Below are 70,569 nucleotides of genomic sequence, written 5' to 3'. Positions count from 1 at the left end.
TTAACCCTGAGGATATTATTGAGTTTTTACTAGGTGCAAAGCAATGTTATGAGTACTTTACATTGTTCTGTTATTTAAGCTGCAGTGCCTCTATGAAGGTTCCTATTATTATCCCCAGTGTATGGTTTAACAGGCTGAGTAACTTGATCTGACCGCCCAAGGTGGTAGCACTAGAATTCAAATCCAGAACCATGCCCTGTATCCAAAAGAGCCAAAAACACATTGGTAGGCAGAGATAAAATAGGAGAGAGAGAAGGCCAGGAAACCTGAGGCAACTCATGCTCTGCAAGAGATGAGGCCTGAGGCTGAGGACATGGGAGGAGGGGAGGGTGTGGGGCAATTAAGAAGGAGGCAGGTGATGAGGGAGAGAGTGGAGTCCTGAGCAACCTCAGCAGCAGGAGTCCCCACAGTTACATTCTGGTCCTGTTGCAGACCCTGATGGGGACATGGATTGCAAGTCTCTTCCCTCACACATTCCCCTTTCAAGGTATAGCAAGACCCTTGCCTGGGCTCTCATGGACTTCTGTGGGACTTGGGAGATTTGGGAGTTGGTGAGCAAGAGAGGAGACAGCAGGAAGCATCCTCTAGTGAGGAGGTGTGGAGGGCCATGTCCCCCTGAGAGGTAGCTCCAGGGAGCCTGGACTGACTAGGGTAGTTCAGCCAGGCCCAGCCCTAGGCAGCCTACGAATGAAGCTGAATTCTGGGTCTCCAGGGCTAGCAGAAGACTTCTGCTGGTTATTTATTTATTTTTGTTACCAGGCATTGAACCCAGGGGCACTTAAACATTGAGCTACATCCCAGCCAATTTTTAATTATTATTTTTTTTTTTGAGACAGGGTCTCACTAAGTTGCTTAGGGCCTCACTAAGTTGTTGAAGTTGGCTTTGAACTTGGGATCTTCCTGCCTCAGCCTCCTGAGCCTTTGGGATTATAAGGCATGCACCACTGTGCTAGGCAAGACGTGACTTCCTGATCATTTTAGAGCCACTGAAGCTCAGGATGAGTTCAGAGCAGGCAGGATGAGCTGGAACCGAGAAGTAGTCTTCTGGCTGAGCTCACTTTCTTCCTGCCCTCTAACCCTACACATGGCAGACCCTGTGTGGCCTCCATTCATAAGCCACTGTAGTCAGTAAAGGCCCAATTCCAAAGCAGTGTGGTGTGACACAGTGGTTAAAAGCAAAATCTTTGAAATCAGTAGGTTCAAAGTATAGCTCTGGAATCACCAACTATGTAGCTATGGGTAAACCACTAATCTCCCTCAGCCTGCATGTGCCCACTCAACCACATAGAATTATGTGAGAATGCTGTGTGACAAGGTACATCAGTGCTTAGTACGGGGTCCAGGGTGTAGCTGTTAGTTAACAATTAGTAGCAAAAACAAAACCAAGCCCCGCCTGGTGGCACCTGCCTGTAATCCCAGCCGTTGAAGCTAGAGGATCAAGAGTTCAAAGCCAGCCTCAGCAAAAGCGAGGTGCTAAGCAACTGATGGGACCCTGTCTCTAAATAAAACACAAAATAGGACTAAGGGTGTGTCTCAGTGGTCGAGTGCCCCTGAGTTCAATCCCTAGTACCAAAAAGAAAAAGAAAAAAAAAAACTGCCCCCTCTGCTTTCACGCTGTCACAGCCCACAGGGGCTCCCCCCATCTCTCCCACCTTGTTGTGTAGCTGACCATGCAATGACATCTCCCATGACATTTCTGTCACTTGGATTGACTCTGCATCTGTGTACTCCTCTCCAAAAGAGTTAAGTAGCTCACAGGGGCTGAGGTTTATGCTGGCCCTTCCTCTCTTCGGGGCCCAGGCTTGTACTGGTCGGGTACTCTATAGGAGCACAATAAAGGCTGATTGGGCTAAATGGCCAATTTATGACTTCTCTTTGAACAGGCCTTAGATGATTACCTTTTATGAGGCTTACACTTTAGACTTAAGATGTAAAACAGAAGCTTGGGTTAAGAGGCAAATAATGGGATATTTTATGTGCTGTTCTGGAGCAAAAGTCCACAGCTTTATTGCAGTGGCTATAAAAACACATGATTGGCGAAGCCTTGATTGAGAAACCCACAGTAGAAAGAACCCTGGGTCAGAAGAGAGGAGGCCTGGATTTCCCATCACATACTGCTCCATCCAGCCTGGCGCCTTCTCTGTCTGACCTCATGTGCAAAACCAAGGATGCCCAAGGACCCTCCTAGTTCTAGCTGTGCATGGTCCCCAAGTCTGCAAGCCCAAGACGCCCTCTTCCTAGGATTCCAAGATTCCAAAATCTTAAGATGCCCCAGCTCTGAGACTCTGATACAACACATCTAGGATATTGAGCTCTGGAAGTTTCAGGCTGCATGGTCTTCAGGTCCTAGAGTAAATGTGGCCGCCAGAATAGGCCTTGGGGTGGGAGGTCTGGGTTCACATTTCCACCTGGTGCTTACTGAAGTGTAATTTGGGACAAATTCCTTAATGAGAAGCTGAGTTTTCTCACCTATATGATGGAGATAAAGGTAGTGTCCATGGGACAGCGTTGCAGAGGGGTTTAAAAGAAACATTGCCACGAAACACTCTGTCATCTCCAGCACAGAGAAATCACTCAGAGATTGGCAGGTACCATTACTGTTCTAAGCTTCTGTGAGCATGATGTCTTGCCAGTCTAAAATCCCCCCATCCAAAAGGAAGGCAAGCCTGTGATTCTAAAGGTCTTGACTCTTCTGTGGCTCCAAGTTTCTGGGGACAAGGACCACGTTCTGGGAAGAGGGCTGTCATCATAACCATGGCCACCAGATGGCAGGCTAGGGTTGCCAGTCTCTCCCCAACCAGGTGGGCCAAGGAGCTTGCTCTGGGACTAGCCCCCAAGACTTGCTCCCTCTTGCTCCCATCTAAAAGTTTTTGTCTCTAATGGGAACAGAGTGAAGGCCAGGGAGGAGAAGCTTCAATTACTATGGGGTTTTTGTTTGTTTGGTTGGTTGGCTGTTTTATTGTTTTTGTTTTTGTTTTTCTCCAATCCAAAGATCTGCAGTGCAAGAATGAAAGGGGACCCAAGAAAGGAGGTGGTTTTATTATGAAATGAGCGCAACACGTGCCATTTCAATACTTGGTACTGGCTGCAGCCTGGAAAGGCCTAGGCCTCTGCATGGGCACACTGGGGGCTTCTCACAGTGGTACCCATTGTCGTGCTGCTTAGGAACAATGTGGTTCTGCATGTAAAGATGAGGCCAGGATTCCATGGTGAGGCCAGGATTCAGGCGGAGAAACTTCCAGTCTGTGTGTGTCCCTGATAAGCGAATGCAGACAGCAAGTAACTCAGCAGTACCATGAAGAAGGGAACTGTGTAGGCCTCAGGGAAGAGCGACAGCCCTGAGGGCTCAGAGAGGGGGAGGGGCCTGCCCAGAGTTATACAGAGATGGGGTCTGGAGTCCTGCCTAGGAGTGTCCCAGAGCAAATCCGCTCCCTCTTCCCTGCGCTCCTCCTGCGTGGATACAACCCCAGGCTCCACGGAGGCCAGAGACTCCAGGTCGTGGGCGACCTTGGCTGAGTCCTGCTGGTGCCTTAAACTCCTCTTCAGGGCCAGAGCCGGTTGGGACCCCAGGACTAGGCCCTGGTGGCCCAGATTCGACCCTGGACTGGGGCGGCCAGCGGGACTCCCGGGCGCGCCCGGGCGGCGGTCGGGCGCTGCGGCCAATATTGACTTTGGTAAACACCATTTTGCACAGAGCTCAGGGCGAGGGCGGGGGCGCCCTGACCCGCGGGGCGGAGGCAGCGGCTCCGCATTTAGACGAGGCCATTAGCGGCGATCGATGGCTGCGCCGCGCGCTCCGGCCGCTGGGCGCTCCCAAATGAAGGTTAAGTTTGCTCTGCGCCCCGGCGCGGCCGGCCATGCGCCCGCATAATGGCCCAGCCCCAGGTTAAGAGCAGGCCGAGGGGCGCCCTGGTCGGCCGGGTGGTGTGTTTGGACCTCAGGGCCATGAGTGCCCTAGTCTGGCTCCGTTCTGGTCTCCCAGCAGGGCCCCTGTGGCTCCTGGTGGGGCTGGGCGGGCTGTGCTGGGTTTCTGCCTTGGCTCCCAGTGGATACGGGCTCTGTGACACTGTGAGTGTGCCATGTGTGCACTCTCACCCCCGTCCATCTGAAACGGACAGGGGACGGCCAGCCTGGGAAGCAGGAGCCCTGGGTGCTGCCTGGTTCTGCCATTGCCCTGTCTCAATCTGAAAGTCCCTTCGCCCTCTAGGTCTGGGAGCCTGGCCCTGGACAGGCAGGGATGGGTTCAAGGGTACCAGGTTGTGTGAGTGCGGGTGACCTGTGTGAAGGAACAGGGGTGTGGCAGTGCGCCAGAAACCCAGCTGTGACTGTGACAGACCAGGTGCTGCAGGTACCTCTGAGCAGGTCTGAGTGGCTCCTTGCTGAGAAGCCCTCTGGGGCCTGCTGGCCCTCTACAGTCCAGGCAGCCTCGGGCCACATTCTATGGCCAGGTGTCCTGCTCTCCGGCCATTTCATCCATCAGCCCCACTTTGCAATGAGGTCTGCTGTGACACTGCTGCGCATTTAATGAATGCCCGAAGCCCCCAGCACTGCTGTGACCTCACATGATTCTCATACCTATTCTTTTCTCCACTTTTTACAAAAGAGGAAACTGAGGCTCAGAGAGGAGACAACCTGCCAGGATGGCGAAACTCAGCAGATGGAGGAGGTGGGATTTCAAGCCCTGCCCTGCCTACTGCACGTTGCTGTGCTGCTACTGGTAACTCAGAGGACAGGTGACTTGAAATACCCGCTCCTTGTCAGGTAGAAGGTGAGGAGAATGCTATGTGCACCTACCTGGGTGGTGAGACCACATCTGGTCTCTTGTGAGCTCCCATTTATCCCTATATTCAGAGAGGGAAAGGGAGCTACCTTAGCTCACACAGCAAGTTAGCATCTGAGCAGGGATTAAGCTTCTGACAACCTGGACCCCAGCAGCCTGGTGCTGGTTGATGGTGGTGTGTGCTACAGGAGGGGGCTCAGGTTCTTGAAGACAGTCATCAGGCTGTGACAGAGTCAGAGAGGAAAGAGACCCAGTCCTTGTCCCCACTAGGAAATGAATGCCTTACTTGCCACTTGGATAAGACCCTGGCCCTCTGGTGTCCCAGTCCCCCATCAACACATAGAGGTGAATGGACTCAAATATAAGGAAGATGGCGGGTGGGCTAGCGGGTGTGCACACCCTCCCACGGGGCATGAGGAATGCTGGGGCTGTTTTGTCACAGTGGTTGGCCCAGGGATGCTAATGTCCTGCATAGCAGAACTGTCTGCCCCAAACCCAAATCCCAGTGAGGTCTGTGGTCCAGGGAAGCAGGTGGTCCCAGGAAGGGACTGGTTGCCTTCCCTCCCTTTGTCTCCTCAGCGCCCAGCAGCCACTTTCTTGATCCTTTCTGATTAGACAAGATTCTTCCTGTGCCCTGGTAAATGAGTGACCTGCAGAGGAAACGACCTGGCCCCAAGCCCCGTGGGGTTATCAGTGGAAGGCCATGCCACCGGAGGGCCCTCCACATCCTCTGGGAACCAAGAGACCACCATCAATGCTCCTCCATCTTGGTACCACCTCTGCCGATTGTTAGCTCTTCTCCCATCAGGCAGACGAGGTCCTTGGGGCCAGAGAACCAGGGTCACTTGCCCCTAGGTCACACTGAGCCACTGACTCTTAGCCAGAGACTCTATCCCTGCACCTGCCCTTGGCCACAGCCAGCCCTGCCTCACCCACCATATCTTCCTGAGCACCAACTTCAGGTGGCTGGCTCAGGGGCCAGTTCTGCATCCATTGCCTAGCTGTGTGCTGTGGGGTGACAACTCCCCCTTTCTGGGCCTCAGTTGACCCCACTATAAAATAAAGATAATAAATTAGATCCCCAAAATGAAGGATGAAGGCACATCCCCAGTAGTGCTCCCTTCTCCGCTGTCGCCACCCACCCTGGATGAACACAACATGTACCTTGTTCCCTGGTCTAAAAGTGACCCTGGAGATGTCTGGGTTGCTCTCTGGAGAGGAGAACTAGCAGCCTTGGGGAAGTTCAGGATGGAGGGTGAGGCTGTGGTTGCCCTCCTGTGTGCAGCAAGAACAGGAAAAGAAGACCCAAGGACCCGGAGATCTTCTTCCACAGCCTGAGAACCATCCTCCCCTCTCCAGGGACCTGTACAGATGCGGCCTTTTTCCAGGATCAAAGAATTTATCAGTTAGGAATCTTGGACTGAGCCACAAGGTCATGCGTTCAATCTCCTGAGTATTTTAAAACCCAGAGAAGTGCAGGATCTTGGCCAGTTCACACAGCAAGCAAGCAGTGAAATGAGCTCCTCTGCTCTTCAGGATGTGAAGCAGTTGGTCACAGATGCAGGGTGATCCCCAGATGCCCTTCAGCACTTCCCTGGGCAACCTGAGCCTCAGCTGCACAAGACCACCACCAGCAAACCCTGCCAGATCCTGGTAGACTTCCCTAGCTGGCACTGGCTGAGGCCTAGGCTGGACTGGGCAATGTGCTGGGCACTGTGGGGGCATAGAGGTATAAACCAGGCCTGGACCCTGCCCTGGAGGAGCTTCCAGCCTGATGGGTAAGAGAACAGGACGAAAAGAAAAAAAGGGACATCCTTGAAGAAATAGAATATGCTAGGAGTTCAATACTGTGCCCAGAAAACACAAGGTCCTGCTCTCACAGAGAAAATGTCCTTTTTAACCCAATATGCAATTACCCAAGGACAAGTGCTATGAAGGAGAATCTCAGGAGACAACGACGCCCCTCACGGGTGAGGCTCATCGATACCGAATATGGAGGGAAGTTATCCTAATTTGAGGTGGTCATTAACAGGTGCAGAGAAATTAACTAGGCCTGGGTTTGTCTGGGCCAAGAGTGACAGTAACAGTGCAATCTGGGCTTTTGCAGACTCAGGTAGGAGTCAGCATGGAGACCACCGTGGCTGGTGTGATAGTTCCATGGATAAGTGCAGAAAAGTAAAGCTGAAGTAAATCAGCAGGCCTGGGTCACACAGGTCCCTGGAACCGCAGAAGGAATTGGAATCTTATCCTAAAAGCAGTAGCCAGATGTGGGTGTAAGAAGCAGCAGAAGGTAATGTGTTTCCAGGAGATCACACTAGTGACGGTGTTGAGGTGGGCTGGACTGCGGGCAGGAGTGGAGAGGCAGCTGGAGAGGGGGCTGTTGCACAGTGAAAGCCTGGCATGACAGAGAAGGGACTACAGGCGCAGGGGGAGGTAGACAATGTGGATAGACAGAGTCCACAGGCCTTGACAATGGTCAGCTGGGGAGGTGAGGGAGGAGCAGGTTTCAGGCTGAATGTCCCATGGGATGGGCGACTGACTGGATGCTGGTACCTGGCAGGGCCAGCAGCCTTAGAATAGGCGTTCTGCCTGGGGTCTTTGGCATGTCAAGTCCCTTTAAGACATGGAGTTGAAGAGGGCGTTAGGCAGTGGGCTGTGTTGTTCTTCGCTTAGAGGAGAGAGATGTCACTGGCACAGACACGGCTGCTGAAGCCACAGGCATGGCTCAGGTCACATGGGGAAAAAGGATCCACCGGATTGATGCAAAATAAAAGGGCAAGGCCTGGGAGAAGAGGGGAGACAGCAGAGGACGCAGACAGACCCCAAAGTGGGCACCAAAGAGGACTGGCATTAAGCTCCTGGAACTTTGCATGACCTCATCTCTGTCTGCAAACCACCTCTCCACCAAGCCAGCTGAGCAGTGCCTGCTCCTTCAAGGCACACCACAGGCACAGTCTGCTCTCGGAAGCATCCCCACAATTCCCCAGGCTGGCCAGAGTCCCTGGGGCCAGGAGCAGGTGGTAGAAAGAGCAAGGCTATGGAGATGACAGGCTGGCTCCTTGCCATGTGACATGGGCACACTGCCCTAGGAAAAATCTCACTGTCCTCCACTGTCACATGGAAAAACAGCTACTGTGCAGGCATTATATTCCTTGTGATCAAACTATATCATGCATCTAACCCTCCAGGCTCATATAATCTCTTAATAAACAGAGGCTACCATTGCTCCTGGGCTTGACAGTTTCCCTCACCGAGCCCAGGAGCTCTTTCTTACAGCAGGGTTCTATCCACCTCAGCATCACCAGCACCTGGTATACAGTAGGTGCTCAGTGGAATGGGGAATAAAGAGCTTGATGGGGGCAAGAATGTTCAGGGGACCTCCTGCAGGAGGAGGGCCCAGGGCCAGGCTCTGTGAGTCCCACAGTAATCCCATCCTGTCAAGCAGTGCAGGGAGGGACAGGGCAGGGGAGAGGAGGGTGCACAGCTTGAACACATTTTTCCCAGCTGAAGGGGCCAGGGAATGACTTCTGTACTGAACTTCGACCTGGGAGCCACATACCGTCTTTGAACTGTCAGACAGCCCCCCGGCCCTGTCACTCCCCATCTGAGCTGGAGGAAAAGTGAAACCCAGCCCTTCTCTGGAACAGTCCCCAGCGAGCGAGCCCCAGACGAGGCCCCACACCTGGGTTTATTTGTATGGTACTAGTGGAGGCTCCCAGCAGAGATTCTCTGCACCTCCACACCCCAGCCCTGGCCCCTGCCTGCAGTCGGCCTGGGTCTCCTTCACCTGAGGTCCTCAGTAGCTTCTCTTCCATCCTGGGCCAGTGCCCCCCGCAGTGAGCCAAGTCACAGTGAGGAGCTGGGCTGGCATCCTGTCCCCCACCTTATGCAGTGAGGGGATTTAGGAAAGTCTCTTCACAGAACTGTCTGGACCTCCGTTTATCTGAAAAATAGGCTACCTGCCAGGTAAATTGCTGTGAGAATTAACTTCTTGTGTAATTCTTATGGAGCTTAGGAAATGTTAGTTTCCTTCTCTTACCTCAGACTGTGGCCCAGAGGAAGGAGAAAGCCTAAGCTGATGGTTCTGAAAGCTCAGCTGTGGGGCGGAGGCCAGCACTGGCCCTCACACACACTGGAGCTTTGAAGCAGGGAGGGTGTTTCACCCGGATTTTACTTATGAGGAAACAGCTCCAAGAACAACTGATGTGGCTTATAAATAGAGGAGCCAGGATTCAAATACAGACCATCTAACCCAGGGGTCAGAGTAGCAGCTCCGCAACAGGAGCAAAACCACACCTGGAAGTTGGGCATCTCAGCTCCTCAAGCTGTTGCCACCTGTTCCACCAGCCAGCCCCATGCTCATGGCTGCTCTGAGCCTATTTCCTCACCAGAAGAGCCCAGACTCCGGGGCTGTGCACCTGCTAAACACAGAACTCATTCCTGACGTAAGTAGCCTCACATCTAGCCAGGGTCTGGCACCAGGAGGTGCTCAATAAATATTTGTTGAGTGACTAAATGAATTCCCAATTCTTTCTAGAATACGTATGAAGGTGATTGTGAGGTAAGTACATGAAAGTAAATGTGAACAATTCATTTAGTAATCAATCTAAAGAATTTCTCTTCCTTCTTTTCCTATACAAATATATGGCCTGCCATGGACCAGGACTGGGATGTGCTGTTCAGACACAAGGGTGATCATATTTAACACTTATTTAGCACTTTCTATGTGACTGATACACCTAAGCATTTTTCATGGACTTTCTTACTTAATACTCAGAATAATCCTAAGAAGTAGAAAACTGTTATTATTACCCCTGTTCTACTGTTCGAGAAACAGAGACCAAGAAATTAAGTAACTTTGCCAAAGATACTTAGAAAGTGGTGGAACCCAGGGTCATAAGTGGGTATTCAGATTTCAGAACCAAAGGAAAAGAAATTTCTCAGCCTCAGATAGCTCACTGGCTGATGGAATAAGATGTGTGTGTGTGTGTGTGTGTGTGTGTGTGTGTGTGTGTGCGTACGAGTGTGTGTTTGAAGCATGATGGGAAGCTTCTCAGTGTACTTAGCTCAGACAGAGATATTTCCAGTGACCATTTTGAGCAATATTTTTATTGTTAAAGCATTATTATGAAAACAGTGATTTTGTTATTAGCACCTCCTCTCTTTCCTTGGGTTTTTTTGAAAAGAAAAAAAAAGGCCTTAGAAGGCAGCTTAGGTCTTGATTGAGGGGGAAACTGAGGCCCAGAGAGGGTCCCTCCCCTGGGCCACCGAGACTAGAGGTTTTTAAACGTTGCTCCAGCTCTCCACGGACAGAGCCCCATGAGGAGCTTCTGCCAGTTTGCATCCTGTCACCATGACAGATTTCAAGCTACCAAAGTGAGGTTGCCAAATGGTGAAGTTGGACAGAAATCCTTCCCAAAGAGCTTCAGCACACCGCTGTTGAGAACCCAGGCTTCCCAGGAACCTGGAGATCTGTACAGGATACCACCAAACCCATAAGCCCCAGGGGACGGCTGGGTATGGGGCTGAGGCCATGTGTCCAGGAAGAAAGGGTGGACAAAATGCTGAGCCCCGACAGCCCCCAGAGTCTGAGCAGGGGCCTGTTTCCCTTCCACGGGCTGCGATCAGACCTGTGCCAGCACCCAGGGCTTGGCATTCTCTGGAGCAAAAACGGCTCATTCTCTGCACCAAGTATAGAGGTGCGGGGAGAAGAAGGGAACTGGCTGATTCCTGACCAGCAACTTGCCAATGAGCAAGCTGCCCTGTCACCCACACAGGTCCCAGAGGGAAGAAGCCAGGGCTGGGCTCCGCAGTTCCTGTGGTCCGCACCGCAGACCAGGTGGGCTCATCTCCAGGTGCCACACGGATTTATCTCTTTAGCCTCAGGCCATTTTCACTGCTCAGTTCCTTCCTCCTGCAGCCTGGGCTCCTAGCGTTTCCAGTTGACAGATCCAAGACCTCACCCAGGTAGGTAAGGGGTGCCTGGATGGGGGATCTGCAGAGCACCCTCCTCAGCAGAGTGAACTCAGCGCCCTCAGGAGCTCATCCTCTGCATTAAGTCAGGGGTGTGCTACTAGAAACACCCAACAGTTAGAAGTAGAATCGTCCTGGCTACCAGAGTCTGGGAAGGGGTGGAGGGTGGGGAATGGAGGCAGGATGGTTAGTGGGTGCCGGGGTACTTGGATAATGTTCTACAGCTTGGCAGGATAATTGTGGTGGACCACCATCAATTGAATATTTCAAAACAGCTAGGAGAGAGGAATTTGAATGTTCCTAACACAAAGAAATATCTGAGGTAATCGATATGCAAATGACCCTGACCTGATCATTACATATTACAGACATATTGAAATGCCACGCTGTGCCCCATAAATATGTACAGCTATGTGTCCACTAAAATATACAAATTAATAAAAATTGTCCTGCTGTGAATAGTGGTAGTGAAATACCTAGCATCACTTTCTGTAGTATCTTTGAGCTGATTACTTGTTATTATTTAATTACGATAGCAAACAACTAAAAATACCATTTAAGTCCTTACTGTGGTCAGGCACCCAATGTGTGCTACAGTTAATCTTCTAAGCAAATGGAACAGGAAACTTATTATATTTATATTTTACTGATAAAAAAAAAAGCTCTGCTTAGAAAGATTATTTAACTTGACTGAAGTCACCTGGCTAGTAGGTGACTGAGCCAGGATAGAACCCAGGTGTATCTGACCTTGCCCCATTCTATAATAATTAATCCTTCAGGTTGATTAGGGGGAAAATTGAGTTAATTCTGAGAGAGTGGACACAGATGAGGCATTTTCGTTTTATTGCTACTTAACAAATCACCATGAAGTCGGCAGTTTACAGAAACATTCATTCATTATCTCACAGTTCTGTAGCCCAGAAATCCAGATGGGCTATCTGAGTCCTCTGCTCGGGTCTTACAGACCCAGTCAAGGTGCTGGCTGGAGTCTTCTGGGCGGTGCTGGGAAGAAGGCACTTCCAATCTCGTCCAGAGGGTGGGCAAAATCCAGCCCCTTGCAGTTGTAGATCTGCATTCCCTGATTCTTGCTGACAGTTTCCCGGGGCCACACACATGCCTTCGCACATGTTGCCTCCATTTTCAAAGCCAGCAACCGTGTGGCAAGTCATTGTCACACTTCAAGTACCTCTAAGTTTCCCTCTGTGTGTCTCTGACTTTCTGCTCTGCTGGCAGCTGGAGAAAGCTTGCTGCATTTTAAGGGCTCATGTGATTACTCTGGGACCACCCAGATAATCCAGGATAATATCCCTGACTTACAGTGAAGTGTTCCATATAACACAATCACAGGAGCCATGTCTCAGTATCTTCAGGAGTTCCCGAGATCAGGGCAGGACATCTTTAGATTCCGATTAGAGATATCCCACCTGCTAACGAATAGGCTGTGTAACAGCAGAGGTTCCGGGGGCAGTCTCTAGGCAGGCAGAGCTGAGACGGTGTGGAGTGTGTCCCTGGGTGTCTTGAATACCCAGAAATCACTGTAGGGACACTGGATAGCCAAAGGGAAAGCACATAAGCAAGGAAGCAGGGTCTATGGTGGGGAAAGAAATGGGAAAAAGGAAACAGAAAGGAAAGGAAGAGACGCTAAGCAGAGATTACAGCCTCGCATCTGTAGAAAAGTTCAAGTTCTCTTTGCTCATGTGCAGTGGCTTCCAAAAGAGATCTGGTATGTACCTATGAAGTTGCTTGGGCTGTGCTACATGGAATGAGTGGGTTGAGATTCATTGGGTAGGTTGAGTTGGAGGGGATCATATAGATGGGGTTGGAAATAAAATGTGGTGTTTTTTTTTTAGGTTAAGAGTTGGTATGGGCTGGTTTGGGATGAGTTGATTGAGTTCAGATGGGCTGGCTGGAAGGAGGTGAGTCAGGGCTGTGTTAGTTGGGGCTGGTTGGTTAGGCTAGACTTGAACCTTGACTTGGATTCCACAGGCCTGGAAGTTGGAATGAAGGATTAAAGTTGGACCAGTTTGAAGCAGGGTTAGACCGAGTGAAGGACAGAGTAGGTTGGGGCTTCCTTAGCTTCTAACTGCAGAGACAGAATTTTCTCTGGATAGTTTAAACACAAAGAAATGCACTAATGGTATTGAATGACTTACAGAAATATTTGGAAAGCTGAAGAAACAGATTCTAGGCTGCATCTTCAGGACAAGCTCCCCAAGCTGACTGCAGAACTAGACCACCAAGGTGGCCTCTCCTTTTGCAAACCATCAGGAAGCCATCTGCCAAATCAGGAAGCCGCTGCTCCAGCTTCTGGCTCCAGAGCCAGGCTCATCGCATGTCCACACCAGCTGAACGCACACCTCGGTGTGGAGGCACTGACAGGCTTCGTCTCCAGCCAAAAACATGTGGTGAGGAAATTCTTTGAATAGATCATACAAAATTGGGGAGATGGTCATAACTGGGAAGCAGGGTTGGGGGGGACATAGAGGTACTCTATACTCTAAGTTTGCATATGTTTGTTTCTATAAATGTTTTAAATGGATGCCTCCTTCCCCCACTCTCTGCACCTCCCCCCCCCACACACACACACACACTTGGTTCACTTCTGCGTGAATAGACAGCTCTTGGCAGAATCCACATCAGATCCCTAGCTCTCTTGATAGGCCAGTCTGGGAAATTCAGTGTTGGCTTTTTAGTGAGACACAAAGACACTCTAGAAAGAGGGAAGGGAAGAGGCCCAAATCTACAACATCTGTCCCTACAAGCCAAGCAGAAAGGGAGGGATGGGTCGGGAGGGTGAGGCTGGCCTGGATGGGACTGGCAGTGCTCAGGGGTGCTGAGATGGCTTGCACCAGGTGACACTGGAGATTCTGAGAGCCAGGTGGCTGAGCTGACTGATGGAGCGGGGCTGGGCAGCGTTGGCAGGGGTTGGATTTGGAGGGTGCTTTGTACTGGGGGCCACTGTGAGGCCAGTGCTTGAACACCAGTGTCCAGCGCTTTGAGTCCAGGGGGTGTTTCCCTGGGTGGCACTAGGAGGGCAGGCCCAGGGGGATGACATCACTCATGACAGCAGTGGCCTGTCAGTTCTCCGTCATCGGGCTCTCTCTCCCCCATGTGGGCCAGGCCCAGGTGCTCTTCACTCGAGCCAGACCTGTGCCCGGGCTGAGGACGTTCCCAGCCTCCTCTGCCCTCCTTGAGATGAAATCTGTTCCAGCCTGAGGCTTGGAAAATAAGTTCCAAGCAGAGAAACTTGCAGGATGTATTGTCTCAGGGCAAAACCAAACCCAGTCAGGATATAAGAGCCATATGGTTTCCTCCCCACATGTCTGGTGGGAGGAGTTGTGGATTGGGTGGAATTTGGGACCAGTTCCGGAGTCCCACAGGTGCTGGGCTCCTAGAGCCAAGGAAAACGGGTGCTGGCAAGCACACGTGTTTATACACTCCCAAAGGAAAGCGCACGAGCACAGGGCCTTCCAGTTGGCAAGACACCTTCGGTTCACGTCCATTCTCTCAGAAGAGCACCAGAGGCAGGAGCCATTCTATAACATCCCAAAGAGCCATTCATGCATGGTCAGAGAGGCCAAGCGGCTTGCCTGAAGACACATAGCGTGAACCAGGTCACCCAGGTTCTTCCCGCCTACCCGCTCACAGTCAAGGGAGGAGGCCCCTGGATCCAGACCTCGGCGGAGCATGGCGGGACAGTCCTGGTGCGGTAGGTGCACAATGAATTGCCCACCCCTCTTCATCACCCTCATGGAGACCTTCTTTGGGGTGTGGAGCAGAGGACATTCTAGGCCATTCTGTTTGGAAATCGAGGCTGCTCTTCCAAGAGAGGAGGAAGCCACTGCAGGCTGGGGACAAGGGGTGTGTCTGTGCCCAGGTCCTCCGCGCTGCAAGCCCCCAGGTCTCAGAATGTGATCTCGGTCAGTCTTCACAGACAACCTGGAAGAGAAGGGTCATGTACCCCTTTTGCACATAGAGAAACTGAGATTCCCAAAGAGCTGAGCTGCCCTTAGTTACGGACTCAGAAAGTACAAAGCCCAGATCAGAATCCTCGCCTGTGGAACTCTGAGATCCAAGGGCGTCATGGCCGACAGCCCCCAGGGCCCCCGAAGGAGCCCATCTCCCTTTCGCCCCTGGGCTGTGAGGGGTGGACCGTGTCCTCTCTTCCTTCCATCCCGCCTCTCTCTCAGCTGCAGTCGGTCGGCACAGGTGGGGTGAGGGGGACATTTCTCGCTGCCTCCGACTGGTATTGACGGATGGAGTGACTATTGTAAATGCTACCGTGTTGTGTAATCAGTAGGAAAATGTGACTCTGTCCCCAGAGATGCCAATGGCATTTTGGAGAAAATCCTATCCTTGATTCTAGGCCTGATCAGTTGAAATGTCTAGGTGACAGGGACAGGCTGGGGGCCCTGGATACACAGCCTGGGCAGGCTACTTGCTGCTCCAAACCCTGCCTAGGAAAGGAGGGATTGGAAAAGCAGAGGGGTGTCGGGGCAGGGGCATTTCTGGGTGTGAGCGCACCTGGGAACAGGTGGCCATTGTAGGGGGCTCTGGACTCCCACTATGGGCTCCATCTCATCTCTCTCCCTCCCCTCCCACACACCTCTCTCTCCCTCTCCCTCCCTCCCTCCCTCTCTCTCTCTGTCTCTCTCTCTCTCTGGAATTTCTCCTTCTATAAAATGGGGTGGGGGAAGCAGGGAAAAAGCACCCAGCTCATGATGAGGGTGGGTACAAGGTTTCAGTCAGGCAGCTGGCACTTGGCACAGGGCCTGGCCTTCACCGCGGCATAGGAAATATTTGTTAAGGGACGAATGAGCAGATGATCCAAGTAGCATGTTCCAGAAGCAAAAGGGATATAGCCTTTGAGTCAAGAGACCCAAATTGGAGCTATTTCTGTCACCTACTAGCTGAGTGACCTTAGGCAAGTCACTTAACCTTGCTGAGCCTCAGTTAATAATAGCAATAATCCCTGCCTCTCGGGTCATTGTGAGGATTAAGGGAAAAGTGCTGGGTGGAAGCGCCCGGTTAGCGGCAGGGCACTGTGCAAATATTAGTTCTAATTATTCCCTGCAATTATGAGTGCTTGGTGGGAGGCGTGTGGGAGGGAGGGTCCGGAGGCTGTGCATGAGGGTGGGTCTGTGACCAGGCTGTGTGTGCGTGTGTATTGTGTGTGGGTGTGTTTGGAGAACCAGGGGCCATTAGAAAAACCATCATCCCTCTAAGTTGTTCTTTCTTTTGCTAAACTCAACCTGCCAGGCTGACATCGGAAACAGGAATTAGTGGCAAGTCTGGGGGGACGGGATTAGCGGCTGAACTTTCTATTCCTGGAGACCCTCTTTTCTCAGGAGGTCAAAGCAATTTCCATATATTATCCTGCTGGCAGCCTGGGAAGGTCAGGGGAACTGCCAGACACACTCGGCAAGTTCCTTGGATGGAGAAGTCAAGGTGGGAAGGGCCGCTGCTGAGGCCAGTCCACCCTGCTCTAGTGTGAGCCACTATCTGATGGACGGCAGCCACGGGGCCTGTCCTGCTCACACCAGGCCCTCTCCTGACTGGCACCAGTTCATTCCTTTGAGTGAGTATTGCAGTCTCCTTCCCGCTGTCTCTGCCCTGGGCTGTGTGTGTCTTGGGAAGGGTTGAGCAGGACCCACAGTCGTTGACGTGCACACATGCAGGATCTTACAGTGGCTCTGTCTGCACCGTTCAGCCTCTGGCAGGGCTGTCCCCAACTCCCTCCTGCCCCTCTGCTCTGGTGGCTGCAAAATCAGTCTACTCTGAGCCTTTGGAGGGAGGGGGGACAGGAGGAAAGGACTTGGAGGTCCATTCACACTGCACCTGCCCATGCAGTGGGCAAGGCTAGGAATTGCTCTTTGCAACTGGTCAGAACGAGAGCCACCCCCCTGAAAGATGGACGGTGAATGTGCAGCTGGTGATCTGAGGAGCCTTGGGGGCAGTTCTCTGAAGGGTTAGAGCGTGATTCTCCAAGTGGGATCCCCAGACCAAGAGCATCAGCATCACCTGGGAACTCGTAAGAAATGCCAGCTCTGCCCACCCACCCAGACCTCATCGGATCAGGGCAAACGCTTCAGCAAGGGCTGAGCCAGCCAACAGGTGACTCTGAGGCTCCAGAGGTTTGAGAGCCACTGAGCTCAAATTGCACCCCTCCCTGCACCTGCAGTTGGGCCCCTGTCTTCCCCAAAGCCTCCCCTTCCCCACACTGGTTGTGGCTCATCTAAGAAGAACCTCTGTCCCAGACCCCCAGGCTGGCAGAGGGACAGGGGTTATAATTCCAGACTTCTCTCAGTTCTTCTCACTGGGCCCCAAATGTGTCTCCCAGCCCCTCCATTGTGTCACCTCAAGGTGCCCGGAGACCCTTCACCTTGCCATCCTCTTGGATCAATTCTCCAAAGAAGAGAACCCGACCTGCCACCACCTCTTTTGCTGGCCCTCATTCCCGGTGCCCTCCATGTTCCCTTGTGTGGCTTTAGGAAAGTGGCCGCTATCTCAGGGCCTGTGTATCCCCACTAGTAAAGAGTGGGAAGCCTCCCAGAACTTGCCCAAGACCCTCCAGAAGGTGGCTGGATTGAGAGGCCAGCAGCCAGCACGGCTACTCAAGGTTCAGGGTCTAGGGTGCCCCCAGCAGGGATGTGGGCCTCCCTCCCACCCCGTCCCTCCTGGGTAGTCACAGCAACTGCCATCCTTCCTGATAAAGCATCCACAGTGCAGGTGCCCTCTGGCTGGGACAGACCCACCCGCAGCGATCCCGAGGAGCACCACCATCCCAGTTTTGAAGATTCAGAACTGAAGCCCAGAAAGATCTCCCCACGGTTCCGGTCCGGTCCGTCTGAGATCTCACCGCCAGTTTGCCAGGCCCCCTCGTCCCTCCCCCACTCCAAGTCAGTCTGACTCCAGAGCCCTTTTCCTTAACCTGGGCAGCAGCCAGAACCTCAGCACCTGGCCAGGTACAACATGGAGAGGGTCAGCAGACCCCGCCTGAGCGCTGGCTCCACTACTCGCAGTGAGCGGCCCTGAGCTGCCTCGCTTGCCCCAGGCGTGTGGTGGGAATCCTAGCTCCCGCCCTGCCGGCCTCCCTGAACTCCAGGAAAATCAAGGACAGAGGAGGAAGCTTGGGGGAAACTGCGGTGGTGTCCAAACGCTGTGACCGAGTGCGCACCGTGCTTTACAGTACACAAAGCCCATCTTCATGGCACCCTCTGCGCAGCTACCTAGCTCCCCCGCACAACAGCCAACCGAGGCTGAGGTGTTAGATGCCTGGTCCCAAGTCTAGCCGACCCGCAGAGGCCCAACCAACCCCAGAGGCGGCGCGCCTCCGGTCGCGAGCGCAAGAGGGCGCCATGGGCTCGCAGCGAGCCCTGGCGGCCCCTTTCCCCCGACCGAGACCGCTCTCCGAGCTCTGCACCCGCCGGCAGTTTCCAGGCTTCGCGGAGCGCCAAGATGTGCCCCGGGTCCAGGGCCGTTCGGGAGGGGTGGCGGAGGTTGTCCAGGGTCTGGATTAAAATTTTAAAATCCAAAAAACCACTTGCCTCTCCTTGCTGTGTGACCTCTAGGGAGACGTTTGACCTCTCTGAGCTTTATATAATTCCCTCCCCTGCCGCCACTGCTAAATCCACAAAATGAGATCTTTGATTCAGGCTCGGAGGGCAAACTGGAAAGCCTTGTTCATACTTGAATTAGCGAAAAGCCCTTTTTCCTTGCCCCTGGACTCCATCTGAAGCCCCTCAGACGAGGCATGCTTGGCCTCGCATTCCTATTATAAGGTTCGCAGAAGTTGCTTTTTCGGTGGTCGAATGGGCCGGTCCCAGCATAGGCGGGCTGGTCTCCCGACGCCAGCCCCAGGTCTGTCCCTTCCTTGTTCCGCGGCCTCCGCCACAGCCCACAGCGCGGGTGCTGGACAGTCCGCCTCGGATCTTCTGCAGAGTCCGGGATGCTCAGGAAGCCAAAGCAATCGGAAGAGCCGCAGGGCCCGAATGCCCGGGCCGACCCGTCCCGACCCGCTCGGTGCGAAGGCCAGCGGTGTCGGTCCCGGGTTCCGACCCCAGCCTCGGGCCCCACGGGGACCGCGGTCCCGGGACACCTGGGCAGCAGCACAGCGTGGCCCCGGCCGCACTGGGGGGGGGGGCTGCGGCGCCCGCGGCTCGGGGTCTCGGGGCTCCCCGCGCGCCCTGGTCGGCCCGAGCCGCGCCCGCAGAGCCCGGGGGATCGCCGGGGCAGCGGAGGGCGGCGGCGGCTGTTTGCACACAGTCATTAGCTCTCATTAGCCCGGGCTTTCAGCGCGACTCCCGCCAGGGAGCGCCCGGCCCCTGGGCGGCCGCGGCTCTCCGCGCCGGCTCCCTCCGCCCCGGCCCGGCCGGAGGCCCCAGGACCTTGCGCGTCTCCGCGTTCCCCGCGTCTCCACCACCACGTGCCGGCCGCCCGCGCTGGCGAGTCCGCCGCCGGGGGCTTGGAGACGCCGCGGGGGAAGGGTCGCGGGCGCCGGGCGCGCGGGCCCCGGGAGGAGGGATCGCGGGGGGGGGGAGGGGACGAGCTATTCCCGGCGGAGAAGGAGGACCCCGCCGCAGCCCGCGCTCCAGCTCCGCCGCCAGCCGGCTGAACACGAGCCCCGGGCGGCGACCCGGCCGAGACGCCCCGGTCACCGCCGAGCCGAGCCAAGGCGTCGTCGACGGGTCTCTCTTTCCCCGGCCTCGGAGCCGTTTCGTCCCTGCTGGAAGGGGCCACCCCCTCTCCGGTCGCACAAGTGGCATCGCCCCGGGCTCAGAGAGGTTAGGGAACTCTTCCCAGGCGGCGCAGCAGGCCCCGGGCGCCACTCCTGGCGGCCGCAGCGCGGGAGAGAGGCTCAGCTCGGAAACAGAGGGTCCTCCGGGGAGGAAGCGGGCACCTCCGCCTCCGGGGCCTCTCTCCCCGCGCTCAGGTTCGATCCCTAGGCCTCGCCGACCCTGGTCCTGCGTACTGAGTCCGTGCCCACCGCATCCCTCCAGCCCTCTCCCTGGGACGGATCAGCGTCGTCTACACGGCCTGCCGACGGGAACCGGGGAGCAGGAGGAAAGCAAGCTCAATCCCAGGGACCTTAGCCGAGGTGGGGGCGTCGGCCGCGGTTCCCCGGAGCCGGGTTCCCCAGCACTTCCCTGTCCCCTGGTCCCCAGCCTCGCTCCCACCCTGTCCCCGGGGCCTTCGCCGGCCGGGCTCCTCGGCCTCTCTCGCGCGGCCGCGGCACCTCCCTCTCCCAGTCTGTTCCTTTCTTCCTCTCTGACCCTGATTGCGCGTTTCCCACTGTCTCCCCCTGTCTCGTTGCGCCTTTTGTCTCTGTCTCTGCCATTCGTCGGTCTCTCCTCCGATCTCTGCCGGCGAAGCTACCTCCGCCCCCGCCCCTGCAGAGGAACACACACCGGCAGAATCCGCCTTTTCAATAAAAAACGACAACTTGGAAACAGAGTGAATTAAAAAGCATTAACTTAAAAACAATCCATGTGTCTGCAAATGCGTTCCAAATGGCAACCTTGGAGGCGGGGGTGTCGGCCACATGTTCTGGAGCCCCAGACACAAAGTGTAGGGGGCTCGGGGCGGGCGTGGACCCCACCCGCTAACCACCTGGGACCTCGGGGGGTTTTCGGAAAAGGGAGTTCCTTGTCTACCACACTACTGGGGACCCCCACCACGTTCCCGGATTCCTCCTGGAATTCTGACATCAGCTAGTTTTTCCCAGTCTTCCAAAGTCCCCAAACACTGACACTATGCGCCAGCCCTCCCCACCCTCACCCACATAGCCCCACTCCCTCTCTCAATCCTTCCTCCACTGGAGGCCTGCCCTGCCCCACCCCCATTCTGTCCTTCTGCCCCTAGACCACCCAGCAGCCCTGGCTTAGGGAGAAGTGGTTAGAATCAAAGTTTGCCTGGCCTGAAGAGATTCCGGGGAGCAGTCAGCAGAAAGAGCTCAGCAGCCCCACTACTCCACTACCTGCAGCTGTTGTGATCGACCCTGCAGACGGGAAAGTTGTGTCCATAAGACCAGCAGGAGGTTGCTGTCCTTCGAAGCCTCTGAGCAGAGAGGACTTTCCCATAAAGAGCATCATGCTGCCACCCTTACCACTGTCAATAACACTCCTTTGACTTTTTGCTGAAAGTGGGAAGATTGGCATTCTTCAGTTAGATCTTAGGAGAAGACAGGAGGACTGGGTGCCGGACCTAGACGTTTACTAACCCCTGAGTGTTTTCTCAACTGAGAAGGAAACCCCCAAGTTCCGACATCAGGTGAGGAGGAAGGATTTCTGCCTTCTTAGCCTTGCCTGACTAATGATAATGACTTTCGATTGTAATGACCATGGAAATTATATAGCTGCTAACACTTATTGAGCACTTACTGTGTGCTCTACATACATTAACTCACAGAAGTGGTTAATAGTTATATGACTTTAAGCAGTAGCTTATCCAACTTGGACCTCGGTTTTCAGGTCTATAGCAAGAAGATAAGGGACTAGAAACATATGTAGTTGCATGAAAATCTCCTGGGCAAGTTGTATTCATTGTCAACCATTCCAATCTGTTTAAAAAAAAAATCAGGAAAATTTTGGTTCCAAGTTATTCTGTTCCTGAAACAACAAAAAATCATTTTTAAACATCTCTTTAAAATTCCTGACAGTGCTTACCAACTCAAATGTTCTTCCTCTTAATCAGAGATGGTCATTTAATTTTACTTTTAATGCTAAAAATGTTCTGTGTTCATTATATGAGGGAGCCTTTCAAAATTCTCTATATCTTACTCAATGATTTGTCAGATTCTGGAGGATCACAGAGTTTTATTCAAAACTCCCCACTAATTCTGCTACAAGAATTCTAATTCTCATATAATTTCTGAATCTGGCATCAGATATCTGGTAGCTCATCTGACATGTCATTCTTATATAACCTCATCTCTGAAGCTGACATGAGATTTGATTGAGAATCCTAATGTAGGTTTCTGAGAATTTTTGTTTTTATAAATTCACTTAAGAAGCTTCTCTGTCCCCAGTTGTGTGGCATTACATGTGTGTTTCTAGGCGCCTGCAAGAGTGCATCTGCCACACACACACATAGGTGTATATGTATACATGCATGTGTGCGGGTGTGTTTTTTGTTGTTGTTCTGGTACCAGAGATTGAACCTAGGGGTGCTTAACCACTGAGCCACATTCCCAGCCCTTTTCATTTTCTATTTTGAGATAAGGCCTCACTGAGTTTCTTAGGCCTCCTTAAATTGCTGAGGCTGGCTTGAGTTTGTGATCCTCCTGTCTCAGCCTCCCAAGTTGCTGGGATTACAGGCATGTGCCACTACACCCAGCAGGGAACGTGAGTGCAGATCTCAGGTATGTCTGAATGTTTGTGTGCAGTCGGTGTGCTCTGTGGGGTCTGGACCTCTCTGTGAGTGGGTGCTAAACTGTGCTAAACTGAGATTTGAACCTAAGCCTGGGTGAATTTGTGTGTCTGTGTTTATGGAAGTGAGGTGACATCTGTGCCTGCACTGACCGACTTCCCACTTTCCAAAGCCTCCAACAGGGAAGGGGTTCTGTGCAGAGGAGCTGGTCCAGGCCTGGAAGGGCAGTCTAACAGTGTCAGCTTCAGCTCACAGAGCTCCTCTCCTGCTGGAGAAGACTCTGGATTTTGAGCGTCAACACAGATCTCTGTGCGGAGCATTCTAATTCTGCAAGTCAAGTAGAGAGCCCAGGCAGCTGCCTGCTAATTAGCTACCCTGGGGGAAAAAATTGCCGGTGCTGGAGTGGATAATGTGTTTGCCTGTTTCTGTGGGATCCTTGACCAACCAAATGCCCACCCCCTCCCTCAGACCTTCTCCCATGGGCCTGGCCCCCCGGCACCCCCAGCTCAGAAGGACGGTGAGGCGTTTGCATGCCTGGGCTCTAGCACATCAGCTTTTCAAACAGGCCAATTGCTAAGCAAATGTCACTTGAGCTGGAGCTCTGAAGGCGATCTGTGAGACAAATGATCCATCTGGATAGATGAAAATGGGTCCCACGCTGGATGGAGATGAGCTAATAAAGTCCCCACAATATCAAGGACAGACTCCATGTCCTTCCTCCAGGCAAACTGTGCTCTCAGGGCCAGGGATTCTTACACAGCATAAAACAAATCATTGGGCATCTGCAGCCAGATTTCAGACTCGACAGGTCCCCAGTCCCTCTGAGTCCCTCTTCTGGGTCCCCTCAGTAACTGCCCTAGACTGGTGGGAGCAGGAGTCTTGCCATATGGGGCTTATAAATACACACGGGGGTACACAGGTGACGCACTGACTCATGCCTGTAGTCTGAGCCTGTGACTTAACCTTTGTTACACTCTCATGGATGCAGAAGCCTGAACACAGGTTACACACATGGCTATAAGCCCCAGGCCCTCACTGTTCTTCTTTTTAACTTGCAATATGTAACTAGACATGAATGCCTACACAGCACACAGGTTCAAAAGCAGTTGCAGGTAGGAACGAAACAGATCTCATATCCATATGTTGTTAGGGACCAAATGTGTGCCCCTAAAATTCATGTCAAAGTCCCCATGCCCAAGGTGATGGTATTTGTAGGGGAGGCCTTTGGAAAGTGATTAGGTTTAGACAGGGTCTTGAAGGTGGGTCCCTGATGATGGGATTAGTGTTCATATAAGAAGAGGAGTTTATATAAGAGACCAGAGTTCAGGCCCAGAAAGCCAGGAGGAGGGCCCTCACCAGGCACCCAACCTTGGACATCCCAGTCTCCGGAGCAGCAAGAAATAAACCGCTGTTTAATCAAGCCACTGTGTCCTTAGTATTTTTGTTATAGCAGCCTGGGTCCACTGTCAGATATGAACTAGCAATCATACTAACATGCATTTGTACCTGTTCATTCACATATAAATAAAAAGGACCAAGGCTCTCCTAGAGAGAGGCTGCAACCCCCCCCCCAGACTCCTCCTTTATTGCCGGTAGTCACTTCCCCAGCTCTCCCTGGGCTGCGTGTTTCACATACTTACTTCACTTTCCTCCAGGCAGCCCCAAGAGGGAGACATTTAGCAGCTCCATCTCATGGAAGGAGAGACCAAAACTTGACTAGGTCCCACCACTGCTAAGCAACTGTGCTAAACTGAGATTTGAACCCAGGCCTTCTGACTCGGATGTGCACGACCATCGGATGACAGGCGATCTTCATTTGGAGTTGGGGGTAGAAACCTTACTGGGGTCCAAGGAGAACCCTCCTGCCCCTCTGAGGACAAACCCTCCCTTCCCTGGGCTCACTTGGCTTGTTCAGCCTCACACACCTTATAACTCAGTGTCTTGAGATACAGCTGTCTCTCAAGATGCAGATTCACAGGCATCCCTGAAACTGCTAAAAGAATTGACTTTTGAGTTTTAATCAAAATAATAACCACCCACAAAGTAATGACATAAACTGATTTTAATATATGCCTAGTTAAGATGACAGACTCAGCTCCAGTGCTGACATTTCTGACAGTGCAAAGTTTATTTTCTTCTAACTCAGCACAAAGTTGCTTCTCTAACTAACCCACGCTTTCTGTCCACCTGACTCTGAGGGCAGCCCCACTCCTACACGTAGGTCCGTCATTTACTGTCTAATAGGTGCCAGGGCATGTTCTGGTTTCTGGTGTCCTGACTCCCCTGCACTCCCCATGCACAGCTCTCCTGAGGCCACCACCCCTGTTCCCATCCAGAGTTGCCCTGAGGACATTGGAGGGGCATCCACCCTGGGGCTGCTGCAAGGCCTGGAGTGGCCCCACAGACTTGCCACACTCCCTGAGCCCTGGACTTGAACCAAAGCTGGCTCCCCCTGAAGAAAAATGAAGGTCCTCTGACAAGCAAGGATAAATATTTTCTTTCCCAGCCTGATTCAGATGGGGATCTTTGCTGTTAATAAAGTGGCAGCTGGCTATCTGGGAGTGTCTCAAATGTGGCCTTCTCTGGCAGGGAGGGCGTCATCCATCTCCGTCTGCACCCTGGCAGATGACAAGGCTTCGCCTGGCCTGCTCCTTTTGGAATGTGCCTCAGATGGCAGAAAGCAGGCCCAGAGTGTTTGCCAAACACCAGTTTCATCTCTCTCTGGAGGGCAGGGAGGAACCGCCTGAGTTTGCTGCCCTTGACGAGCTGGCCTATCAGGAGTGTGACCATCGGTACCCAAGCAAGGCTGTTTATTTAAGCTCCGAGACTTTATTTACGGGGGGCAGGAGGGAGTGTTGAAGCAGCCCGGGTCTTCCCTCCTTTGAAAGGTGCTCAGACCAGAAAGGGCAACACGACGACGTAATGGGAAATGGTGCTTTGCTTTGAGGCATGTGGGCTGGAAATGGAGCCTAAAGGCTCCGGAAAGGGTTTGAAATAACATTTCAGGTTTGGAGGCCTCCCTGCCCCCACCTGGAAATAGGTGTCAGGATGGAAAACAGGGCACCTCTCCTCACCACTCGTCACCAGCCAGGGCTGTTTGAAATGAAAACAAAAAATTCTTCCTTAAAAGAACATGTGTTTTCCAAAGCACCATGACTTCTCTTCTTGACTCCCAAGTCCAGAAAAGGCTATGTGAAGGCCCCATTCACTGCCTGGGTCAGGGAGGAGGCTGAGGGCCTGGGAGGAGGCTAGAGGTCAGGGTGAAGGCTGAGGGTCTGGGAGGAAGCTGGAGGTTAAGATAGGAGGCTGAGAATAAGGGAAGAGATTAGAGTCTGGGAGGAGGCTGGGTCAGGGTGGAGCCGAGTCTAGGAGAAGACTTTTCCAGCATCTAGACAAGAACAGACCGTAACAGTGGCTTTTGTGTGGGGAGGAGAGGCTGAGTTGGAGTCTTTGCTTCATTTGTTCACTTAATACATATTAATACATATTAGTGGCACCTACTGTGTGGCAGCTAAAACACAGTAGTGAACAAAACAGCACAAATCCCGGCCCTCCTGGGTGGGCATCCTCATAGGAGAAATAGTAAATCAAACAAGAAAACTGCACAGTACCTTAGATAAGGATAAATGCTCTGCAAACAATTCAAAGCCAAAGAAAGGTTCATACAAGGAAGGGATATACGATCAAATAAATGTATAGTGGCCCCAGAAGGCCCTGCATTCATAGGATAACTTTTGGGGGAAAAAAACGAAGGAAGTGAGGTGAGCCCCAGGGTCGGGGAAGCATCCCGGAATGAGAACCAGGGGCACAAAGGCTCTAAGACAGGAGCAGGCCTGGCATGTGCCAGGGGAGGGAGGAAGCCAGAGGGGACAAGGGAGGAAGCTGCAGGGAGGTGATCAGAAAAGGAGCTCAGAGGCAGAGGGCTGGTCCACAAAGTTAGTTCCAGCAGAGTCCTCTTATGGCCCCCTGAGGTCAGGTGGTGGTGCACTTCCCCTTCCCAAGACTGCTGGCTTGATATAGAGGGTCCCTTGCTGCTGGATAGGGTGGTGAAAGCTTGCAGTTCCTCCCCTGCAAGGAGCAAAATTCAGCCCCCAGAGGCCCAGGAATCTGTGCATTCAATTCTTCATTCCAAATGGCCACTCTTTCTGGCCCAGAGATGCTAAGGCAGTGGCAGAGGTGCCTACCTGAGGATGCAGAGAGCCCCTCATGTGCCCTGGGAGCCTCCCCCTGCCCAGCCTGCCCACCTCCCTCCCAAGAGGGGCTGACTTCGGGCAACGCTGGCCTCTAGTCCTTGTGTCCACAAACATTGAGGCATGAATTTTTTCCCTTCATAATGAGTCTTCATCCATCCCCTCCTTTATTGTCCCCACTATCCACTTACTCATTCACATATGCCTTCTCTCCCTCACTCTGTTTGCTCATTCTCTTCTTTGCACATTCCTCATTCACTTACTGACTTATTCATATTCCCTCCCCGTGACATTTATCCCAAAAGTCACCAAGTGGGTAATGTGGCTTTCTGTGCAAACCTCACTCAGCTGAACGGTGAGGGCAACAGGGCAGGAAGCACGTGTGATTCTCAGCTGCCATGTCAGCCTCTGCACTCTGCCTGCCCCCTAGACCCTGCTCTATAAATGGATTCCTACAGCCAGTCTTCAGGCATTCATCAAACTTCTGCATATGCCAAAACCCCACCTGACACATTTTAGGAAAAAGGAGTTGCGTAGGGTAACTTGTGCCAGCCTGTTATCCATCATTTCATCCATCCTTTTATCTTTTTTCCCCCCAGTACTGGGGATAGAACCCAGGGGTGCTCTACCACTGACCTATATTCCCAGCTTTTTTTATTTTTTATTTTTTTTTTTTTTTTACTTCAAGGCAGTGTCTCAGTAAGTTGCCCAGATTGGCCTCGAACTTTCCTCCTCAGCCTCCTGAGTAGCTGGGATTACAGGTGTGCCCCACTGTGCCCAGCTCCATTCATTCATTCTGTAGTAAACCTTCACTGATGTCACACAGCACTGAATCCTGAGCTGTCAATCACTTCACCTGGAATGATCAGGAGAAGGTTGTGTTGAGTTGGGCCTCAAAGAACAAGGAAGATTTCAGGAATGGTGAGGAAGAAATTCAGTCAGGTAGCAGAATGGCATAAACAGAGGTGTCCACAAACATTACTTCATAGCCGGACAGACTAATTCCCTGCCCAGTGGTGGGTTGGGCAAGGGGATGCTGCCAGGAGGACTTGGGGGCGAATCAAAAAGGGAAGCAATGGCCAAACATTGCTCCAAGGGAGACTTGAGGGGCTTCTCATTTCCAATTGCCAGGAGGCTGGCGGTGCAGACCTGGCACAGTATGAACTCCTGTTTACCCTGGGAGAAGGAAAAGATCTTCAAAGAGTGATAAAGAGACCCTGTAGGGTTCTACAACAGAAATGTCTCCGACAAGGTTTTGTGACAGTTTTCATGCAAATAAAACAAAAGTATATGGATTGAATTTTCCTCCCCAAAATGCAGGAGCTGGTGGAAATTGAAAGGAAGCTAGTTTAGAGGTGGGGCCTGGGTATATAGGCACCCACCTGAGCCTCTTTGCTCCTCTCAAGCAGAGTTTGGGAATTTCTGGAGGACCACAATGACCAGAGCCCAAGCCTGGGCACTCAAGTGTCTGCCTGGGCTCACCTGTGACACACTGGAACTGGTTAAATCCCAGTGCCACAGTCTGTCCAATAGACTCAGACCTATATAAGGCTAATGAGGTCTCATTATCTAACCCAGCAGCTCCCCAAGTCTTATGGGGTCTGGGGACCCTGGCCAAGCTCTTGGGCCTCCTCTTATCCATTTTTAACCTATAAAATTTGCTCTAAGGTCCTAAGTTGCCAGAGGACACCAGATCTTTCTGGTTAGCCAGAAGCAAGTTTGGTTAGCAAATAACAACATAAACAATAGGTACAACTTCAACACTCATTCATCAATACTAAGGCACATCTAGCTAGCAAAGCATCTTCATAATCTCAATTGGCCCTCAAGAAGCCAAAAGATTAGGCTTGGGGCAGGGTGCATGACAACCCCATTTTGCAGATAAGAAAACTTGAATCCAGAGAGGTAAAGTGATTTTTCTGACAGTCACATCTTTGCTAAAGTGTTCTGATGGGCCATTATGTCAAACTTCCAAACTGGTAAGGGCATAGCATCCTTTATCAGTAAAAATGGTGTCCTGGATGCCAACAGCAGTGAGTGGTTCTGTAGTAAGATGGGCCATTGGAAGCTGTGATATTGTGGCTACCTCGACACTGACCTGGGATTAGAAAGGCTACAGTAATGAAGGCTACAGTCTAAAGCTGGGCTCAGGGCTTTTGTGTATGACCAGGGTCTGGACCCAACCAAGGCTAGAACCAGGGTTGAGGTCTCCTGACTGCAGCCCAGTGTTATTCCCACTCTATCTGCTCTGACATGGACCTTGGACAAGGCTCTCCCCATTTTTGCGGCCTCCCCATCTGTGGTGAAAGTGTGAGAGAGAGGATTTTTAAGGTCCCTTCTGGAGTCCAGTCTGTTGCCGGAATCAGAGCTGAGCTCAGGATGTGAAGGTAGAGAGAGAACAGGAAGTCCCAGGGCTCCAGGGGGGTGGGGCAGGCCCTGTCAGGGGAGGCAAAGGGCTCAGAAGCCACCCTTGACCCACTTCCCAGGCCAGGCCCACTCCCACGTCCCCACCTCCTCCCCTTCAGCCTGGGGGTCCCCTCCACTTCCACATCTTGTTGACTTTTGAATTTACAAGGTGTGCGGTTGGCCAAGGCCCCGAGATGATTGCACCCCCGGACCCACCTTGGGAAAGCATCCTCCTCACGCGGGTCATCGCAGCTGGCGGAAGAAGGCAGGGGCTACACAAGCTGGGGTCTCCCACGTGCTGTGAAGAAACCAAAGAGGAAAAATCATTAAAAAGCACACAGCAGAGAGAAAGCAAAGTTGAGTTCCATTTCTTTTTTCTGTTCTGGAAAGGAAAGGGGAGGAGCCATATTTAACTTTATGGTCAGGCTCTTATATCCTTGAATCTGGACCCAGCTGACTCCGACCATCAGGAAAGCTCCGACGGGTGAGGAGCTTTATGGTGTTTGCTTGGTTTATTGGCTCTAGGGAAGAGGATATGAGGGCCCAAGCTGTTCTCTGAAGATAGGACCCCTCAAAGAAAAGCCAAGATTTATGGTTTCCGGAAAAACCTCAAGGTTACTGGGCTGGGCAAAGTCAACTTTTCTTGGCTCTGGGGATTTAAGAGAGGGGTCTGGAGGTAAAGAAATCCCAGAGTCCATTCCCCTAAACCTGTATTTTTATCATCTTCATATAATTCTCAGCAACAACTTCATGAGGGTGTTGGTCCTGAGATTTCCAAACTCAGTTTCACGACATAGGAGGAGGGGGGTTGGGGACCGAGGCTGAGAGAGCCCCGGTCCTACAGAATCAGTGTCAAACCCAGCTCTCCTGGGCTGGGGATATAGCTCAGTTGGTAAGAGTGCTTGCCTAGCATGCACAAGACCCTGGGTTCAAACCGCAGCACCACAAAAAAAAAAAAAAAAAAAAAACCTCAGCTCTCCTGGTTTCCACACTCAGGCCCTCTCTCTCTGGGCTGTTGCCACTAGAGTGACCGTTGAGGCACAATCGGGAAATACCTGAGTCACCTGACTAAAAGAAAAACAATCTTGCCAGGAGGGCTGTGGCCTGCAGTTACCCTGAGTCACCCCATGCAGTCCTGGAACAATAGCCACCCACCACTGCTCGGCAAGGTGGCCCAGGCAGCCCCTGGCACCTGCACGTGACCACGCCAAGGGTGCTTGACCTGTTGGGAAATGCCCACCCTGCCACTCCTCTGGACACTGGCCCTGACCAAGTGGCTCTGGAAACAAATGTTTCATTGACAATCTACTTCACAGGCACAAGAGGCTGGTTCCTGACATGGCCTCCCAGTCTTCCGTGGCCCCTGTTAGCAGGATAGATTTTTTTTTTCCCTGGGTTTAAAAATATCATCCTGCTAAATGGGGGAAGCCCTGGGGCATGCTCAAGTGCAGCTCTTGTGCCTGTGAAGATGATGTCAATGAAACATTTGTTTCCCAGCCCAGATTAATGAGGCTGCACTGCTGGAGAGAGGAGCCTTTTCAACAGCCTCTCTAGGACAGTAAGGGACAGCCACACTCAGAAGCCCCCACACCCCGAGGAGCCGCCCTGGCCAAAGCAGACCTCTCTGCACCTCCAAATGGAAGCTGGGGACAAGGGGAGGCCGATCTGAGCTCCTATGGGGCTCAATCCTGAAGGAGCCCCCACTGAGGTGCTCAGCAGAGTAGAAGATGCCCGAGGTGCCTAGAGAATAGAGCTCAGGAAACTACAGCTCAAGGGCCAAATGCACCTGCCACCCACTTTTGTAAATAAAGTTTTATTGGAAGCAGTCATGCTCACTTATTTGGTTATCAGCCCCAACAATGAAGGGAGACCTGAAGCCCATAAAGCCTGAAATATTTACCACCTGGCTCTTTAGAGAAAAAGTTTGCTGACCCCTGTTCTAGAACAATCTCATCCTGAATGTTTGTTATTAATAATAAAAGCCCTTCAGTCTCCAACTCTCTGAAATGTTAGGAACATGGAGTGGTTTTGAAATCTGGGGGGTCTTAGAATCTTACGTGCATAAGACATTGGACCAGAGTCTAGCCTCAGCTCTACCGTTTCCTTGGCTGTGAGACTGTGGGCAAGTTACTTAACTTCCTGCCTTGGTTTGCTCATCTATAGATTGGGGGTAACAGTAGTAGCTATCTCACAGGGTTATTGTGAAGATTAAGTGAGTTAACTTCCATCAAGCCCCTAGAAAGTATCCTGCACAGGATAAATATTAATATCTGTCTTCTGTAATTTCAGAATCCTCAAAGTTATGGATCTTAACCCCCTATAAAATGAAACCTGCCAGATCTTAGAACCTCAGCCATGACCGGGGGAATCTTCCTTCAACTTTCTAACCCTGAACTAAATGCTTTACAAGCATTCTTTCATTTAATCCCCAAAACAAGTCTTTGAAGTGGAGATTACCAACTATATCCATGAGGAAAGTGGGACTTTATAAAGGTTAGGAGACTAATCCAGGGTCACTCCAGTGTGGATTATAAAGCCAGCACTGGAGCCCCCAGGGTGCCTGACTCCAAAGTCTGTCTCTCAGATATTTCCACTTCCCATCCAGTGCCCTGCCTCATCAGTATCTGTCACAGGTCCTCAGCCTCTACTGGATACCTCCTGTCACAGGGACATCATGGCCACTGGAGATAGCTCAGTTGCCACTGCTACATGTTCAGGTAAGGATCTGCTCTTCCATGCACAGCCCCCTTGGTCCTGGTTTGGCTGGTCTTTCCCAGCTCTGAAAAGCCCAGGCAGGAGAACTTGGGCCCTCTGGGGCCATCTCTCCACTGGCTGGGTGCGTCGCATTTGCAGCTTACTAGACCTGGGTGGAAACTGAGCTCCCTGGCTTTGGACGGACAGCTCCTTCAGGAAACCCACAGACAACAGGGTCCACTAGTGCCTCTTTCTCCTCAAGGCTCCCAACTTTCCTGCTTGAACTGTCATTCAATGAGGCAAGATTTACAATAATCCCAGGACTCTCTAATCCCTGCATTCTTCCCACTGGCTTCCCAAGTGCCTGGAGTCTAGCCTCTCCTGCGATTCTGTGGTGTAGCAAGGTCATCGAGTGCTGCTGGCAGGGGTTGGTCCTCACAGCGTTCTTAACCCAGTGGGTCAAGAGCACACCACTGTTCGCATTTGTAAGACCAAGTGCCTGGGCCCCCCCGGAGGAAGAACCAAGAGGGTGACCAGAGGAAGAAATCTCTGCAGGAGAACCTTTTGAGCACCAGGCCCCAGGCCAGGCCCTTTGTCTCCCTTCATCCTCACACATGTGGGTGCTCACCCCTCTTGACAGAGAGCACCGTGGCTCCTGAAGGCACTCAGCTCGTTCTAGGTGACAGAAAAGGAGGAGGACAGTGACCGTCCCTCCCACACGCTGCCTTCTACAGGCTCATTCCACGTCACACACACAACTCGCCCCCCATGCAGGTCCTTTTCTTCCTGTCACCAGATGTGTAAAACCAGGGCTCAGCGCCGGTGGCTGTCCCGGGGAGCAGGCGGGACCCCAGCCCTCTTGTCCAATCCTGGCAGTCCTTCGAGGCTCCTTTCAGGGAGTGGAAAAGGAAACACTGGGTCCTTTTACAGGGTTTCATGGCATGACGAGTAGCCCCTGAGGATGGCCCATTCGCTGTGGTTGGAAGGACCGTTTATTTTCCTGCGGGCCACTCCAGAGCCTTTCAAAGGTGTGAAGTCCCATGCTGCAAATGCTGATGTGACTGGCCATCCAGATTGCGCCCTGCCTGGCTGGGCCTCAGCCCCTGAGGCTCCGGCCTCTTCTCATGCCCAGCCAGTGGGGACTCCCTCCGGCCTACCTGGTCTCTCCTGCCATGAAAGGCTGCAGAGTGACAGGCCAGAAACTTGACTCTTGTGTTTATTCACCAAACACAGAGAGGGCCCTCCAGGTTCTCCTTCGCCATCCGGGACCCTCTGAACGTCAGGGGAGGAGGGGTCACTGGCCTGCTCCCAGGCTCCACATACCTGGACACTCACCTCTGGAGACTGGCCACTAGGAGGAGCATCCAGGCTGGTCTGGCAGTAAGAGAGAGTCTGGTAAGACACAAGGAAGAACTCTCTGACACTGAAGGACGTTCAACACACAGAGAGAGGAGAAAAACTGCTGGAAATCCTGTAGCATCTGAACTTCCTTCCACACCCCTGCAATGAGGAAGGGTGAAGCTTGGGTGTGTGATTCCCAAGCCCCGCTTTCCACCAGTTCTAACAATATTGGAATTCCACCTCATTCCACAGCAGGAGACAGAGAGTCAGGCTGGACCAAAAGGACGGTTTCTAAATGTTTTCACCCCCGAGTCTGTCATGTGGTTGATGACTGGGTAACTGTGTCCTTGAACTGATTGGTTGTTTCCTTATATAATAACCCAGGAAGTTGCATGGTTATTTTTTTAAAAATTGAACTGATGTTATTGCTGTTTTTCTGTTGTCCTTCCCCCCAGTCATTTTTATAACTGAACAGACTGTTGTGGCTGGACAGATGTGCTGTGTGTCTAAACTGACCCCTTGTTGGGCTGACCCGGTGGGTCGTTTGTCTGCAGTGATCAGCTGTGGGACCGGGGAGGTTGTCCTGCAGCGGTCCTGACAGGATGTTTTGTCTGAATGGACTGGTCTGTCGTCACACCAGCTCCATGCCCCAGCTCCCATTCAACCCTGATGTTTCCAGAAAGATCCAGTCCCCAGTGGTTTGGGGTATAAATTCCATCCTGATCCATCATGAAACAATCTACAGTATTGTCATCAGTTTAAAATGAGGTTCCAGATTGAGGACCTGGCCAATCACCTGGCACCTGTGGCCCCATCCTTGTGGCAGAACTGTCTGCCTGGATGTCCACGTTGGCTGGGCTGAGCCCTCTGGATCCTGCCCTCTTCCCCCCAGCCACCAGCTCAGCCCCTTATTGGCTTCTCCTTCATTCTCTGTCATTGCTGACAGGTCCACCCACTTTCAATGGGGTTGTGAAAAGAGGGCCCTCGCCCCACCCCACCCCCACACACACACTCACCCTGCTCACCCCCTGAGTGGCCTTTCAGGCTCACAGTGAAAGGGACTTATCCACAAATGGGGGATTTGTCATTGTCCCCTTTGTAAAGGCTCTGTTTCCCTGGCCCCACCCCTCCCATCACCAGAATCAGCAGGGTGGCCCGAACGAAGGGGCTTTGGAGGTGAGATGTGTGATGTCCCCAACACCCTTGCTCAGAATCAGGACTCAGGACTTAGCTCAGAACCAGAAAACAATGTTGAGGTGTTTCCTGCCTCCACCACCTCCCCATTTTACAGACAGGGAAACTGAGAGTCAGACGGTGAGGCCTCTCGCTGCCCAGCCTGCCACCCTGTTCGCTCATCTCCACTCTCCTTTGCTTTCAGAATGGAAGAGGCAACAGTGTCAGAACCATGTGTCACCCCATGAGGAAGGATTCCCCATCGCTGCCACCAGTCCTCAAGGACGCGTGGGCAGTGGTTTTGTTGTTCAGCACCAGAAATCAAAAGCTCCAGCCATGAAAGTGGCAGTTCTTGGTTGAACTGCCTTTAAAACAAATAGATACACTGGCCTGACTAATTTAAAACTCAATTCACAAAAGGAAACAAAGCCAAATTGTTCTTTTCCTGTTTCTATTACTTTTGTTCCCACATTTAGACTATTTAATCTAACTTCCTATCCGTGGGTGGGCCTATTGGGGACCAGAGGAGTGGTCACTTGCCCAGCAGGCTGTGTGTACCTGCAGTGGCTGATGCTCCGTCTTTCCTGGCCAGCATTTCAGTTTTGGAAAAATCTCGGCTCCATCGAAATGGTATTCCGAGAACTATCTGGGCTCTGCAGTAGGGTTCGCTCTGGGGACTTGCGCTTTCTAAACTAAATGGCTTTTTAAGAAAAGGATTTGAAACTGTTTTATCTGTGGGGAAATTGCCCTCATCTTTTCGCATTTCTAAACCCTGATCTGGTCCCTCTCTAAGAAGGTGCTTTAGGTGAACCTGGGGCTGGCAAATTCTGCTGGACATTGAGCTGGAGAAAAGATCACACGAGGAAGCCAGCCTCGTGCTTGTCTTTACGCTACTTGAATGGAAAGCTAGAGGTTCATATGTAAACCATTTATCTTTGGCTGGTCCTTTTACAGAGTTTGAGATGAATTCACTAGGAAGTCCATGTTTTCTAAAGTACCCGGGTGACTCCGAAGCTGGCTTTGTTTTGCTTTTGGTTTACTCCTCAGTGTGGTAATAGTATCCTGAGTGTTGCTCTCCAGCTGATATCCGACCACCCTCTTCCACGGGGCAATCCCCCACGGGGATTTATAGCAGGGCTATGAACCGCCCAGTCTCTCTCTGAACATCTGAGGATGTGGATAACATCAACAGTTCATCCCTGAGCCATCCTCATCAACAGACTTTAATCGCCCCCAAGACTGATAACCATCAAAGGCTGTTCATTCCCCGCAAATTATCTAATCCACATGTTGTCCTGTTTGTGTAAACCCCAGCCTGCGAGGATCATAAAATAAATAAGCATGAAATGGTTGACAGTTCCCAATCTCCTCTCACCTAGACAGGCCAGGCTGCGCATCTCAGCCACTGCTGTGACCCCAGCCTCCCTCCAAGAAGGAATGGGGAGCATGGCTTCCTTTGGGGACCATAGCTTCCTTTGGGGACCTATTTGCTGCTGTTTCTGGGACTCTCTCCACACCTGTACTTCTGCCCCATCCTTTCTGCCCCCTCTCCCCTCTCATGCCCCAAAGGAGCCAAAGCTTCATTTCACCAATATGTGAATCATTAAATTCATCTTGTCCTACAAGGAACAGGCACAGTGAATTAAGACACTGGATAATTTGCGAGAAGTAAGCTGTCCGCTGCAAAACAGGGCTGGTAAGAATTTGTAGTGATGCAGGACAGGGAGGGCACGGAAAAAGGAGGCCAGCAGCTCTAGGGGTGCAGGAATGGTAACATTAGAGTATGTTGTCCAGACACAAGCTCAGGGTTGTCCAAGGTGTGCTTGCCTGTGTGCGTGTCTGTGGACCCCAGTGGGACTGGACCCGGAGTGGAGCCCAGTGACCTCCAAATCCCTTTTTGCCTCTGAGATTTCTTCAAGGCTACATCTAAAATCCTGTAATTCCTAAATTCTGTAATTCGTAGATCTTGTACTTCTCTAACAAAACAGACACTCTGACTCTAATGTTCTGTGATTCTAAGAGTCCACGATGCAATGAATCTGTAATTACGAACTATGATTTTCTAATTCATGGGCTGCCATTCCATGGTGCTAATACGCTGCAATTCTAAGATTCTGCTATTCAGTGTTGCTTTAATTTAATATTCTAACACTCCACCATTCTCAAGTTCTGTGATGGTAGGAGACCGTGCTTCTGCATTTCAGTAAATTCCTGTATTTCAGTAAATTTTTATTCCTCTATATTTTGAATGCTCTACAATTCTAGTATTCTAGAATTCTTATCCCATAGTCTTAAATTTCCTTTAGCCTAGCCTTTTATGCTGCTAAGATTTAAAATCTTTTTTTTTAGCAGCATTTTTAGCAGTTTTAAAACACTCTGACTCTATAAATTAATTTTCCAAGAATTCTAACAGTATGATTCCAGTATTCTGGGTTTCTCAGACTCTACAGGGAAAAGTTATTTTTTATTCCACATTCTTTATTTTGAAGACTTCTAAGAGACTTAGTTCTGTGATTTTTTAATTCTGGAGGTTATCATAATTCTAACATTTCTCCTGCCTTTTCATTTCAAAATTCAGAATTCATTTTATCTGCAAAGTAAAGGAATTAAGCTGCAAGTGACAGAGTCAAGGGACCACCACAGCTGTTCCTGAGCAGGAATCTTTCCACAGCTGCGAAGTGACCTGCGGAGGGCTAGTGTACCCAGCCTGGACTCCAGGAACTGCCATGGAGACAAAGGCCTGGGAAGGTGGGGCCAGCCCAGGGTCAGGCAAGGAGTCAGCCCCTCTGCCCTGCGGAGGCCCTCCTCAACAGCCAGGTTGCCAAACATCTGCCAGCGTTTGGATCCCAATTGCTGTCCTTTAAAAGTATCCCTCTCCCTTTCTTGTTCTCCATCAAGGGCTCCCATGACAATCATTTCAAGCAGCTAATGAGTTTCAGATGGGTTCCAGGAGCCAGGGTCCTAGGGACACTCAGGAGGCGGGTTCTTTGGCCCAGTTTTGTGGGGCTGGGGGGAGGGGTCAGAAAGAAGAATCTTTTGTAGCTGACATGTTATGGGGCCATTCTGCCCCTCCCCTCTCAGGCCTGGGGCCAGAACCTGGAAAGTTGCTGGGAGCCCCTTGGTCACTCTGCTCCCAGGGTGTCTGCACCCCATGCTGGCTCTCCCCCTCCAGCTCTGGGCTCTCCACTCTCAATAAGCAGACCCACATGCCCATCACTGTTCTGAACTTGAACGTAATAAAGTCCCAGAAGTTCCATATGAAAGCATCAAGGCTTTCTTGAGGATGAAATGTCCTTACTCACCTGCTAATACAAGCGTCTTTGCAAAAGACAGAAATACTCCTTGTTGAAATGTCATCTTCTATGAAACGGTTACTTTCCAGATGCACCCAGGTAATGCCCGGGAGCTCGCTGCCTGGCCCAGAATAGAGTTGGCTGTGGGATCCAGGAGGTACAGAACCCCCATGCCCACTGGCACTGCGTAGGGGGCATTTCAGCCACCCTGTGACTTCATCCAGATGGCTGCTCACTCCCTTGGAGATCTCCTTCTGCCCCTACAGTTGCCCTGGGACCTTCCATGGGCTGTCTGTGTCCCCAGAGGGCTTTCTCCCTCCTGTATGGGGGTGGGCAGGAGACCAGAAGCTCAGGAGCGGGGCGTCTCAGCCTTCATTTCCAAGGCACTCGCAGAGCCAGGGACCTGGCTGGGATTTCACAGTGGTTCTGTGGCGATCGCACTCCCTGGCTGCCGGGCAACTTCCGCTGCTTTCAAGGTCTAATTTAGGCATCCACCTAAATGAGCAGAACATTGGGAGAGACACACCAATGCATTTCAGAGGAGCTCAGTCCCGGGCCCACCGAGGCCGTTCCCCAGCAGGAATGTAGGGGGTGGGGGGAGTTCTGCAACAGGATGTGTATAGTTTAGGGTTCAGAGGGGGTCTCTCCTGGCAAGAGAGACCAAACCTTATAATTAAGTAACTCTCCGTTTCCTTTAAGATATCAACAACAACAACCACGTTCTCCCCATTGCCTAAACAGGACAAATCCCCGGTTAAGCAGTTCCTGGTGGTCTGCGCTCACACATGTGCGGGAGAAAAAATCCGCCTGGAAGCTGGCCTTCCCTGCCTGCCTCGCAGCAGCCGCTGCCCCTCCCTGCCCCGCCGCGGCCCCCCTCCCCCATTCGCAATTAGGGCTAATCTTTTGTTGCCTGGAAAGTGTAAAAATCACCGGCTTTTCTTTTTGCATGCATAATATCCATTTCCCCTCCAAGTGCAGTTATTTGGTTTGGGAATTACATCTATTTACAAGAGTAGATGTTGCACAAAGGTTGTGTTTATGTGGAAAATTATATCGGTGACACGGGCTGATTGGCATGTGGAGGCTGGGAGAGCAGGCCGAAGAGGCCGGCTCATCAGCTTGGAATAACAAAATGATTGTATTTTCAGCAAAGCTAATTGATCACATACCTCGCCGGGCTATCTGTTTACTCAAAGGCCATCCAGGCCCTGGGAAGGTGCAGAGGAGAGAGCCCCGGGCGGTGGTCACTGCCAGGCCCAGTCGGCCAAGGCGCTGGGGGTGTGGGGTGGAGACAAGAGGATGGGAGGGGTCATGGGGTTGGGCAGTTGGACAGAGACAGGAGGACTCTGTTCTCCTTGGGAAACCAGACCCAGAACCCAATACAGTGACTGTGTCCTTTCTTAGGACCCAGGAATTCCGTGTGGTCACCACAGGCGTGGGGAAGGGCTAGCCGGAGTAGGATCAGGAGAGAGAATGATTTCATTCCCTTCCTCTATTCTGTTTGAAAAGCTGCCCCCACAACAGGCTTTTGGAGGGGTGCTTGGCTGCTGCTCTGAGCCGCGATGGGAGCAAGAGCTCTGCAATCGTGGCTTTGTGACTCTCAGTGCAGCCCAGGACCAGGGAGGCTGGACGGGCAATCCTGCAGTGGTGGGGAGGGCAGTGCCCACGGGAACAGCAGCAGCCCCACCCGACCCACTGACTCCCAGCCTGTGGGAACAAAGCCCCTGTTTCTAGAGGAAGAAGGCTGCTATTTTCTGGTTTATTGGGCTGTATTCCTGTGCCCTAGTTGACCAAGTGGGTGAGAGGTCTCCCAGAGAAAGATGAGCTCCTCCAAACTGACCCACACACCATCAGGCCTCCTGGGCCCCATAGCTCAAGCTACCTAAAAAGCCAGTCAGGACTGTATTTCCTCCCTGGAGTCAAAACTCCAGTGGTGTGGGGGCAGAAAACAAAACAGTTGGCCATAGTTAAGCAAGTACTTGAATTGAAAATGACCAGTTTTTCTAAAAATAACTGGTTGGGAATTAGCAGAGGGACTGATTAATTTACCAGTCACTTTGCAAACATGAAGTTCCTTTGAGAGCCACTGATTAAAAATAATCTGACCATGGCTGTTCCCCATATTATATTATGAGGATGGTTGGTTATTTTGCAAACTCATTTGGACTCAGTCACATTACTAGTTACTTCGTGTCGGGGGTGGGTGGGAGGACGGTTGTTGGGGATCAAACTCGGGGCCTCACACGAGCTAGGAAAGTGCTCTATTGCTGAGCTCCACTCCCAACCCTACTAATCACTCTTTTAAAACAATTAGGCATAAGCCCAGGAACCTGGTGCAGTGCACATGCCTGTAATCCCAATGGTTTAGGAGGCTGAGGCAAAAGGACCTCGAGTTCAAAGCCAGCCTCAGAAAAAGCAAGGCGCTAAGCATCCTGTTTCTAAATAAAATACAAAATAGGGCTGGGGATATGGCTCAATGGTCGAGTGCCCCTGAGTTCCATCCCCAATACCCACCCACCCTAAAAAACAAACAAACAAACAAAAAACAATTAGGCATGAGTTCCTGCCTCAGTTTGACAGGTTCTAGCCATGATTTGGTCTCTTTTCGTGGCTGATCAACTTCAGATTTAGTTAATATTTCCTAAAGCACAGATTGAAAAAAAACTTGAGAACAATCAATAAACATCCTTACTGATTTCCTGGAGTAATTCTGAAATCCTCAGAGAACTTCGAAACTACCCACCTTGCTTTATAAATGTGGAAACTAAGGCCTGGAATATTCTAGTCCTTGCCTGTCCCTGCTGGTGACATGTGAGCGGGGTTGTGTATTATTTGGGGTCCTTGGATCAGGTGATACCGAATAAACTTCAGGTGCTTTTCCTCCAAACTCAGTCACGAGGTTTTTCCTCCTCCCTCCAGGTCCCAGCCATGTGAGTCCAGTTTGGAATACTCTAGATATTGCTGAATCAACCTCCTGGTAGCACTGTGTACATGTGTATTCGTCCACCACAGCATTTCAAAATCTCTGGCCCTTCTGAAGACAAGCCGTTTATTAATGTGGTGCTCTTCAAATTGTTTTTTAATTGGAAACATTTTGCAATGAAAGAACATTAATAAAACCTGAATCCAAATCAAACTTCTCTGTGTATGTTATTTTTACTCTGCAGTCAAATGCTTTTATTAGATTTAAAACTTTCACTATGCTTTTTATCTCTGGCTGTATAATGTTCTACAATAAAAAAAAAATTGCCCAATGACTCTGAAGTCTGGCAAAATAATATACTTTCTTGGATGTCTCTGTGTGTTGCCAATTAGCTTTGCTGTGAACGCAGGGCCCCATCCATCACCCGCCTCTGGGTGGCTGTAATGGAGACCTAATTTGTTTCATATGCCCCGTGCTCTGAACCATTCCACAGTGCGTCCAACCTGCTGAGGAGCAGCCTGGCCTGGCCCGGGAGGAGATGAATGACAAGCAAAATCCCCAGACAAGCCAACGGGACCCTTTATCAGAAATCAACTGCTCTGCTGGCCCAGTGGGGAAACCCAGGCCCTCTGTGCCTCCTTCCACCCAGCTCCCCCCGACGTGGTTCTCTCTCCTCCACCTCTTCTCCCCTTCCTTGACCCAAAAGACCCAGCACTCACAGGCCAGGCGAGGCCTTGAGTGGAGAATGGAAAACTTTGCCTTTTCTTCCAACTTCCCAGGCCTGGCTGCTGTCCTCGCCCCTCCCTGCAGGGTTCCCACCCCCTCCCACCTACTCCTTTTACAAGCCCCACTTTTAAACCTCCAGTTCCCTAGGAATTTTATGAATGCTCAGCACCAGCCAAAATAAACTCGTAAAGAAAAAAAGTTTCTAAAGAAGGTCAGAGACCCGCACAGCAAGTGCTAAGCGGTAAATACAAAAGTTCTTCGGGTTCCTGGGAGCAGTGCTCTGGGTGGTGGAAGGTTGGGGTCAACGGAGGGAAAGAGAGGACAAGGGGAAGAAGGAATGAAGACTGTGAAGGAGAGAAGTCTCCAGGCCCTCGACTCAACAGTGTTTATTTTTTTAAAAAGAAAAGCTCTATAGTTTGAACCCTCATTTTATCGATGGTAGAGGCCAGAGAGGTGGGAGGAGGGATTCATCCAAAGTCACACAGCAAGCTGGCCTGTCCAACGAGGGGAATAAAGGAAGGAGCCTCAGGGTGGTAGAACTGAGTCCTGACCAGCAGAACTTTCTGCGATGATGGAAATGTTCCAGGCCTGTGCCGTCCAGTCTGCTGGGCACTCACCGCCTACGGCCACTAAATTCCCTTGGAAATTCAGTCTCACAGTCCACCATTCAAGGCCAAGGTCTCGGACAGCACAGAGATGATACAGTTCCACTGCCGTGACTGCTGTAAAGCCAGCAATCCTCAGCCCTGGGAGAGGTGCTGGGGACACAGACATGGGACCAGGGCCACTCCACCACACACTTGCCCCTGAGTCGTGAAGCATGGTGTCCTCTGTTTGCCCATCTGTGAAAGAGCACCCAGGGGCCTGCGGCTGTCCTCTCCCCTCCTCTCACTCCCAGGGCGTCCAGCACGAGACAGGTTCTCCACCATAACAGGAGTCTCAGACCCTTAGGGCTGGAAAAGGCTTTAAAGGAACTTAATGGGCCCACTCCCAGGACAGCAATGTGCCCCGTGGCCTCCCAGAGAGTGGCCTGTCCACACATGATTTGCACACTCCAGAGGGGAGACCTCACACCTCACTCTCCCCAGGTCAGGGAGTCTCTTTCTAAACAGTGGGATGATTAGACTATACTCTAAAATCTACCTCCAATCCCTTCACTTGTAAGTCCCCACCGTGGCTCTGCTCCTCAGAGTTTCACAATATTAACTTTGCTTTTTTTCTTCTACGTAATGTTCCAAGAGTCCAATAGAATCCGTTTCCTCCCTGTTCCTCTTCAAACATGGAGCTCATCACGGAATGCCTGATTCTCCACGTAAACAACTCAGCAAAGAATTGCAGCCCTCCCTGGATCTAGAGACTGTTCTTCTTCTGTTAATGCCACCTACACTTTTAGTGACTCTATGACTCCCTAGGTTCAAGCCGGTTTGAGACTGAGTAACCCACCTGGGTCATATGCATGTCTCCGACTAAGTTGGCCCAGTGGTCAAGAGGGTGAATATGGATCTGCTAGAGCCCTTTGACCTAGGCAAGCGGGGGCCCCTCCTCTTGTGCCACTTTGGAGCATCCCCCTCTAACTTTTCTAAATCTCTCTCCAATGCCTGAGGCTGGCATAGGTGGGACAGTCTGAGCCCAGACTGAGGCAGGCACAGGCCCTGGTCGGTTTCTCTCCACACACCTCTCGTTCCACTACTTCATGCCTAGGGTCAACGAGGCGTCCCAAGGAGATCTAGGATTCATTCTGTGGCTTCATCTAGAGGTTCCATGGCTAGACCCTGGTCCCAGTACAGTATCCTGGCAAATAGATCACTTCCACTGGCCAATGTAGAAGTTCTTCTGTCGGTACCTATGAAAGTAGATCTCTAGAATAGTGGGGTGGGGTGATTTTAGGTGACTCGATTGTTTCTAGATCCTAGAGGCGATCGATTCTAGAGGCAATCTTGGTTCCGGTGCCCACAATTCATCCCTCCTCCACGGGGATCGAAAGAAGCAGACGGTGACATCCGAATGGGTTTCAGGAATAAGTCAGAGAGGAGAGGAGAGAGTTCCAGACTGGGAGGAGTGTGTACAGAGAGGTGTCTAAGGGAGATGTGGCTTGGGCAGGTCTTAGCTATTTGGAACCCGGGTTTCCTTGTTTATAAGACAGAATCGGCTCACAGGGTCAGGACTTCACATAGTCAGCCCTGTGCAGGTGCCAGGGACAGTCACAGGAGGAGGGCAAATGCACTCTTCAGGAACCCAGATGAGGCAGAGCAGCTACACAGAGGCTGTTCCAGGGAGTGGCCCCTCCACACAGAAGCCTACCAAGGGTTTGGCTGACTCCAGCTGGGGCAGCAGAGGCAGCTCACTGACTCCTGGCCTTGGGCTCAGTCTGGAAGGAAGCATCAGTCAGAAATGTTGGGCTGAGGAGTTGGGAAGGGCCTTCCAGTGAGCAGAGGGAACAGCAGAGGTATAAGAAGTCGCAGCAGCTGAGAGTCAGGGTCTGGAGAGTGGTTGCCAGTGGGGGACAGTACATGCTGACTGTGGCTGCAGATGAGGCTGGAATTGGAGGCCAGAGGCTGAGCAGCCTTGAATGACCTTGATCACCAGGTGGCATTGCACTTTGGAGGTTTTCAGCCAGAAAGTCACGTGGTCCGACTTTCAGTTTAAAGTTTCTCTGGAAGCCAGTGTGGAGGCTGGACTGATGAGTGAGAGGCTGGGAAATCCAGGGAAGGCCAGTAGGATACTCAGGGGGAGATGGTGAGACCACAACCTCATCATGGAGGGGATGGGGGTGAGGCTGGACCCTCAGAATCCACAGGGACCTGGTGATTAGTGAGGGTGTGCGGTCAGGAAGAGGTGGGGTTGGAATGACTCAGGTCTGCGTTGTGATTGTTTTCCAGAAGGAAAACCCACGATCAAGGGTGGTGATACGAGCTAGAGCTGATTGAGCGCTTGCTATGTGCTGGGCAATATGCTAGGCACTTCATACACATGACCTCATTTCATCTTCTCAGCGATTCTCTAAAAAAGGTGGCTCTCCATGTTATCCTCTACTTTGCAGATGAGGAAACTGGCTCAGAAAGGTTAGCAACTTGCCCAGCGTCACATAGCAGGCCCAGGGCTGGCATTCGGGGCAGCCCTCTGCACCTCCACCCGCCCTTCCTCTTGCTTTTCTCCCCAGTTGGGCTCAGCTGCTGGGTTCCTGCCAGGCCATCCACACCCTGCCTGGCCACCCAGGCACTCAGGCGTGGGTGTGGCCCCTCCCCCAGTGTTCTCCCACCCAGGAGCGCGGCCTCCTCAACTCAGGGAGCCCCACTCTCGCTCAGCACTCCGCTTATCCAAGCACCTGCGACGTATTTGGCCCATTCTGTGCCAGGCCTGTGGGGACCGGAGAGGTGGGGAGGACAGATTTGGCCCTTGCCCGTGTCCTCAGTCCTAGACAGGTCTCTGCAGAGACCCCTGCCCAGTGGTCCCAACGTACCACTTCCGTCTTTCTAGTCTCCAGGCCTTTCCTGTGTGTTCTTGGCCCTGTCCTGGTGGAACCTGTTGTATTTCCGTTTGCTGTGGGCATCTGCCCCACCAGAGGCAGCTCCCTGTTACAGACTGAAGCGTGTCCCCCCAAATGTACATGTTGAAGTCCTAACTCCCAGTGCCTCAAAATGCAGCTGTGTTTGGAGATGAGGTCTTTAAAGGGTCATCGATTCAGGCCTAATCCAATAGACCTGCTGTCTGAAAGAAGAAGAGATCAGGACACAGATGGGTCCAGAGGGAGGACCCTGGAAAGACACAGGGAGAAGATGGTCAATGACAGGCCAAGAAGGAAGGCTCTGGAAGAAACCAACCCTGCCTCCACCTTGACCTCTGACTTCCCTCCTTCAGAACCCTGAGACAATACATTTCTGCTATTTAAGCCACCCAGCATGTGGCATTTTGTTACAGCAGGCCTGGCTGACTAGTGCACTCCCTGAGGGACTCTGGCTTGTTTACCCAGCATCCATCCTCACCCATGATCAGCCTCTCAGTATGGGTTTGGTGGTGGTTGTGTGTGGGTGTGAGTGATGCTGATATATGTCTTGTGTGCAAGGACTGGGAAGTAGCAGGATGTGTGTGCCAGGGACATGTGTTCCAGTGCGAGCAGGTGTGGTGGGTGTGGAGTCTAAGCCTTGATGGTGCCGTGTGTATGTGTGAGCTTTCCATGCAAGTGTGCCTCTGAGCACATCCAGACAAGTGTGTGTGCCTGTTTCTGGGCATCTGAGAGTGTCAGGGATGGCATCTGGGGACCCAGGTCTTGGTCTCTGTGTGCCTAAGTGTGTCCTTGACTTGCATATGTCCCTCTCACTTTTTGGGGGGATGTCCCAGCAATGGGGTCTCTGCCTCAACTGAAGACTAGGAGGTGTGGTGGCTGCCAGCTCTCCATGGCGCTTGCTCAGATAATAAGCTCATGAAGTGGGAGGGGCAGGCGGACACATCAGCTCTCATGGGCTGGGCCTTGAGGGGCCAGCAGTAGACCTTGGACCTGTCCTAGTCCTCCCACACACAAAAGGGGTTGCTCCCCTCCCTGCCCCCCCTGCACAGACCCTGCACCCTTCAGTCCTCAGACCTGGGCTTATGTGGCCTGCCCTTCCTCCGCAGCAGTGCCTCCTACACCACATTCACTGCCTCTGACTGAGATGAAGATGCATCAAGATAAGGCCAGCTCCCTTCCTCCCCCTGCTGTTTCTCCTTGCCCTCCCCCCCAGGGGAGGTGAGGGGCAGGGTACAAAAAAAATGTGGTCAGCAAGAGTTCTAGCTTTTCTTTGCAAAAGCCTAATCTTGGGACGCCTGTGAAGCTCTGCAGAGGACGGGGAGAGCAGGGCTTCTCTTCTGAAGCTGAAGCCAAGAAGGGAGAGACTGGGGAAGGGGCAGGGCTCCTGAGGGTTGTGCAGAGGAACTGAGCGATGTCTGTGGGTCCCGGCTCCCACGGGGAAGGACAGCCTTTGGGGGGAGAAGGCCTGTGTGGGAGGAGTGTCTACCCAGATACGCCCAAGACCCTACCTTGGCCTCCAGAGACCTGGACGCTCCCCACTCTTTCCTTTCCTCTGCTTCTCATGTGGGCCTCCCTTGGGACCCCTGATTTCTGGATTTGTCCTCCTTTCAGGCTTCTACACCTCCAGGTCACACTGCCTGTGACACCCTTCCCCAAGTGCAGCTCAGAGACCACTTCTTCCTGGAAGCCTTCCAAACGGCCTCCTCCCAGCTGGAAGGGGACTCCAGGTGTCCCCAGGGTTTCTTTTGGATTCCACGGATACTTTTCCTACAGTTCTATTCACTGTATGTCAACCCGCAGACGGTGAGCGGCTCAAAGGCAGAAAATGCACGAGGTGCATCCTGAGGCCCTGAGCAGAGTGCGGTGTGGACACCTAGTAGGCGTTCTGTGAGTGAGTGATGTGGCTCCCTCTTCTTTCTCCTCCAGGCATCTTCTCTGACCATACAGAGGGGCTGGGAGGGGAAGGGGGGATGGGATTTCAAACCAGCCATTTATTAATCTTCATGGATCTCTCTAAAATAGAGCTAAGAAGTCCCCTTGATTTGAGAACAGAAAAAGAGCTGGCCACAAACACACTGCTGACCACAAAGTCCCCAGCAGCCCCTGAGCATGGCCCAGCTTTCTGTGGCCAGCCCACCCGACCCTCCTCTGCTGGGGAGTCTCGACCCACTGTGGTCCAGCAGGAGGCCCTCAACGGGGACAGTGGGGCCCTGCAGAAGGCCCAGCTGGCAGCTCACGGTGTGTGGAAGCCACCCCTCCTGACACGTCATCTGTCAAGGCGGCATTTCCTTGGAGAGCGGCTCCTGGTGGGACCCTCTTCCCTGCAAGGAGCTCTCCTCAGGTGCAGCAGAGTTCATCGGCAGGTGATGGGGAAGCAGAGGCCTCCTGGGAAGGTTCACTTCCACCAGAAATGACGAATGGATGTCCTCAGCCCCAGGACTCGGCCCAAGCACGTTCCAGTGGGCAGAACAGCACGTGCAGGTTGAGGGGCTGGGAGCTCAGAGGACAGGAGGGACCCTGGTGCCGCTCACCTCTCACTCCACCCAGCCCTCCGAGTCCCTGAGGCTGTGGAGCAGCTGAGAGACTTGGAGAGAGCCAGAGCCAGACATCTAGGGGTGCAGAGACGGAGGAGAGATGGGCAGAGAGGAGATGGGGAATCAGAGAGCCAGACAGAGGGCAGAGAAAGCCACCCAAAGACAGAAACTGTGACAAATGGGATGAAGGACACACTCAAGAGCAAAAACAGGGACGAGGAAGATGAGATGATCAGAGGAGGGAGAAGTGCAAACCAACCCCAGGGAAGACCCCATGGTGGGGATGGGGGACCATAGACGAGGAAAAAGAAAGGGAGAGGGAGAGGGAGAGGGATCAGAACAGAAAGGTAGTCAGAGGAAGATGGAGGGAGGGCCTGGGACGCAGTGGAGGAATGAGGTCCAGGGAGAGAGGGAAGGAGAAGCACAGGGACTCTGTGGAGAGGAAACCACATCTCTGTGATCTTGTGTGGAAGATGTGGGTTTGTTCCTCGTTGGTTTAGAACAACACAGGGACCATTCAGACCCCAGGACTGTCAGGCAAACCTGCTTGCCTTCTCTCCCCTTCCTGGCCAGCAGCAGGTCTGGGACCTGCAGCTAGTGGGTGGGAGGGCTGGTCAGAGGGGACCCCGTGGGATAGGGCGCTGGGTAGATGGCTTGGAGCTTGGTACCAGGAGATAGGTCCCGGGAGGTGGAGGAAAGAGCCCTTGAATGCAAAGAATGGACAGTGAGGAGAGAGAAGCTTCCAGAATCCTGTCTGGACTGAGGAAGAAGAAGGTCACTACATTTTTCATAAACTTGGACTTGAGTTGGAAAGCCAGGTGATCCAGCCTCCCGTAGGTGAGGAATTCACTGACTATGGACTGGGCCTCCACAAAGTGCCAGGCAGTCTACCTGTCCCACAGGGAACAGGAGACTAGACACAAAATGGAGCGTGCAGTGGCTGGCATTTCAGGTGCAGGCGAAACTGAATGACCACCGCAGGGGAGGAGGCTGGGCCTTCTCTGTGGGGGTTGGTATCCCCAGGAGAGACATCTTCAAGAGGCAGGGGAGAGAGCTAACTGGAAGAGGGTGTGGAGGAACCATGCCTGGGATGTCTGTGTCACATCAGGGAGAGAGCAGGTAGGGGGACACAGAGGCAGGCAGGGGACCAGAGCAGGGCAGCAGAGGCCCTAGAGGCCTGTGTAGGTGTTGGCTCTGACTCTCAAGAGATGGGGAGCAAAGGGAGACTCTGAGCAGAACCACAATAACAGAATACTACACAACCATCAAAATGGCTAAATTTTTAAACAAAGCAGGACTAGCAATAATGAGTATCAGAGAGAATTTGAAGCAATTAAAACTCATGCACTGTTTGTGGAAGTGCTAATTGGCAAAAACAGTTTGGGACACTGTTTTGGCATGATCTATTAAACAAGAGAAGATACACACCCTGTGACTCTGAAATTTCACTCATCTATCCATCCAGAAATGTGTGCATATAGGAAGCAAATGACATGGACAAGGATATTCATAGCAACAGTATTTGTAATAATTCAAAACTAGTAAAAACTTCAATGTCCAGTGAGAATAACATGGATATATAAGTTGCAGTGCATGCGTATAGAAGTGAAAATAATAAATGGCAGTTGTGTGTGATAACATGGATGAATCTCACAACCCGTGTTGAGTAAAAGAAGCAACGGATGAAAAAGTAAATATCACCTATTTTTCTATTTACATGAAGCTTTAAAATGGGCAATAAATTTACGGTGTTAAAAGTCAGTCTGTGGTGACCCCCGGGGAGAGGGCAGAGGCAGGTGGGAGGGGCAGCCTGAAGGAGGCTTCTGTGGAGCTGGTGCCCAGACCCTGTGACAATCAGTGAACACTTTCCTATAGTCGGTGATATCTAAATAAAAGTTGCAACAAAAAGGAATTTATTTTCTTCCTTCCTACCAGTAGTCGTCTCCACTTTCCAGGATTCCTTCTCTTAAAGCCAAGCCTTTGTTACTTAACTCAATGTCCTCCAGTTCTGTCTGTTATCGTTTGGATCTGGATTGTCCTCCAAAGCCTCATGCATTAAAGATTCAGTCCCCAGTACAGCAATGTCTAGGCCTGTGGCTTGGGGAAGTGATCGGGTTATGAGGGCCCTGACCTCGTCAGTGGATTCGTAGATTGATTAACAGATGGGTTTGTAACTGAATGGACTCTTGGGACATGGTCTAAACTATAAACGCAGGGTGGTGGCTAGTTGGAAAAAGTAGATCACTGGGGGTGTCCCCGGCATATCTTGTCTCTCCCACCTCTGTCTGCTTCCAAGGCTGCCATGAGGTGAGGAGGTCTGTCCACCATGTGCTCCCCACCATGATAGTCTGCCTCACCACACAGGCGCAGATCAGTGAAGCCAAAGTGGCCGTGGACTGACATCTGGCAAACCTTGAGCCAAAACAAATCCTTCTTCCTTCCTCTAAGTTGATTTCCTGGGTACTTTGTCACAGCCATCGAAAGATAACTAACAGACCATCCCTTTTGCTATCATGATAACCTACCCTGAAAGACAAACTCTGCATGTTCTCTCATGCCTGGATGCTGGAAAAAGTCTATCTGAATGTAGGACAGTGATTTCTAGAGTCTGGGAAGAATGGGGAGAGGCGGGGGAACAGAGATTAGATAACAGATTCCAAAAGTAATAAGTTCTGGCGTTCTTCAGAACTGTGGGATGACTGGAGGTCATAATAACCTGTGGTGTACTTTGTGAATAACTTGGAAAGAGACGCTCAAGGATTCCAAACACAAAATGATGACAAGGATGAAATGTTAATTACCCTGATTTAATCATATTGTATACATGAATGGAAATATCACACTGTACCTCATAAACATGTATAATTATTGTAGGCTAATAAAATTTTCAAACATTTAAGGAAATGGGAATGCTAACGACTCTGATTTGATCATTACAATTGTATATATGTATTATCACCGTGTGCCCCATAACTTACGTATAATTAAAATAATAATAGAAAACCCAAATTATACCATAGCCAACCCCCTTTTCCACACTCCATTCATTTTTCATTCCAGACTCTCCTCTGCTCCCTCTCTGGGCCAACCGTGGGGTAGGCAGTTGAGAATCAAAGGTGAGTACGATGGTCCTTACCCTCAAGGACTTTGATCTAAAGGGACAGCAAGGAAACAATGACAAGATGCCTCCATGCAAGAGCCAAGATGTGAGCATGTTGGGGTCCCGATTACCACTGAAAGAACTGATGGGGTGCAAAAAGCAGAGCCCAGGATGTCTTCAGCAGACTTGGGGCCACACCCTAGCTCTACCACACCCCAGCTGTGACCTTGGGTAATTCCCCCGAAACTCCTTATCCTCACATCTTTCATCAGAGAAATGGGTCTTTCAAGGACGAAAGAAGATAACAGGTAAATGCCCCACCCATAGTAGATGTGCAGGAAGACTCAACTCCTTTCACTTCCTTCCTTAGCAAAGGATTCCCTGAGAGAAGGTCCCCAAGTGAGGTTCACTTCCAGGGACCACCCTTCAACTCCCTCTTCTCTTATCTCCCCCATGACCCTAGCACAAGGCCAGCACCAGATCTTCATTCAAAATTTGTTGATTGCGTGACACCCTCCCTTTTCAAGAGATGTGATCTGCCTCAGAGCAGAAATCCTGAGCAGGCTGGTGTTGGTCAGAGCTATGAGGGAATGAGGCATGCCCTACGTTTGGCTTTGGACTTATCTCTGTGACTTTGGATAAGTCCCTTGGTCTCCAAATCTCAGTATCCTCCTACATACAATGGGACTTTAAATTCTCCCTCACATGGGCATGGTTAGGATTATGCATGTACAAGCCCTTCAAGGAAACGCAACATGCTGTATGGATGCCAATAAGTATAACAATAGTAAAAAGAACATACTGCGGATGTCTGTGTGTCAGAGCACCTGATAGGCATTATCTCATTAAGTCCTTTCACAACTAGGAAGTAGTTACAATTATCAGCTCCATTTTTATATGTGATGGAACTGAAGCTTTGAGAAGGGTAAGTGGTGTGCCCAGGGTCACTCAGCCAGGAAGGGCTGGACCCAAATGCTGGAGTCTACTCCAGAGGGAACCAACGTCAGAACCATCTTGTGCTGCCTCCCACCATGGCTCAAGCAGAACTCAGCCTGAGGGTTTCTAGGCCTTCTCCAGGTAGGTGCTGGATAATCCCTTGGGGAGCAAAAGGGAGCTTTCAAATGAGGAACAGGACTTTGAGGTCATTACCATAGATGCCAGGAACCCATTGGACGGTGCTTATTTGTACCTTTGTCTGATTCCACACTGGATGCTCTCAGGGCAGATGCATATTAACCTCATGTGGCAGATAGTCTCCACACCGGGACAGCTGTTCAACCACGGCCCTTGGCAGGCCAGGAAGCCCAAGCCCCTGAACACCATCCAGGGCTCTTTCAGTGTTACATTGACTCAGAAATGAGAACCCAGGGGCCAAGAAAGGTTTCTTTACTAGGTTTCACTGGTGTGGTTCCTGTTTGGATTGCAATCTCCTGGGATCTACTGCACTGGCTTAGTCCCATTCAGTTGGGTTTCACTGTCTCAAGCTCCCCTGGCTGGTTTCCTCCAGGCCTGGGCACACTCCATGCAGCACTCCCAGTTGTCATTGTCAGAAACTCGCTTAAACTGGTTAAGCTGAAAAGAGAACGAATTGGATTGACTCACCTTTATTAGAAAGTCTGCATCACGATCTGTAAGGACCAAAAGATGTGGCCAACTCTCAAGTGCATGCGCCTGCTTCCACTCTTGCTCTCTTGGTAATCTTAATCATTTCTGCTCTAGGTATGGTCCAATCCCTAAGCAACTGTCCTCCATGACTTGAGCCGGGAGGGGAGGGGGGGGGAGGGATGACCTAGGCTTACTCTTGCTGAGTCCCACCTTGGTAACACAAGACTTTCTCTCTCCTGGTGTCCATATACCACACTCCAAGGAAAGATGCAAAATATAGACTGGCCTGTCCCCAAGCCTATTGCTCTATCTAAGAGAGGGTATTACAAAGGACCCCTGGAAAGGGGATGGAATACTCTAATGACAAGTCTTTCGGGAATGGGAGAAGAGCAGTTTTCCTGCAGAAAGAGGAGGAGTCTTTCCCAGATGAAGGAAGGAAGGAAGGAAGGAAGGAAGGAAGGAAGGAAGGAAGGAAGGAAGGAAGGAAGGGAGGGAGGGAGGGAGGGAGGGAGGGAGGGATGTCAGGCAGACCCCTACAGAGGTAGCTTTCATTTCCAGAGACTGGTTTTGCAGGAACTGGCCTGTCCTGCCAGGGGTTGGATCATTTTCTCGGAGCGCTTCCCTACCCTTACCCCTAGGGGGAGCAGTGGACCAGGCAGGGGCTTCACGATTGTCTTACTGACCTCAGAACAACTCCCCAAATGTTGTTGAGTATAGGGCTGAATCCCACAAAGTAGCAGAATGACCATGGACAAGCCCCTGCCTCTCATTGGGCCTCAGTTACTTCCCCTGTGAAATGAGGCTGAGGGCCACCCAGCAGAAGGAAGGCAGTGAAGGTAGAACAGGACCTGGGCTTCAACCTTGAGCTGGCCCAGGGGCAGCTCCCACCACTGTTTGCTCTAACTACTGGGGTGCCGGGCAGTATTCTAGCACTGATAGATCAGCAAATCCAAGAGCTCAGCCCAATGGCACTTACATGCAAGAGCCAGGAGACATAACATAAGGCAAACATAATGCATAGTTAGTAACCAATGTAAATTAGATTATAAGTATGATGCAAAAAAAGAAATAAGGCAGGAATGGGAGGTGATACTATGAGGGAATGGACTAGAGTCTTGAGCAGGAGGTTCAAGGTAGGGATTTTCACCCAGGGCCATGAACAGAATTCTGGAGACCAGTGAGCATCTAAAGTGGTATGGATATGTGTGTGTGCATGAAGATGGGCTCTTTAAACCTCAGCCTTGGAAGGGCACTTGGAGAATGTTCCATCCATCCTTACCCTCCCAGTTGCTGCAGAAGTCTGAGGTCAGGGAGGGAGAGCAAACTAGCTGCTGAGCTGGGCCAGGAACTCACATTGCCCAGTTCTTGGCCCAAGACTCAGTAGCTGGCTGTCTCATAAGCAGGAAGCCAGGCCATCCCATAGCACCATCCTGGAGCCACTTTGTCATCACCCATCCCTCTGTCTCCAGCTCTGCGCCGGGAGTGTCTCTGGCCTGGATTGTTGGCCACAGGCCATGTCAAGAACAAGGGCAGGACTATAGGGCAGGCACAGCCCTGTTAGCAAGAGGATTCTTCCACTTGCCCACCCAAATCAAAGATTGTCTTTGGACATGTCAGGGGCTCTTACCACAATTTCAAAATCACAGGGGACCAATCCAGCAAACTAGCATTTGGGCTGTGCCTTTGCTGGCAGAGTAGACACAGATCCGATGCATATCCCTCCAGACAACCCATCCTGGGACAGTTCCTTAACCCAAAGCATACCCTAGCAAAGGCCTCTGTTTTCTGGGTCCTGCAAAGTGCCTTGCTTCTCCTCAACACCCAGGGCTTTTGAAGAAGCAAAGGTAAGAGGCTTCCCTTCGCTTCCAATCCAAGAGATTTCAAAGCAGGAGGCAGAAAGGTTCATTTGCATTCATTTCCATTTAATTAAGCAAACAGCTAGTGATTATCTCCCATGGGTCAGGGCCTGCCTTTTGCCAAGCATCACACTGATAAATAAGATGCTGTCCCTCCGTGCAGGTAGGTTGCAAAAATAGCTATAAATTCTTCTCATCCCTGTTCAACTGCATCTTTCCATTGAATTCCATCTGCTTCTCAGTCCATCAACTCTGGATTGCCCATGACTTCGTGACGAAAAAATATCAATACATACAGTTTGAAAGCACGGGGCTGGAAACATAGTTGCACATCGAGACCTGCCCTCTTGCTGCTCTTGGGAAGCCATCACTGCCACCTGAAGAACCCCAGGCTTGCTTGTTGGATGATGAGAATAGAGCTACCTAATTACCCCCTGTCAACAGCCAGCAGGACCATTGGTGACTGAAGGAGCCCAGGTAAATAACTAGCAGAGGGACCAATCAGATGAGCCAAGATCTAAAGGCTGACTCATGGAATTGTGAGCTAGATAAAGGGTTGCTGTTTTAAGAGACTTAGTTTTTTTGAGGTTTGTTATGCAGGAAAAGATAACTAGGACTGGGGTTGTGGTTCAGTGGTAGAGCATCTGCCTGGCATGCTTGAAGCCCTGGGTTTGAACCCCAGCATGGGAAAGGGGACAGGGGACAAAACAAAACAAAAACACTAAAGCATTGCTCATAAAGACCTGTCTTCCCCCAGAAGCAGGCCAGTAAGTAACACTAGCCAAAAGTCAGGATCAGATCTCTTAGTGTTTAAACGTTGATAATTTAATCATCTTTAACTGGCATTTCCTAGGCATCTCTGCAAGCCTAATCCAGCCCATTTCAATCCCTGGTACCAAAGAATGGGATTTTTAGCTTGCAACTCTAGCTAGATGGGAGAAGGGGACTGCTTTAAACAAGAACAACCACAAGGATAATAATGATAATAATAACAACTTTAAAAGGAGTGAAGTTCAAGGGGAATCAAGCCCCCAGGGTGATAGGAGCTGAGGAGGCAGGAGAGCTCCCCACAGCAGGTGATGCGGACTTGACTCCTGAAGAGCGCAGCAGCGTAAGCCAGATGAGACAGCTGCTGCTGCTGCTGAGAGATGGAACAGCCCATCCAAAGAGTGGATGTGGGCAATGCTGGCATTGGGAGGGTGGCAGCCCTGTGACATAAAGAGAAGCATCCGGGTGTGGTGACACACACCTGTAATCCCAGTGCTTAGGAGGCTGAGGCAGGAGGATCTGAGTTCAAAGCCAGCCTCAGCAAAAGTGAGGCACTAAGCACCGCAGTGAGGCCCTGTCTCTAAATAAAATACAAAATAGGGCTGGGGATGTGGCTCAGTGGTCAAGTGCCCCTGGGTTCAATCCCTGGTACCAAAAAGAAAAGAAAAAAACAAGGAGAAGCAGCAGTCAGGGAGGCTGGAGTGAGACTGGAAGGGTGGACAGCAGATTGAACTTCATGGAGGAAGGAGCGGCATGGGATGGAAGCAGTCCAGAGAGCAGCTGTTTTGTGCCTCCGTCTCCTCATCTAGGAGAGGGTTTAGTAAGCACCGGGTCCAACTTGGGGTTGTCCTGAGTTAAATCCTGATCACATTTATTCATGAAGAGGCATTGAAGGGGGTCGGTTGTATGCTTTCTTTATTTAATGTTCATTTTCCCCCTCTCTCCCCTTTGATAAACGCAAAGCATGGTCCTTATAGAAAATTCATAAAATACAGGGAAGTCGGAGGGAGAATGTTTCAAAGTCACCCACCATCCTATCCTTGGGACAGCCGTGGCTGAAGTTTCACATTTTCCCACTCTCCTTAACCTGTGCAAATATGGTTTGTTTGTTGTTTATTCTTATAAATTTGAAATCCTACCAGATATAGAATTTTGCATTTTTTCTCTTAATATCATACCATCAGAATTTTTTCCCCAGGTCTTGAAAATTTTTTCAAAGACATATTTTTTAAAAAACTGTTATGAAAAAATACACACGTGTAGGATGTCTTCTATTTGCTTTATTACACAGAGAATTCATGAGAGCTCTAGTACTAGTGGTTATTACCATTTGTTGCTATGTTCTAGGTATTTCTCTATTTAAACCCATTTCACTCCCAGGAGACATGTCATTAGCTTTATCCCCGTGTAGACAGGTCATTTGCTTTATCCCCACATACTGGGACACTCTCTTCCCCTCTTCTCCCTGCCCCAGGCCTCTTGCCTATGCAGATAGACTATCTCCCAGAGCCCTTTGACCTCTGGCAGTGGGCTGGGTATCACCAGTGGAAGGCATGGCAGAAGGGAGGTGGAATTTTTAACCCCAGGGTTCTCTCCCCTCTGGGGCTGTTGCCTGCTGGCCTTCTCTCCCCACCCAAAGCCACATCCCCCTTCAGAGGCCTTCCTCATATAGGTCTCTCTCCAGCTTCACTAACCACAGCCTCCTTCAGGCCTGCAGATCTGGAGGTGCTAACAGCTCCCTGCAGTCGCTAGTCTTAGGGAGCTGGCCCTAAACCCTCCCTACACTTCACTAAAACGTTATTTTGTCACATTACCCAGATTGACCGTGCCATCTATTTCCTGTTGGACCTGAATGATACAAATGTGCATGAATAAAAATTCACATGCACTGATAATTATTTCAAAAGTCGTAAAATGAATATTATATTTTTTTCCTTTCCAAGCTTCCAGATCCACTGCCTAAAAGCAGCCCTGAAAAGATTTTTTTAAAATAATAATCATAGCTGACAAATATAGTATTTTGTAGATGAGGAAACTGAATCACAGAGAGGTTAAATGAATTGCCTGCCGTCTCATAGCTCCTAAGCAGTAGAAGCTGAGATTTAAACCCAACTAGCCTGGCTATGAAACTTGTGCTTCCCCCACACACACCTTGGGTTGCTGGGGATCAAACCCAGAGCCTGGTGCATGCTAAACAAGCACCCTACCCCTGAGCTACACCCCCAACCCCAGAATCTATGCTCTTACCCTTGTGCATACTGCCTCAGAAAATCCCCTATTAACATTTATATCTATATCTTTACCTAAATTTGTATAAAATCCCTCCCTGCTGAGGCTACTGCCAACTGGCTCCCTCATCCTACCCAAAGCCACAGCCCCTGTCAGAAGGCCTTCTCCACTAGGTCTCTCTCTAGCTTGCTAACCACAGTGTCTCTCAGCTCTGCAGGCCTAGAGGTGCTAACAGCTCCCTGCAGTTGCTAGTCTTATGGAGCTGGCCCTAAACCCTGCCCACACTTTACTAAAAAGTCCTTTTGTCAAATTAGCAGGGGTTTTTTGTTTGTTTTTTATTTTATTTTATTTTTGCTGGTTTCACACAAATTGAAGCATATTACATGTACTGATCGTGATACGCACTCAAGAATTCTTCCTTTACACCTCGTTTTGATTCTCTCTTTTTTTTTTTTAAAGAGAGTGAGAGAGGAGAGAGAGAGAGAGAGAGAGAGAATTTTAATATTTATTTTTTAGTTCTCGGCGGACACAACATCTTTGTTGGTATGTGGTGCTGAGGATCGAACCCGGGCCGCACGCATGCCAGGCAAGCGCGCTACCGCTTGAGCCACATCCCCAGCCCTCGTTTTGATTCTCAGTACCTTGACATGCTTTCCTTACATGCAACTAAGGTTTGCATCATTCTTTTTTCAATCTACTGTTGTTCTGCATTTCAACTGTTTTCATTTTTTTTTGCTATTATAAATAATGCCACAATAATAACACTGTGCTTACATCTGAGCATATAAATGGAGTCATATCTGTGGATCATATTCATAGGGGTTTAATTTCTAGGTTAAAAGGTATGTGAGTTTTTAAAATTTGATTGCTTTGGCTAAATTGTCATTGATGATGAATGTCCCAACACTACATTTAAATTCCTGTTTTCCTGTGCCGTGTTTTATGAAATGTTTATATTCGTTTTTGTGTTTGTAGGTAAGAATAGTGTCTTATCCTAACCTTAATTTCTTCCATTGTGAGAGGAATTAAGCATTATCTTCTCAAATAAAAACAACATTTTGGGACCTCTTACTACTCCATCCTGTGCCATAATTTTCTGAGCCCAGAATAGCAGTGTGATGACTATCTTGTCCATAAATATTTGTTGTATCTCTTAGTATTTCCTGGGAAAGATTTCTAGCAGTGGAATCACTGGGATTGAAGGTATAGTTGGGCTAGATTCTTGCCATATGCTGCAAATAGTCACAGAAAGATTTATAGTCCCCTCCCACCCACCTCCCAGCACTTTTCTTTCTTTTTTTTTAATATTTATTTTTTAGCTGTAGTTGGACACAACACCTTTATTTATTTTTATGTGATGCTGAGGATCGAACCCAGGGCCTCGCACATACTAGGCACGTGCTCTACCACTGAGCCATAACCCCAGCCCCACTTTTCTAATTTTAGATGACAGCCTATGAGTGAGGAAAATGGGAGATCTCAATTTAATTTACATTTCTTTGATTTCTACTAAGCCAGATTAAACATTTTTTTTTCAAAATTCTTGACTATTTAAAAAAATGGCTATTTCTTTGAATTCTGTCTCTGATTTGTATTTCCATTGGGGTCCTCGTGTTTCTCTTATGATGGCCGAGCACAGGATATTTTTAAGCAGGTCATATCCACATATCACTTATTAAATTCCCACTGTGTAGACTTTACTGAGCTAGGTGTTTGGAGAGATATAAACGGTAGGCGATCATTATTCTTACAGATCTTGTGATTTCGCCAAGCAGAGAAGTCCATACACAGAGAAGGCAATTAGAGGGCAAGCCAGACAGTCTGTAATCAAGTGCTAAATGGGCAGCTCCAGGACTACGTGCTGTGAGAGCCCAAGGAGGAGCCGCAGACAGAGCTGACACGGCCAGGGAAAGCTCTGTATAGGAGGAGCCTCAGGCCAGAACTGTGCCATTTAATATGTGACTGTTATACAGTGACACTTCTCTTTCCTTCAGCAAGGAGGACGATACCTCAGAGCTTCCCATAGTACTTTTGGAAGAAATCAGTCTTAAAGAGATGAAGTTGCTGACCGCTGCCCTAGCCCGACCTGGCCAGCACTATTTGGCCATTGTCATTATTACCATGGTAATGACAATGACAACCACTGGCATTCATCCGACTCTGACCACGTGCCAAACATAGTGTGCTAAGTGCTTTATATTCATGATCTCATTTAGGGTCCTGGCAAGCCTGGGAAGTAGATACTATTGTTACTTCTTTTTTTTTTTTTTTTTAAAGAGAGAGTGAGAGAGGATAGAGAGAGAGAGAGAATTTTTAATATTTATTTTTTAGTTCTCGGCAGACACAACATCCCTGTTGGCATGTGGTGCTGAGGATCGAACCCGGGCCGCACGCACGCCAGGCGAGCGCGCTACCGCCTGAGCCACATCCCCAGCCCCTATTGTTACTTCTTTTACTGATGTGGAAACTGAGATTCAATGAGTCACTCAAAGGCGTCAATGAGTGTGTCAGAGCCTGGTCTCTGACCCTTGCTTGTCCAGCTCCAAGGAGCATATTCAGCGTCCAGGCTTGCTGCAACAGCTGTAGCCAGAGCCTTCCCTGCCCACCAACTCATTCATTCCTCCTCCAGCTGGACCCTGGAGAAGCATTCTGGAGCTTCCTTTGGCATGATTGACAAAGAAGCCACACCCACTTTCAAAAGATAAGTTTTCCTGGAAGTTCAGCAAAGGCTGCCTGAGCAGGTGCAGTGTGGGAACTAAGTTCCCACCAGGAGGGGAATGTCAAAGGAGCACACAGTAGGACTGGAGTGGGAATTGCAGCTGGCAGAGAGGATCACAAGGAGCAAGGGCCCCTGAAACCAAGTTAGGTGGGGAGGGTGGGAGACCTTCACGGTGGCTGGTACCGTGTCATAGCTGGAGGATGTAGGACCTCCCTAGCAAGAGGAGACAGGCTTGGCAACAGCCCGAGGGGAAGTCTAATAGGGTTGGAAGGCATGCTCTTCATCACAGCTCTGACCATGCTGTATTGCCCTCCTCTCCAACAGGCTCCCAGAGGCCAGCATGGGAATCAGATTAACCTAGGTGCAAATCCTGCTTCTCCCTTGGGGCCTTACTAACAGCATAAGGCCTGGCACCCCATGGCAATATACATCTGTGAATGAAGGAGGTGATGTCCAAATGGGTGGGACATGTGCACCAAAGCAGTCGGTGTCCCTTTTAGAGCAGGGACATCTCCTTCTCCTTCATGTGTCTCTCAATACCATATAGACAGGAACAAGCCTGTGCACAGTCATCATAATAATAACTGTATTGGAGCAAACACTTAGCCATGACCTCAGGCTGTACACTACCTGCCCTCTTTTTTTTTTAAATAGGTGGGCACAATATCCTTATTTTATCATTATGTGGTGCTGAGGATCAAACCCAGTGCCTCACGCATACTAGGCGAGCACTCTACCACTGAGCCATGGCCCCAGCCTGACCTGCCCTCTTGTTAAATCTAAAAAAACCAAACAAACAAACCTCCCTCAAGCCCATTTTACAGAATCCTGAGCCACTGATTTGTGCAAGGCCACTGAGACTAAACAACAGAATTTCAGAGCAAAGGCAGAAGATTAAAGGCATAAGATTAACCTATGTTCCCATTTTTGCTGTACCACTTAGTTCCTGTGGGATCATTACTTTAATTCTCTAGCCTCCATTTCTCCATTTGTAAAATGGCAATAATAATAATAATAATACCAACTGCTCAGGGTGCTGGAGAGGAGCAAATGATATAAATGTAAATCACCTCACTCAGTGCTTAACTCACAGTAGGTACTCAGGAACTGGAAGCCATCCTTTTTGCCCCCCAAGTCCAGAAAGCTGTCTTTCCAGGGAAGCTGGGCCACATGACCTCATTCTTCTCCTGGTCTCCCTTCTCCTCAGACACGGCCTCCTCCCACCACCTACAAGCCACTCGCAGGGGGACATGTGAATCAGACCCCCTTCCACTCGGCAATCAGCAAACTTCTTCCATATAGAGCAATCTTTTCCATTGCTCCCAGCTGCCAGCAGAGACCGGCGTTAGAGAGCGTCTTGGCTCCCATTGGAAGAAAAACAAACTTTGCAGAAAAATAAACACTTTTTCAAAAAGTCCTGTGGTTTTACATTCAAGACCTAATAGTTTTTCCTTTCTTTTTCTTTCTTTCTTCTCCCTCACCCCCACTATACCACAAATCTTCTGGTAGAGGGAGAGAAAAGGAAAAGCCACCAGGAAGGGACTTCTAGATTGTTCTTCCATACAAAGATGACCAAGATGGCTGCATCCAAGGAGCAGGGTGTCCTGTGCTGCAGGGAGAACCACAGCAGCATCCCTTGGACACTAGAGTCCTCTCTTCACTAGAGTCACCCTTTCTCCTACACCACGACTTCAGAAGTCGAGTCTGAGCCACTCTTCTCTCCTGCAGCTCCAGCACCATTATGACAGAGACATGGACGTGGCATCAGGGAGGCCCACATGAGGGTGCTTGTGTGATAGGCCTGGGACATTTTTTTCTCCAAAATACAGTTGCCTCCCTGCTATGAGGTTGGCTGGCCAGAGGCCATCCTATTCCAGTGACAAGTCTAAAATAGGAAACTGTTTCTTGGAGAAACACAAAACCATCATCTCTGTGAACTTAGAGAAACTCAGCAAGAAGAACCAGCCCTTCTAGCATGGAGGGCAATTTCCTGGCAGCCTCCACCACACGCATCCCTTGATGAGGCAGGGAAGAGAATGCCCGCGTGCCCTGAGCGGTGGCCAGATGCTCTGGGGGCGGGGGAGCATCCCTCCTATGTGCAGAGTCAGCTCACCCCGAGCTTTGGGTCTGTGTGAGCCTGTAGAGGGCAGCCAGGAAGGTTGGTGGGTGTGATGACTCAGAGGTGATAAGGCAACCCACCTTGTTACCTGACACATACCAGGGGCTCTGTTGATCTCTGTTCCCTTAGATGGGACCTCTTACACCCAGATCCATGGCTTCCAAAGGTCTGGAAACATCCTGAGTGATACAGGATATTTTGTGTCCCACTGTCCAAAGGATCAAAGATCCCCAAAGGCAAAAGGTCATTGGCTTTTAATTTAAATTCATCTCCATGGAGGCAAGGACCTATCTTATTTATTCGTCCTGGTATCATCACAGCCTGGGAAAAGTCCTGGCTGTTTTGAACACTCAATGGAATGAATGAATGTTATGAATGAATGAGGGAGGGAGGGAGTGAATTAGCAAATGACAAATGGGCTTATTCCTTCAAGGCTTATTCCTTCAAGGCTTATTCCAGAGCTTGGTAGAGGAGCTACACAAACCATCAATATAATACAAGGCAGAAAAAGCATAAGTCAAAAGAAATGGGAAAAATAAAGAGCTTTGGTCTCCGAGGACGTTAAGTTTCCCTGGCAGAGCTGGGAGGCGGGAGGCCTGGTGGGAGAGAGGGGAAGGGAGGCTCAGTAGATAAAGTTGGGAGAGAGCTGGGAAGTCATTCAGGAAACATGGGGGAAAAAAAAGAATCACACACTTTATAGACACATGAACTTAAAAAAAAAAAAAAAAAACCCTGTGGTTTTGCATCCAGGGCCTAATGGTTTTTCCTTTCTTTTCCCATGCACGCTGTCCAGTTTGGCTAGAGGGGAAGATACATTCAAGGGTGGGAAAGAGGTTTGGAAATAGAGGTTGGGGCCCAGTCCTGGGGGTCTTCATGCCAGTCTCCACTCTCCCTACCCTGAAGCCACAGAGGCAGAGTGTTCTCATGGGGAGGAGGAGTTGAAAGGACAGTGGACCAACCCACCCCGGCTCATGAGTGGCCGCAGGGCTCCAGGTGAGGGATGCTGAGGCGGCCAAGGTCAGGCAGTCTGGATGGAAAGGAGCTCAAGCACCTGGCAGCAACTCCAGTGGGGGATGGGGGGAGCGAAGCTGAGCATCCCAACTCGGCGGCCTCAGGTAGGGCTGTTCTTAATATTCAAATAAAAGCAGACTTTAAACGACTCCAGGAAACTCAGTTATAACAACATGTAAAACTAGCTTTTAAAAACGAGCGCAAGACGGTAAAATATACAGAATAGGCACAAGCCGATGTGCTTTCTCCTGTCTCATCTCTGCTTAGTAATTGCTTCCCAGCTCTTTGGTTTGCTCCCAGCCCTTTGCCCTACTGCCACGAGGCATTTCATCAGAAGACTTTGCCTTGAAGCCAACCTAACGCTCCATCTGCCTGAAGGCTGCCAGCCAGAGGTCCTCATTATCGTAGGTCACAGATCCCAAATGCAAACCTCCCAGGCCACTCTGGGCCTCCTCTGTGACAGGCGCCACTCTGAACAAGGCACTTCACGTCTATTATTCCATTTAATTCCCACAAAACCCACACCATAAGCCTCACGGGGGAAACTGAGGTAGGGACCGGCCTTGCCTAGGAAACAGAGAAACTAAGATTCAAAGCCAATGCTGCAGTGCCCGCCTACAATCCCAGCGGCTCAGCTGGCTGGGGCAGGAGGATTCCAAGTTCAAAGCTGAGTGAGGCCCTAAGCAACTTAGTGAGACCCTATCTCAAAATAAAATATATGTTTTTAAAAGGGGCTAGGGATGGTTAAGCACCTCTGGGTTCAATCTGGTACAAAAGCAAACAAACAAAAAACCTGGAGAGTTGTTTGACGCTGTGCCTTTGTGGGGAACCTGAAAATAACAGCTCCCATGGCCTGTCCTGTTCCCTATACTCCACAGTGACCTGGAGGGACCAGCCCCTGAACCGTTCTCTGTTTCCACAAGTCAATCTGCAAAACCAGCTTGCAAAGGGGAAATCAGCCTCAGTGCACAGACTCACAATAGGAACACAAGTCCGTCTCAAAGAGCAGTGGCAGATACTTGCCTCTGAGGCAAATAAGATCTTTTCGAGTGAGGAGTCATAGACCTTTCAGAGCCACAGAGAGACCTTGAATTTTAGCAGAAGGGAGAGGCAGGGGAATGCAGAAAAACTGACTAGGCGTGGAATGGCGTGGGTTTCCGTGCTGATTTGACCCCTTCCTAGCTGTGTGGCCCCAAAATGAAGTCTACCTTCTAAGCTGCAGTTGATCCCTCAAGTCAGTGTGAATTGTCCCAGCCATCTGTCCATGACTTTGCTCCTTATATTTCTTCTCTCAAGTTTTCCACTAGTTGATCTTCTACTCAGTCCTCAAAGCCCCATGGATATTCCTGCTCCCCCAAAGCCCCAAGGTAGAATGGGTGTCTCTTTGTCTTGGTACATGGAACCCTCATTTCTCACTCACTGGACTTCCATGTTTTGCTGCCTTATATTTTATGTATTTGTTGAATCATTTAAGAAAGTGTTAACTTATTTGGTATAATCTCCTGAGCACCTACTACTTGACAAGGGTTGTGCTAGAGGCTGGGTACACAGTGACGAGAAAGAGATTATTACAGGATGAATCGTGTCCCCAAAAGAAAGACGCTGACATTCTAACTCCAAGTACCTCAAATATGATGTTATTTGGAAATAGAATTGTTGGGGATCTGATTAATTACATGATGATAAGGTCATGAGTCAATGGGTCCCAGTCCAATCTGACTGGAGTCCTTACAAGAAGAGACACGGTGACGTGGATAGCCAGAGCGGAGACTGGGGTTCTGCTGCCACAATCCAGTGAACCCCGGAGGCCACTGGAAGAGGCAAGGAAGGATCCTCTCCCAAAAGCCTCAGAGGAAGCGCGGCCCTGCCAACCTTCATCCCAGACTTCCAGAACCCAGAACTGGGACAGGAAAAGTTTCTGTTGACTAAGTCACTCAGTTTGCGGTACTTTGCTACAGTTTCCTAAGGAAACTAATAGAGAAATGTTCTCCACTGTCAGAGAATAATACACAAATACAGATCATCACAAAATAGAGAAAGAGCAATTTATGGCCAAAGGAAGTATAGAAATGCAGCAATGAGAAGACCTCTTTGTGCAAAGAGAGAGGACAGAATAAGTAACTCAGCCTTGCAGGAAGATCAGGAAAAGCATGACTGAAGCTGGGTTCTGAAGGATGAGTAGGAGTTCCCTGGAAGAAGGTAGCTAGAGACAGAGCACTGTAGGCAGAAGGGACAGCAGCCCCCACCTGTGTGTCCTCTGAGTCTCTCCAGCTTGACAATGCTCCCTGGGGCCCTGAGGACAGGGCTCTTCCCATGACAAATGCTCAGCAGGTATCTCTTGAAAGCAGAAGAGAGGAACAGAGGATGAAGTGTGGCGGCTGCCACCTAGAGACAGGAAAGGCTGAAATCTGCGACTCCTCCAATAAAGAACAGATGGAGGGCAGCAGCAGAGGCCAGAGAAATGAAGTAACCCACGCAGGGCTGGCTTTTAAAAGAAAACAAAAAACAAAACTGTGCTGTTCTCTAGGGCTCCAACTCAGCTGGGAAGGAGAGCAATTTATGGCCAAAGGAAGTAGCTTGACAGTAAACAAAAATACAGTGACCCTGAGTTCCCACTGGACAGAAGATAGATGGTGCCGTCGTAAAAATGAGATTAATTTTAATAAGGGCTTTCACCAAGCAGCAGACCCTGGTGGCCAGAGGCCTGTCGGAGCACCGATGACAGGCAGCACTGCTGATGGATGGGGCTGACCCCGGAGAGCTGAAGACGTGGGGAGCAGTCGGAAGCTTGGGATTGGCCCCGGGCTGTGACTTGGGCAGCTGTATCTGTGCAGATTCTTGTCATGCATGTGAATTTCATCCCCTGCCAGGCCCCTGTTCCCTCCTCTTGGGGGAGATATGAGGGTAGTGCTTGCACACCTCTGGCAATGAGAAGCTCACTACCTGCTAAAACTGGGAGAAAATTTCTGCAAAGACTGTGATCACTCTTGATTCAAATCAGCAGCAATCGAGTTAATAAACATCTGATAACTCATTGTGCCAAGGATTCTGAGAAGAGAAATGGTTAGGAAGTGGCTCCTGCATCCATGATTTTTCAGAAAAGAAAGCAGAGAGTACCCTGATCCTGGCTATTGACTGAGTCCTGATCACAGCCTGAGTCCTGATTCTCTTACAGACTCAGCCCTAATCTGAGGCAGCAAAATGAGTCCTGCAACTAAACACTAGGCCCAACTCAAACCGGGCCCAGTGCAGTCTGAAACTTATAGAGACTGAGTCCTGATCCTTGTCATATCTGAGTCTGACTCTGATTCATGGCCTCACAAATAGGTGCTTCTTTTTAAAGGACTAGGGAGATGCAAATGAGCATGCAAATGGCTCAGTGCAGCACACCCCATACCTGGAACCATGTCCAAATCCTTGATGCAGAGGCAAGACTGTGTGCCCTTGGAAGTACATTGGTCCCTGTGTCACGCATGTCCATGTGTGCACCCCAGCCCATCCAACTGGCCTCTGCTCTCCTTGAGGATGGGGGCTGTGTTCATTGGCTTATGGGTTAGACTTCTGTCACTGACCCTTCCTTCTGAACTATGTGCTGGGCCCTGGCCTACTCCTGGTTATGGCCCGACACAGATGCCAGCAAGGGCCCTGTTAGATCTGTAATAGTTTGCCTAATCAACAAGCCCACGAAAATGATCACCTTGCAGAGAGATGATATCCTGTGGGGTTTCATGAACTAAACACGTGCCAACCACCGGTTTCACATAGAAAACTGGCTCTCAAGATTCTCCAGCACTCAAACCCCGGCGTCAGACAGCCCGGTGTGTTGCCATCCATTCCCAATTATGTATCAATAGATGTCACACAATCGAGTCCCAGATCCCAAGAGAGTGTTTGAAAAGTCAGAGATGTTTGTCTAATGCAAACCGATGTCATGTCGGGAATTAGTTTGACTAATAGGCCTTTAATGAGATCCTTGTGAGGTCTGCGCCCCAAGCAGAGGCTTCCCAAAGTTTTCCTGTAGAAGATAAACTACCCCCTCCCAGACTGCCACATAAATCCCCCTGCCAGGAGCACTCAGCCTGGCAGGGCAGTGTGTGGATCCAGGTCTTGTGCCAATCTCCTAAAAAAGTGGAGCACCTGGAGTCCCCTGGCAGCCTGGGTCCCCCTCACTGAAGGAGCTGGGGGAGGTGCCTGGCTGGTGCCACTTGCCCCTCAGACCAGAGCTTCTGCCCAGGGCCATGGAGCCCTCTCTGCAATAGCAACAGGAAATGTCCGTTTGTTGACCTGAAGTACCTCTGAAGGGCCAGTTCTAGAGCAGAAAATAAAACAGAGTCATCTTCCGGGCATGGAAGCAACATGGAAACGGAGAGAAAGGCTGTAGAATGAAATCATGGTGCCACCCAGGCAGGCTGAAGGGGTTTCACATGGGATAATGGATGTAGCCCACCAGGCACTGAGCAGGTGCTTAATACAGAACGACACTGGGATTCATGCTGATTCATTCTTCTGTCTTGAACTTGCCCAAGAAATACTTGCGTACGCACAGCCCAGGTCAGCCTCACTTCAAGTGTGCCCAGGGCCCTGCACCCGCTGGGTCCCTGACCAGTTTGGTTAACAGTTTGTGAGGAGGTTGCAGTAATTGAAAGAAAGAAATATTTATAGAGGGTCAGCCTTGTCCCATCGGTCATATTTCTCAAAATCATTACTGGACAGCAAAAAAATGAAATAGTCTTTCACCACCAATAGTTTGGGAAGGGAGAGCCACTGAAGCTTTGCGGGGGAGGAGGTCTGACTGTTACCATTTTTACGTGAGAAACGGAGGCTCAGAATGATTCACTTGTCCAAGTCCATGCCTCCACGAGGTTGAGGTGGTCCTTGAGCCTAGGCCTTCCTGTTCCAAAGGTTGGTTACTGGTGACGATTTTATTCCAGAGGCCAAGAAAGACACAAATCTGAACTCAATATGTTGTTAATAATTTAGAAACTAACACTTACCTGAAATGATGTCCTGGGCATCTTGTCTCTGCTCTGCGATAAACAGTGAATCTTTTCCTCCTTGGCACCCCAGTTTCCCTGTAGGCACACACAATGAGGGAAGTTGGCTCCTTGTTTCTCTGGCATCCTGAATTGATCACCCCCTCCCTCAACAGAAAGGGGCCCATGAAGGCATGTGGCCATCCTCCCTTCCAAAGCAGTCTGAGCCCTGGACTCCTGACGCCCATTATACACTCCCTGCATGTCCTTGACATTGGATAGCTCTGGTTTTCAGGCTGGAATACCCCCACCCCAGGGCCTCTGCCATGGATATTGGGCACTGTTCCTTTGTTGTCGCAAGGATGCCAACCCCAACACTCTTACTCCTAGGGGATAACTCCCCAGAGATAGAGCCTCATGTACATTTCCTCCACTCTTAGATGCTCATCCTCAAACCAAACCAGTCACATCTTGCACCTGGCAAGGAAATTCCTTCCTCCTGGGCAGGCTCCCTGCTGGAGCATAAGAATGAAAAGACAACCTAGAAGTCACTTGCATTGAATCCCTGGGGAAAGCACTGAAAGTCCCTTTATCCTCAAACTCCCAAGGATTCCATCCACAAGGGATTGGAGATCCTGAAGTCTCCCATCTGCTTTGACAAAAGTCCTAAGAAGGCACAGGAAAGACTCAGAGACCATCCCAAGTTCTGTGCTGGCTCCAGCTGTGACTCGTTGGAGCTTCTCGCCGTGGGAGCCCTGCTCTGTGCCAGGACAGTGCATCTGTGAGGCCATGTGTGCTGATCCCCTCTGCATCCCAACAGGCACATCCTACCAGATACCTGAGCTTGCCTCAGTGACCCCCAAACTGCATCCAAATAGAGAAAATGAACTGGAAAGGAAAGTGGGCACACTACCCACCACCCTACACTGCCCCACTGCAACTTCTCTTAAGTTTCTTCTCTCCTTCATCAGTGAGGGACAAAATGATTAAATATATACATAGAGAGCTCTGAACGCCTGGAAATGCCTAGAATTTCAGGGTCATCCAGTTAGAGAATGATACAGGCAAATACCTATTGACTATACACAAGGTGACAGACCCTGAGTTGGACCCTGCAGACTTGCAAGTACAGGACAGTCTAGGGTCTGAGAATCTTACAAGTGTCATGTCACAAACTCTCAGGGTCTTGGAATTCTGAAGTCTTGATAATAGAATTACAAGATATTAGACTAATAAAATCTAGAATCACAGGACCTTGGAAACCCAGAGCCTTGCACAGGACCAACAGGGGTTGTTGGAGGTCTCCACCTCTCAAGAACTCTGCACGCTCTGACTTCAAGTTCAGAGAAAAGCAGTTTTTGGGAGGCAGGGTAGTGGCCAGAAAGTGTGCCAGGAGAAGGAACCAGCCTGAAGAATGAGAACGAAGGTGAAGAAGAGAATCCCTGGAGAAGCCTGACATGAAGACCCAGGACAGAGGGAGCTCTTAAAGATATGGAAAGGCCACAGCTAGAGGCAGATCTTCTTGTTGGGCCCCATTTCCTGCTAACATAGGATTTCTAGGGCCCTGAATGAAGCTGAGGCAAGTCAGCTAGGCAGATGGAGAACAAAAGACATGGCCCTTGGCTTCACATGGGAAGGGTTTGGAGCTGAAATCAACCACTCAATCCTGTCCTGGTCTTGTCCCCTGCAAAATGACAGTTGATAGGAGAGGGCGCAGGGAATGGACTATGTCTCTCCACAGCTCTGTGGCATGTGGCGTGGTCTATGGCACCACAGAGGCCTGGAGTCAGCTGATTGCCTGGTCCCTGTTGGGTCCTGGGCAGGGACCTCTAATTCTCCCCGTAGCAGATCTGTGGGATGCCCTTTCCCTGCCCCTGGGTGGCTCAATGAGGCCCTGGAGGAACCATGTGGTGGGCTCAAGGTGTAATGTGCAGGCTTAAGTGTCTCTAAAACAACTAGTAAAAACCCTGACCAAATCCAAACCAGATGCCCCAGGGCGTGCAGGGTTGAGAGCTGTCAGCACCTCTGCATTTTCACCTGCTCATGTGGGTTGCACCTGTAGGCGGCAGGAACGAGGCAGAACTTCAGGCTGCCCACCAAGTCCAGCCTTCACTGGCCTACCCAGCCTGGAGGTGCACAGGGGCTGTAGGGTAAGGCCACAGACCTCTCTTGGCCCAGTCTCCTCTAGTGATTATTTCCCCTTCCTCCCAGTTCCCAGTACAGACCCTCAAGATTATTAATGCCTGAGCTGGGTGCATTTGCACGTGACTGTATTCCCAGCATCTTGGGAGGCTGAGGCAGGAGGATTACAAGTTTGAGGCCAGCCTCAGTAACTGAGTGAGGCCCCAAGCAATGGAGAGAGATCCTGTCTCAAAATAAAAAGGGCTTGGAAGATAGCTCAGTGATAACATGATAAAACCCTCTGGGTCAAATCCCCAGTACCTCAAAGGAAAAAGAAAAAGATTTACTAATGCCTGAACTATACTGCCCAGCTTCAGTTTTCCTACAAGCCATATGAACACATTGATAATGGCCTTCAATTTCACAAGATAGTTCATTTATCTGGTTGTACAAATATTTATTATGCATTTATTGTGAGTCAAGCATCAGAGTAGGTACTGAAAATACCATGGAGAACAAAAGACATGGCCCTTGACTTCACATGATTTATCATTTATACAGACAGATAAGCAAAAAATAAATCTTACACACAAATAAATATAGAATTTATAAATTGGGTGAAGGTTTTGAAAAGGACATGCTAGGTGTACAAGCATGCCAGGAAATGTGTGGAGGGGCGTGGGGTGAAGGAGCCTCTCTGAAGGAACTGTACCTAAGCTGAGGCCTACATACTGTGTAAGAGCAAGCTAGAGGAAGGATTTGGGCACAGAGCTCCATGCAAAAGAATAGCAGGTGACAAGGCCCTGAGACAGGGGGCCCCTCCACTCATTTCCTCCTTGGGAGCAGAGAGGAAGGAGCAGCCTGAGTAGAAATGGAGGGCCAGACAGAGAGGCTCAGCAATTTCATGGGGCAGGCAACAGAAAGCTCCCCAAAATTACATTCATCAGGAGCTCTAACACGATGCTAGACTAACAGCTTTAAGAGCTCCAATAGGGAGCTGAGATCCTGGAATGAACTTCCTCACTTCTGGCCTCCAAGAACTTCCAGGATCTGGGATTGGTCCAAAGTCATATGGCCAGTAAATGCCAGAGTCCTTCCCTGACTCTGGGCTGCCCCTAAGAGTTATAATATGCCTGTCACCATCTGTGGCCTCATTTGGTCCT

General features: G+C 50.6%; 1 protein-coding gene and 1 long non-coding RNA gene across 6 annotated transcripts; one reads left to right on the top strand and one right to left on the bottom strand.

The window, feature by feature from the left end:
* Positions 1-11,579: 11,579 nt before the first annotated feature.
* On the bottom strand, positions 11,580-64,686 carry LOC120890759 (uncharacterized). 5 transcript variants are annotated; one of them, XR_013427771.1, is made up of 5 exons: positions 64,559-64,686; positions 37,227-37,712; positions 32,746-32,910; positions 28,933-29,014; positions 11,580-14,692 (listed from the first exon to the last, which is right to left on the bottom strand). It is a non-coding gene; the product is annotated as an uncharacterized LOC120890759 (long non-coding RNA). The 5 variants fall into 5 exon arrangements; XR_013427773.1 differs by lacking the exons at positions 37,227-37,712; positions 64,559-64,686 and having other exon boundaries at positions 11,580-12,299; positions 12,907-14,692; positions 32,746-33,085; XR_013427774.1 differs by lacking the exons at positions 37,227-37,712; positions 64,559-64,686 and adding an exon at positions 32,992-33,067.
* On the top strand, positions 18,112-20,236 carry LOC144368157 (uncharacterized). Its single transcript, XM_078026798.1, has 3 exons — positions 18,112-18,252; positions 18,452-19,536; positions 19,753-20,236. The coding sequence occupies exons 1-3, from the start codon at positions 18,112-18,114 to the stop codon at positions 20,213-20,215; spliced, it is 1,689 nt and encodes a 562-aa protein (XP_077882924.1). The 3' UTR covers positions 20,216-20,236.
* Positions 64,687-70,569: the final 5,883 nt, after the last annotated feature.

The sequence above is a fragment of the Ictidomys tridecemlineatus genome, chromosome 11 (assembly GCF_052094955.1).
Source record: "Ictidomys tridecemlineatus isolate mIctTri1 chromosome 11, mIctTri1.hap1, whole genome shotgun sequence".
Lineage (NCBI taxonomy): Eukaryota > Metazoa > Chordata > Mammalia > Rodentia > Sciuridae > Ictidomys > Ictidomys tridecemlineatus.
Note: the sequence above shows the minus strand (reverse complement) of the source record. Positions and strands in the feature narration are given on the sequence as shown.

Excerpts from the sequence above, each read along its gene's own strand:
- LOC144368157 (XM_078026798.1), top strand. The coding sequence starts at position 18,112 with ATGGGCTCGCAGCGAGCCCTGGCGGCCCCTTTCCCCCGACCGAGACCG. Across the intron at positions 18,253-18,451 it reads GTTCGGGAGGGGTGGCGGAG|CGAAAAGCCCTTTTTCCTTG; the intron begins GTTGTCCAGGGT and ends TACTTGAATTAG. Across the intron at positions 19,537-19,752 it reads ATCGCCCCGGGCTCAGAGAG|CCCTCTCCCTGGGACGGATC; the intron begins GTTAGGGAACTC and ends GCATCCCTCCAG.